This window comes from Haliotis rufescens, unplaced genomic scaffold, assembly GCF_023055435.1.
Source record: "Haliotis rufescens isolate VD_foot unplaced genomic scaffold, xgHalRufe1.0.p SCAF_41, whole genome shotgun sequence".
NCBI classification, from domain to species: Eukaryota; Metazoa; Mollusca; class Gastropoda; order Lepetellida; family Haliotidae; genus Haliotis; species Haliotis rufescens.
Window position 1 is genome coordinate 2,212,978 of NW_025964124.1, and position 72,089 is coordinate 2,285,066.

A 72,089-nucleotide genomic window follows, 5' to 3' on the forward strand; every position below is an offset into this window, starting at 1 on the left:
GCTTTGCACAGAGTCGTAAGACAGTGTATACTGTATAATAGTTATATGTTTCTTATTTGTAAACACATTAAATACAATTCAAGTCTGTTAAATAAAATTAAGTTGTAGGCGTGAGAGGATCCGTTATTCGTGGATTCGTGGGTAGTGGATTATTATCCATTGGTTGTCATTTCTATACCCTCTCTTGGTTGTCACCTGTTTAATGTGATACGATGATCAGAATATAGTGCAAAGGTGCTTCTTTACCCAATGGGTTTGCAAGCACCACGTGTTATCCTCAACATCTATTAAGCCTTATATCAGCACAGATGAGTTAAGCTTCTGTACATACAAAAAACCAAAAAAAACCAATAGCACTACATATGTTCTGTAAACTCTGAAATATATTCGGCCTTGCACATACAAAGCAAATAAGAGCATTGGGTAAACATTACACACTCAAATTTCAACAATCAACCTTATTTACAGTCTGACATGGGATATAGATTCGTTTGCTTTTGCCTGGCCAAGCCTAAAGTATCTCCAGTCTGGTATGATATATAAAACCTCATATGTAGAGTCTGCTGCCTGAAAACAGTCGAATTTTGATGACTACTTCACTAGGTATTTGAGATTATGGATGGGTACATAACATTCGCCTAACCTGATGCAAATGTCCCTTAAAGTTACTGGATAAGACAACTACGTCCTTTTATGTATATCGCCTCAACCAGTTCGCACACTCATGTTCATTTAGTTCCTCTGGCTAAACCTGTTTGCCTACAAGCTGCTCAAGTGGAGGCGTCATATGAAACTTCGTCACAACAACTCCCCCAGACTTTCTTCAGCGTCCCCAATGCAACCAGTTCTTCAGTCCGCTATACCATTTCACTCCTGGCTTCACCTGAAAGGACCAATCAAACAGTTCACACTGCAGCCTTCCTCCCTCATAATCATCATCGCTTAGCCGCAAAACATAAATGAGAAACAACTTCTCATCAGTTCAAATCAGTTCATCTGCTGTATCATTGATTTTGTTTGTATTTGTTTTGTGTCCTCCAAATAAAACTCAACAAGCTTTGAATACATTTACACTTGGCATGACTCCGAGCTATGGGACAAATAACACTGAAATAGTCATGGTGTATCATCTGTGTATAAAAGCACCAAACTTACCTAACACAGTTCTTTATTACAGCCCAAAAGTGAATGTACCTTTAGCAGAGATTTTATGATCTTATTAACTGATCCTTCATCCATTGCCAGCTGCTTCTCTATCTTGTTGGCCACATCGACTCTAAGCAGAGGTGGAGCTGAAGATAATTTCAATCATTATCACATCCTTGTACTTAGATGAAACAATTATCATTAAGTCGTAAGGGTCAATTCTGTATCCAAATAATAAGCTATATAAAGAATTGAAATATTGATTTTTCATTCATTAAGGATGTTCATAACTTTTATTTAAGGATTACGAAACGTATATTTAATCCATTGATAAGAGATTTAAAGGTGTATGAAAACTCTATGTTGTCAGCATTACACTGATAATGGTAAGATGTATTAAACGTACAATGAATTTAAAGTCTCATTAACTATTTCATTGGTGCCCCGTCATAAATTTACACTACAATTACATTACTTCTGTATTTACTTCTCAGATTAGAAACTTCCGTTTGGAACTTACATTTTTCCTTTATCTCTGAAGATGCTGCAGCCTGAAAAAAACATGAAAACGTCTCTTGAAATACATGCACGACCCGGATTCGATTCCCGACATGGGCACAATGTGTGAAGCCCATTTCTGGTGTCCCCCGCTGTGATATTGCTGAAATATTGCTAAAAGCGGTGTTAAACCACACTCACTCATTCACATGGAGGGTAGTAGTATTTTGTATGACATGTAATAGAATTCCATATCTCTGTCTGACACATAGTGCTGGTTTCCCTTCCCGAAGTTCAATTAATGAGGGCCATGTAGCTGCTAGCACTGCACGTGCATCAGCTATATTAACGGTAAATAAGTGCAGGGTTTTTGATTGCCAATCAAACAGTGACAGTTTAACAACATGCGAAGATCAACAGAAGTGCAAAGAAATAACGTCATAGGCAGCTTGCAGGCAGGGGAATCCCGATCAGCTGTAGCAAAGGTTTTTAATGTAGCGCCCAGCACCATCACAAGGGATCGGTTTATACAGCATGGGTCAACACGTGATTGGCCAAGGTGAAGACAACCAAGAGTAACCACCCCCGTCCAAGATCGCTACATCCGACTGCGCTACCTACGTGAAAGGACGACCACAACCCCCTCAACTGTATCCAAAATACTCGAAATGCGCCGACCATACGAAACCGTTTGAGAGCAGTAGGTCTACGAGCAAACATCCTGTTCAACGCGTCATATTGAATCGGTTATCTCTCATCAAGACAGGTTTGCTCCATATCCAGGACAATCTTACGGCTCAATGATACATCAACAACATTCTACCACGACACGTCCTTCAATTGCAGCCTGCGGCAAGGGTGTATTCCTGCAGAACAACGCAGAACACACAACACGGATCAAAAGAGCCTGTCTACACAACACCAACATTGATGTTCTCTCCCGGCCCCCAGATCCCCGGATTTGAACCCGATACCTCGGGATGATATGGATAGACGACTACGCTGACGTCAACCAGGCTTTTGCGTTACAGGACGAGTGGGCTACCATTCCCCAGGATGCGATTCGCATACTCGTCTCTTCTATGGACAGGAGATGTCAGGCCGCTACCGATTCCAACGGGGGGCATACGCGTTATTGATGGTAGCTGACCTTCACCTTGGACGCTTCCTATGCACCCATAACTGAGATGACAATCACCTCGTAGACAACACACACTGAGGAAGAATCTTCTTATTTGACCCCTCCCTTTAAAAAATGCTTGATCCGCTGTTGAAAGGTGACTTTCACCAATGCTTATTGCAAACTTTCCTGCTGATATCGTGGATAAATTATTCGGTGTCGTGGCCTAGAAAGCACTCACAAAACTTTTACACAACTCTATATCTTTGTTGAACATCATATATCGATACACACAAACGAAAAGAAAATAATAATAAACTATTAAAACGTTAGCTAAAAAAATACACTTGAATATCTTGTTTGTTTGCTGTTTAACGCCACACTCAGCAATGTTCCAGCTATATGACGACGGTCTGTGTAAATAATCGAATCTGGACCAGACAATCCAGTGATTGACATCATGAGCATCCATCGCAATTGGGATACGATGACATGCATCAACCAAGTCAGCGAGCCTGACCACCCGATCACGTGAGTCGCCTCTTATGACAAGCATAGTCGCCTTTTTACGGCAAGCATGGGTTGCTGAAGACCTATTGTAACTAGGATCTACCTAGGCAGATATCTACACATATCTATAACAATTAACCACTGTACTAATGATTAAGTAAATAATATAATCTGTGGAATGAAGCAGGGGGGATGCCTGTGGTCGCCAAGTCAGAACTTTTCAATTTAAACCACAGTAACTGAAAGCATAAGCAATAATATATGACTTCATGGCATAATGACAAACAGTCAGCGACAACCTAACTTTAAACATTTCGGGTGACATACATGAGGTTTTCTGACCTGGGATGTCTACAGGGACATAGAATTAACAAGCAATTGTTAAACCTACAATGTTTCAGAGGTAGAAATATATGAGTTTGACAAGCACAATCTGAAACATATGGTTGATGACAAAACGTTTTATACCCAAGATCATGAGATTTCTGTTACCTCTCGTTCCTGTTCCAGATATGTCACGACCTTTTCAAGCATTTGAAGAAGTATCCCTGGTGACAACCTGAACCGGGCCTCCACCTCCTGTTGCAAAACAGTTGTCCCTTTCTTCATTTCTTCCCGTGCAGCCCGTAATCTGTCCGTATCACAGTAGTAAGAGTGGCCCCTGACCCCATGGCTGCTGGCAACATTATCAGTACGGTTGACTATGTACCCATTGCTGCTGGCAACATTATCAGTAGGGATGCCAATGGCCCCATGGCTACTGGCAACATTAACAGTAGGTTTGCCCCTGGCCCCTTGGCTCCTGGTAACATTATCAGTTGGGTTGCCTCTGACCCCTTGTCTGCTGGCAACATTATCAGTAGGGTTTCCCCTGTCCCCTTCGCTGCTGGTAACATTATCAGTAGGGTTTCCCTTGTCCTCTTCGCTGCTGTTAACATTATCAGTAGGGTTGCCCCTGTTTTCTTGGCTGCTTGTAACATTACCAGAAGGGTTGACATTGTCCCCTTGACTGCTGGCAACATTATCAGTAGGGTTGCCTCTGTCCCCTTGGCTGATGTTTACATTATCAGAAGGGTTGCCACTTTCCCCTTGGCTGATGGTAACATTATCAGTAGGGTTGCCCCCGTTCTCTTGACTGCTGGCAACATTATCAGTAGGGTTGACTCTGTCCTCTAGGCTGCTGGCAACATTATCAGCAGGGTTGCCCCTGTCTCCTTGGCTGCTGGTAACATTATCAGTAGAGTTGCCCCTGTCCTCTTCGCTGCTGGTAACATTATCAGTAGGGTTGCCCCTGTCCTCTTCGCTGCTGGTAACATTATCAGTAGGGTTGCCCCTGTCCTCTTCGCTGCTGGCAACATTATCAGCAGGGTTGCCCCTGTCTCCTTGGCTGCTGGTAACATTATCAGTAGGGTTTCCCCTGTCCTCTTCGCTGCTGGTAACATTATCAGTAGGGTTTCCCCTGTCCTCTTCGCTGCTGTTAACATTATCAGTAGGGTTGCCCCTGTTTTCTTGGCTGCTTGTAACATTACCAGAAGGGTTGACATTGTCCCCTTGACTGCTGGCAACATTATCAGTAGGGTTGCCTCTGTCCCCTTGGCTGATGGTAACATTATCAGAAGGGTTGCCACTTTCCCCTTTGCTGATGGTAACATTATCAGTAGGGTTGCCCCTGTTCTCTTGGCTGCTGGCAACATTATCAGTAGGGTTGACTCTGTCCTCTAGGCTGCTGGCAACATTATCAGTAGGGTTGCCCCTGTCTCCTTGGCTGCTGGTAACATTATCAGTAGGGTTGCCCCTGTCCTCTTCGCTGCTGGTAACATTATCAGTTGGGTTGCCTCTGACCCCTTGTCTGCTGGCAACATTATCAGTAGGGTTGCCCCTGTCCTCTTCGCTGCTGGTAACATTATCAGTTGGGTTGCCCCTGTCCCCTTGGCTGCTTTTAACATTGTCATTAGGGTTGACTCTGCTCTCTTGGCTGCTGGTAACATTTTCAGTAGGGTTGCCTCTGTTTTCTTGGCTGCTTGTAACATTACCAGAAGGGTTGACATTGTCCCCTTGACTGCTGGCAACATTATCAGTAGGGTTTCCTCTGTCCCCTTGGCTGATGGTAACATTATCAGAAGGGTTGCCACTTTCCCCTTCGCTGATGGTAACATTATCAGTAGGGTTGCCCCTGTTCTCTTGGCTGCTGGCAACATTTTCAGTAGGGTTGACTCTGCCCTCTTGGCTGCTGGTTACATTATCAGTAGGGTTGCCCCTGTTCTCTTCGCTGCTGGTAACATTATCAGTAGGGTTGACTCTGCCCCAATGACTGCTGGCAACTTTATCAGTAAGGTTTCCTCTGTCCCTTTGGCGGATGGTAACATTATCAGAAGGGCTGCCACTTTCCCCTTCGCTGATGGTAACATTATCAGTAGGGTTGCCCCTGTTCTCTTGGCTGCTGGTTACATTATCAGTAGGGTTGCCCCTGTTCTCTTCGCTGCTGGTAACATTATCAGTAGGGTTGACTCTGCCCCAATGGCTGGTGGCAACATTATCAGTAGGGTAGCCACTTATCCCTTCGCTGCTGGTAACATTATCAGTAGGCTTGCACCTGTTCTCTTGGCTGCTGGTTACATTATCAGTAGGGTTGCCCCTGTCCTCTTGGCTGCTGGTAACATTATCAGTAGGGTTGACTCTGCCCTCTTGGCTGCTGGTAAAATTATCACTAGGGTTGCCCCTGTACTCTTGGCTGCTGGCAACATTATCTTTAGGGTTGACTCTGTTCTCTTGGCTGCTGGTAACATTATCAGAAGGGTTGACTCTGTTTTCTTGGCTGCTGGTAACATTATCAGTAGGGTTGCCCCTGTTCTCTTGGCTGCTGGCAACATTATCTTTAGGGTTGACTCTGTTCTCTTGGCTGCTGGTAACATTATCAGTAGGGTTGACTCTGTTCTGTTGGCTGCTTGTAACATTATCAGTAGGGTTGACTCTGTTTTCTTGGCTGCTGGTAACATTATCAGTAGGGTTGACTCTTTTTACTTGGCTGCTGGCAACATTATCAGTAGGGTTGACTCTGTTCTGTTGGCTGCTGGCAACATTATCAGTAGGGTTGACTCTGTTTTCTTGGCTGCTTGTAACATTATTAGTAGGGTTGATTCTGCACTCTTGGCTGCTGGTAACATTATCAGTAGGGTTGACTCTGTTTTCTTGGCTGCTGGTAACATTATCAGTAGGGTTGCCCTTGTTCTCTTGGCTGCTGGCAACATTATCTTTAGGGTTGACTCTGTTCTCTTGGCTGCTGGTAACATTATCAGTAGGGTTGACTCTGTTCTGTTGGCTGCTTGTAACATTATCAGTAGGGTTGACTCTGTTTTCTTGGCTGCTGGTAACATTATCAGTAGGGTTGACTCTGTTCTGTTGCCTGCTGGTAACATTATCAGTAGGGTTGACTCTGTTTTCTTGGCTGCTGGTAACATTATCTGTAGGGTTGACTCTGTTCTGTTGGCTGCTTGTAACATTATCAGTAGGGTTGACTCTGTTTTCTTGGCTGCTGGTAACATTATCAGTAGGGTTGACTCTGTTCTGTTGGCTGCTGGTAACATTATCAGTAGGGTTGACTCTGTTTTCTTGGCTGCTGGTAACATTATCAGTAGGGTTGACTCTGTTCTGTTGGCTGCTTGTAACATTATCAGTAGGGTTGACTCTGTTTTCTTGGCTGCTGGTAACATTATCAGTAGGGTTGACTCTGTTCTGTTGGCTGCTTGTAACATTATCAGTAGGGTTGACTCTGTTTTCTTGGCTGCTGGTAACATTATCAGTAGGGTTGACTCTGTTTTCTTGGCTGCTGGCAACATTATCAGTAGGGTTGACTCTGTTTTCTTGGCTGCTGGTAACATTATCAGTAGGGTTGACTCTGTTCTGTTGGCTGCTGGCAACATTATCAGTAGGGTTGACTCTGTTCTCTTGGCTGCTGGCATCATTATCAGTAGGGTTGACTCTGTTTTCTTGGCTGCTTGTAACATTATTAGTAGGGTTGATTCTGCACTCTTGGCTGCTGGTAACATTATCAGTAGGGTTGCCCTTGTTCTCTTGGCTGCTGGCAACATTATCATTTGGGTTGACTCTGCCCCCTTGGCCTCTGGCAACATTATCGGTATTGTTTCCCCTGTCCTCTTGGCTGCTGGTAACATTATCAGTAGGGTTTCCCCTGTTCTCTTGGCTGTTGGTAACATTAACAGAAGGGTTGACATTGTGCCATTGGCTGCTGGCAGCATTATCAGTAGGGTTGCCCCTGTCCCCTTGGCTGATGGTAACATTATAAGTAGGGTTGGCACTGTCCAAGTCACTGATGGTAACATTATCAGTAGGGTTGCCCCTGTTCTCTAGGTTGTTGGCAACATAACCAGTAGGGTTGCCCCTGTTCTCTTGGCTGCTGGTAACATTATCAGAAGGGTTGCCCCTGTCCCCTGGGCTGCTGGTAACATTATCATTAGGGTTGACTCTGCCCTCTTGGCTGCTGTTAACATTATCAGTTGGGTTGCCTCTGACCCCTTGTCTGCTGGCAACATTATCAGTAGGGTTGCCCCTGTCCCCTTCGCTGCTGTTAACATTATCATTAGGGTTGACTCTGCTCTCTTGGCTGCTGGTAACATTATTAGTAGGGTTGCCCCTGTTCTCTTGGCTGCTGGTAACATTATCATTAGGGTTGACTCTGCTCTCTTGGCTGCTGGTAACATTATTAGTAGGGTTGCCCCAGTCCTCTTCGCTGCTGGTAACATTATCAGTTGGGTTGCCCCTGTTCTCTTGGCTGCTGGTAACATTATTAGTAGGGTTGCCACTGTCCTCTTCGCTGATGGTAACATTATCAGTTGGGTTGCCCCTGTCCCCTTGGCTGCTGGTAACATTATCATTAGGGTTGACTCTGCTCCCTTGGCTGCTGGTAACATTATCAGAAGGGTTGTCTCCGTCCGCTTCGCTGATGGTAACATTATCTGTAGGGTTGCCCCTGTCCTCTTGGCTGCTGGTAACATTATCATTAGGGTTGACTCTGCCCTCTAGGCTGCTGGTTACATTATCAGTTGGGTTGCCTCTGACCCCTTGTCTGCTAGTAACATTATCATTAGGGTTGACTCTGCTCCCTTGGCTGCTGGTAACATTATCAGAATGGTTGCCTCCGTCCGCTTCGCTGATGGTAACATTATCAGTAGGGTTGCCCCTGTCCTCTTGGCTGCTGGTAAACTTATCAGGAGGGTTGACTCTGTTTTCATGGCTGCTGGTAACATTATCATTAGGGTTGACTCTGTTTTCTTGGCTGCTGGTGACATTATCAGGAGGGTTGACTCTGTTCTCTTGGCTGCTGGCAACATTATCAGGAGGGTTGACTCTGTTCTCTTGGCTGCTGGCAACATTATCTTTAGGGTTGACTCTGTTCTCTTGGCTGCTGGTAACATTATGAGTAGGGTTGACTTTGTTTTCTTGGCTGCTGGTGACATTATCAGTAGGGTTGACTCTGTTTTCTTGGCTGGTGGCAACATTATCAGTAGTGTTGACTCTGTTCTGTTGGCTGCTGGTAACATTATCAGTAGGGTTGACTCTGTTTTCTTGGCTGCTGGTAACATTATCTTTAGGGTTGACTCTGTTTTCTTGGCTGCTGGTAACATTATCAGTAGGGTTGACTCTGCCCCAATGGCTGGTGGCAACATTATCAGTAGGGTAGCCACTGTCCCCTTCGCTGATGGCAACATTATCATTAGGGTTGCCCCTGTTCTCTTGGCTGCTGGCAACATTATCAGTATGGTTGACTCTGTTTTCTTGGCTGCTGGTAACATTATCAGTAGGGTAGCCACTGTCCCCTTCGCTGATGGTAACATTATCAGTAGGGTTGACTCTGTTTTCTTGGCTGCTGGTAACATTATCAGTAGGGATGCCCCTGTTCTCTTGGCTGCTAGCAATATTATGTTTAGGGTTGACTCTGTTCTCTTGGCTGCTGGTAACATTATCAGTAGGGTTGACTCTGTTTTCTTGGCTGCTGGTAACATTATCAGTAGGGTTGCCCCTGTTCTCTTGGCTGCTGGCAACATTATCTTTAGGGTAGACTCTGTTCTCTTGGCTGCTGGTAACATTATCAGTAGGGTTGACTCTGTTCTGTTGGCTGCTGGTAACATTATCAGTAGGGTTGACTTTGTTTTCTTGGCTGCTGGTAACATTATCAGTAGGGTTGAGTCTGTTCTCTTGGCTGGTGGCAACATCATCAGTAGGGTTGCCCCTGTCCTCTTGGCTGCTGGTAACATTATGAGTTGGGTTGCCTCTGACCCCTTGGCCTATGGCAACATTATCGGTATTGTTTCCCCTATCCTCTTGGCTGATAGTAACATTATCAGTGGGGTTGCCCCTGTTCTCTTGGCTGCTTGTAACATTATCAGTAGGGTTGCCCCTTTCCCCTTGGCTGCTGGCAACATTATCAGTAGGGTTGACTCTGTTTTCTTGGCTGCTGGTAACATTATCAGTAGGGTTGAGTCTGTTCTCTTGGCTGGTGGCAACATCATCAGTAGGGTTGCCCCTGTCCTCTTGGCTGCTGGTAACATTATGAGTTGGGTTGCCTCTGACCCCTTGGCCTATGGCAACATTATCGGTATTGTTTCCCCTATCCTCTTGGCTGATAGTAACATTATCAGTGGGGTTGCCCCTGTTCTCTTGGCTGCTTGTAACATTATCAGTAGGGTTGCCCCTGTCCCCTTGGCTGCTGGCAACATTATCAGTAGGGTAGAAACTGTCCCTGTGACTGCTGGCAACACACCCAGTTGAGATCCCTGTGTGCGCTATGACTGAAAGACAGTAGATGTATTATGTGTTGCGTATCATTACTGAATGATAAATTTATATCTCATTCAAAAGAAATCGGATCTGTTAGAACAGTGTGTTATAAAAATGTTTATTTTACTAAATTTGTCAGTACAGCTCTTTAAAGTGCGTACACGTGAATATCAAAGAACGTTTACCTTGGCCTCCAAACAGATGTACTGATCCCACGTCCGATGTCTGCTACAACATTAAACAAACTCCTCAATATTAAATTCAATCAATTCATGCGATGTATTGTGCCAGGTATAAAGACAGAGAGAAACACCAATTCCTGTTCCACTGTGATCGGGCCGAATCGAAACACAACCAAGGTGGATGCGAAGTGGAGAATATGTTCTCTCTGCAGTATCTACCCCAGAGCGGATTAACTTAATGTACTGAGTAGTAATGGTATTGATGTAAATTCATTGAAATTCTAGTGCATGATAATGTTTGCTAAAATGTATAATTGCGTAGTTGTGTATATTTTGTGCAATGGCGTTTATACATAAGTTTGTAATACTGTTCAGGATTATTAAAATGTTAGCTACAGTGTATAAATGGTTGAATGTAAGAACGAATGAATGATATGACCTGACATTTCATATACATTATCGTCATGAAGTTCATTAGTAACGTATACAACACCATGTTCATGTATATAAGTGCGCATTCAGAATATTCTAAATGTGGTTTGTTTATTTTTAAAAGCAGCGCTATATTCCTCCAGAGGAAGTGAAATAATCTACACCCCAGTGTCACCCACAGGGTACGAAACTTATCACTGTGCCATTAAAGTGCAATTGTGTTAGATACATAGTTTCTCGATCTCTAGCATTGAATTTGTTTAACGATCATCGCAATGTGTACGTTTGTATGAAGTATTTGCCTTGTGTTTGTCATATCAAGGAGTAATCGTTCTTGGAAGGTTGCCTCATTTAAAATGTGTTGATGACAATGTCATTATTTCTGTATAGTATTATTTATTGCGTATGTTTTCTGAGGAACGATATAAGAATTACTCCTTTTGTAATAGAATTGGTTTGTGATATTATTTTTTGTATTTACTCATATATGTGTATATATGTATCCTGAACTAGTATGTATTCCCTATACATGTGTTTCAGGGTGTTAATCTATCAATAGACAAAGGAATAAAGTCTCACACCCGTAGCCTGGTCTTCCTATATATCTAAACAATCCCGGTTACAAAAAGATGGCTAGTTTCGATGTGAGTCCAAACTGCCAAATCTTTGAAGAATATTTATCCTATTTGATTTGTGAATCTTACATACCTTAAAGTTATATTCTTTCACAAAGATATCTCCAAGGCTTTCAAATGTGGACTTGTTAACTTGTGTATCAAGATGTCCGGACGTCACAAAGAGTTTGTCCTTGTACTTGATGCCTGATGCACAAGCCGGAGTGAAGCCACGACCATACCGCTGTGACGTGGCGAAGGCAGTGAGGAGAATTATATCCCTACAAGGAGGTTGACCTAACATAAAGACATGAAAAAGAACCTTGGAGAGGGAAAAATGCTTAATAATATTCATATGATTTATTTGGCATCCTCTAGTAAGTGTACAGACTTTAAAAATTTGGCTTTCCTTAAGTGTCGTTCAGTAGTTGGATTGATGAAGATATAATGTTCCTTAGTTCTTACTGTGACAAGCCTTGATGTTGTAATACATTAATTGTTATCAATAAATTGTTTAGAAACCAGCCCCAAAGTGATGTTGCTTTGGTCGCTTCACATTCAAAAGGGAGGATGACATAATAAGCTTCAATGACACAATGGAATATTTAATCATTCTTTATATGTTTATTTAATATCACCTAATCTAACATTCATCGGATCAAGTAAGTCCACTGTTTACATCCAACAGAATAACGGAAAATGTTAAACAGACGAGAATGAGTTAAACTTTAACGCGGCATCGGAATTATTTCAGCCAGAAAACAATCAGTCAACATCTGCACTCGCTAACAGTACAATTTTCACTTATAGCAAATCTTACAGTTATGAAGGAAAGGTAGAACCACGCCATCAAATTCATCATTCGGTCTGCCTTGAGGCCGGAATATCACAATGATCGGCGGTGAAAGAGTCGGGGACAGTTCCTTGTTCAGTTCAACGTGGAGTGACAGCTGGTCTCTAAAAGACTTCTTGAGTTTGTCGTCATAACGCGTGCTGGGAAGAACATGAAGTGGCAGTGACATATCTGAAACAGATTGTAACAATCTTGACAAAGACATTTCTAAATATGTAAATATATTTATAGCATAAGAAATACATATTTTCATTTTCTTCACAAAATATAATTACAGAAACATATTTTTGTCGTAATTTCACGTATTTGGTTTTGATTAGTCTACGTATGACTACAATTCTAAGAAAGGCGTAAGCAGGTTAAAAAGTAATATGTGCAAGCATCCAGTGACTGAGTTTTGGAATCCAGATGAACACTGGTCAGAGTGTCAGTTCCAATCAAGAGATCCTGGGTTGTTAGTTGCTGATTCCTAAATTGAAACAATATGTTAACCCAGAAATCTGTAAGCAAACGAATGTCGTGTGAAATCAAGCAACAACCAACAAGTTGTGTGCAATCAACATATTAAAACATAATACAAAATTAACTAAGTTTACAAATCAAAACAAGCTGCTGCCCAGCTATTGCAATTGCAGTACATAATAAAGTGGTATCAAAATAGCCAATGGCAATACATAATAGGATGGTAGTGGTTTGTTTTTAAATAGTCAGTGATACTTGTACATTCAACCAGCGGCGACAACAGACAAGCTTCCGAGATGGGCCTAAGCATACAATCAGGGGTGATGAGTGATCTTCACAAGAAACCTGGTCTTGATGTAATGAAATGTGTGACGTTTTTTAGCTATTCGAAATTTGCACACAATGCCATTACCATTCTAGCGGCACTAGAACATTACAGAATATTCCACACCACCCAAGCATCTAAATATAGTAACTTCCTTAAAGCTGTTTACATTATACAGTACTACTTTCCTAACAACTGTCCAAAGGAAATGCAATAAGCTTCTACCGAGCCACAACAGAAACAAAGTAAAACTATTTAACAATTTCATTCACTGCCACATAACAGTGTTCAATCAACGTAGCTTTCCCGCATTTACAAGCTTACAGAAATGTGACAAAACTTATTCATTCTTGACCTCTTGTCATCAGAAATGCATTTTCATAAACATACATTGTACACCCTGTAAAACCCTTTATTTCATTAAAAAGAAGTCAGTAATATATGGAAACTATACTTTGAGCAGAATTAACATGTTATTGTGAATTTGTAATGGAAAGAAGCGAACGTATAATTTCGTCCATTTTGTTGGATGACGATGAGAGTTTATTATCAATGATTAGATGATAGATCAATGTGTCTTAAATAATAAAACCACTTCTTTCATCCCTGTGGGCAACACATGCATCCAAAGGCAACTATGTATGTGAAAAGCCTACAAACGTAATGATACCAAAGCTTTACATGAAAAAGATAGATGCTAGCTGCTTAGTTGAGAACAAAGTGTAAGCCAACGTAGATGGATTACAGATCAAGTATGATAAGGACAGATATGAATATGCCATCTATAGCTCGTACGTGAATCAGTGTTCAAATATGTAACTCACCAGCGTCAACAGTTTGAGCCAAGCACCTCCATCCAAACCTGCATTTGCGCTTGGGTTTGTCACAGCTGTCAGGTATGCTGGCTTGTAAGGCGGTCTACACAACCCAATCGGATGAGTCGTGTTGTAATACAATGCTCCTAGCAACCTGCGTCATTGAATGTGTGAACGTCAAGCTGACAGGACCTGTTATTCCTTGCAAGCCTTAAAGCAACGTAAGTTAACATATCTCATATGTATCTTCCTTCATCAGAGAAGTTTAAAAGGGAAGCCTTTCGTTTGGCAACTACTTATTACCACGACTTGTTTAATGATATAAAGGGTTTTACAGGGTGTACAATGTATGTTCATGAAAATGCATTTCTGATAGCAAGAGGTCAAGAATGAATACGTTTTGTAACATTTCTGTCAGCTTGAAATTGCAGGAAAGCTACTTTGATTGAACACTGTTATGTGGCAGTGATTGTTATTGTTAAATTGTTTTACTTTGTTTCTGTTGTGGCTCGTTAGAAGCTAACTGCATTTCTTTTGGACAGTTGTCAGGAAAGTAGTACTGTTTAATGTTAACAGTTTTAAGGAAGTTACTACATTAAGATGCTAGTGTGATGTGGAATATTCTGTAATGTTCTAGTGCCGCTAGAATGGTGATGGCACTTTATGCAAATTTCGAATAGCTAAAAACGTCACACATTTCATTACATCAAGACCAGGTTTCTTGTGAAGATCACTCATCACCCCTGATTGCATGCTTAGGCCCATCTCGGAAGCTTGACCACTGTCGCCGCTGGTTGAATGTGCAAAGTGTTTCTTAAGTCAACAGTCATAATCTATGAAGAAGGCTGCAGCCTAATATTGACTTCTTGTTTCATTTTGAAATATAATAATATTTGGCATAATTAGTTCTGTAATAGGAGATGGCAAGGCTCAATCTTCGTCCCTCTTACCGTTACGTAACATGATAGTTTCTTAAACGTTCTTTTCCAATAAAGGGAATAAAACAAACAAACAGCAGATATTGTTGGGCACAGGGTACTTAGTGGTGTGTATCGTATTGACATTAAAAAGACTATTCCTGATTTTGAATTATTTTGCTCTTCATCGTTCTCATTTGGAGCCACACGGACTGTAAATTAAGGTTGGCTGGTTAGTTGTTTAACACCGCACCCGGCAATATTCCAGCTTAATGACGGCGGTCTGAAAATAATCGAGTCTGGACCAGAAAATCCAGTGATTAATATCATGAGCATCGATCCAAGCAATTGGGATCGATGACATGCATCAACCAAGTCAGCGAGCCCGTCCACCCGATCCCGTTAGTCGCCTTTTACAACAAGCATAGTCGCCTTTTACGGCAAGCATGGGTTGCTGAAGACCTATTTTAACCCGGAACTTTCACAGGTCTGTAAATTAAGGGACAAACTAGGATATTATAAGGGTAACGCTTTTTTCAGGGTATTATCATTTGCAGAAGCCAGAGGTCTTCCATGAACTCTCATGATGCCGAGTTTTTTTTCCTGACGCACAATTTCCTAAGATCTGAAAAGTAAATGTTGTGCGACAATTGCGCTCACGCGGCACCGGATCTATCTATGTGTCGCAGCTGAGTTTGAAATACACGTGATGTTACAGGCGTCGCATTTCGGGCATACGTGAAACGTGATTTTGTAAACACTATCCAACATGTCCGAAAGTTCACTTCGGCAATCGTGTTTGCGTATTTTCAACAACATTCTAAACGATTCTAGGGTTATCGGCAACGTTTTGGAATCATCATTGGTGATTTGATAAAAGACAGATACCTGTGATCACTAATATGTTGCTTTTTAAATTCATTTCTCCGAGTAAATATCAGAAATTAAGATTTCAAAACATGCCGTAAATAACGATGTGTATGGTGGTTTAGTAGTGTCTAAAAAATGGCAACATTTACGATGTACCTACTTTTCAGAGGTCATTTTCAGCAATTTTGCTTTACCTAAAATGACAGTGGACGATACAACATAACAAAGAATGTCCCACAGAATCCAAAACTGTGAAGTGTATTTGTGTGCGTGTAGTATGATGAATTTTATTCGACTTCAAAGTGAGGGTTGAATAGGAGGGACAAACATATCCCTCTAGCATTCAAAGGGTTAACTGCCCGACGAAGGAGAGCAGTTGAAAAGACCGAGGGCTTCTGCAAATGATAATGTTTTGAAACATAGCGTTACCGTTATTATAGCTAAAATGGATGGAATTTGTTATAAAAAAAAGAAACAATAATATCGGTTTTAACCCCCTGGATGCCAGAGGGACATATATGTCCCTCCTCTACAACCCTCGCTTTGAAGTCGAATAAAATTAAAAATACATCAGCCACTAAAATACACTTCACAGTTTTGAATAAGGTGGGACATTTCCTGTTCTGTGATATCATCCACTGGGATTTTAGGCCAAGCACAAGTACTGAAAATGACCTCTGAAAATAAGGTACATCTTAAAAATCGCCATTTTTTAAACATTGCTAATTCACCACTCACGGCGTTGTTTACAGCATGTTTTGAAATCTAAATTTCGGATATTTACTCGGAGAAATGAATTTCAAAAATAGAATATAAGTAATCACGGGTATCTGTCTTTTATGAAATCACCAATGATCATTCCAAAACGTCTCCGATAACCCTACAATCGTTTCGAATGTTTTAGAAAATGCGCAAACACGAAACCGATGTGAACTTTCCGCCATAATGGATAGTGTTTACAAAATCACGTTTCAGGTACACCGGTTTTGAGGCGCCTGTAACATCACGTATATTTCAAACGTAGCTGCGATACATACATCCTTGAATTCCTCATACATTTTAGAACCAAATGACCAATGGTCTTTGTAACCAATACAAAGTGCCTAGATGAAATCAAGCAAAACAAATTAGGTGTGAAAACGAACGCTGTGCTCGAAAAACTGTACTTGTTTGAAATGTAAACAAAGCAAAATTCAGATTTTACACAGTGTAGCATTTTCTCCTATTTTGAGCTATCCATTCGTCTATTTGTTCAAGATATTGGCTCAACATTTTCAGAATATGCATGGAAAGAGAATCGTAGGAAGAATTAGGGAATTTAAAATAGATACATTGCAATGATTTGATATTTTCTACAGAAATTGTCAAAGTTATCGTTCTGTGTGACGCAATGACTGACGCAAAATCACGCACAACGACAACGGTATTTGTCGGAATTTCTGACTATTTCCGTTGGTTTCAATGAAAAATATTACAACAAATAACAGTACATAGATTGTCAGAATGTTTCTGATTTCTTACATGTCACATTTATGTATATACGATCCCTGAATCAACGAAACCCCCCTCGCAAAATCCCGCCTGTTGATGACAGTGAACAGGCCATTTTGTAAGAGTCGGTCACCGGTAGTGATGTCATACGTCAACATTGTTGTACATATTTGGTAATTTCTTTGAGGTGAAGGTCCTTGAATGAGAGTGCACACTATCATTGTATCACGCTGTTTACAGTTTCAGTTATTATGTAGATTTTGCATTTTTTCCCACAATTAATTTCACTTTGGATATTTGTCAATGTTCAAAATGATATCATACGTATATATAGGCCACACCATGTATGAACGAACCTTTGATAATCTGTTTGTTTGAACATTGTTTACATAAGAATTATGTATAGGTTTATAGTGTCAAATACGATATTTCTTTTCTTTTGTTTGTTTTGTTGTTTCCTTTGGACAAGTGTTACAAGATGAAGTGTAAATGTAACTGCAGCATGTACGTATTTCTTAGGATGTGTAATAGTCAATATTATAAGTTCATATAACCAATGTCCATGAATAGCCGTTTCATTTTATTTTATAACTAAAACTGAATATATTACTTTCACAAAATGGATAATATGTTTCGTTAAAATATATGCACACATTTCTCAATTGAATCGTTTTTTTTTATGTCGTTTGATATACAGATCAGTGATATCTAATGATTCGCCAGGTGCCCGTTTGTAACAAACAATTTACGAATTATTCCTCTCGTTTTGCATAATATAATCAATGGGTTCATTCTTTTTTTCAATATTGTGAACACAGGATATGAAACTGTTTACTTTATTTCTCCAGAAATTGTAAAAACTATAAAAAATAAAACCCATGCCAGGTACACCGTTTGTTCAACCTTATACGATTAGATTCTATACCAATAGAGCTTTCTTCGCATCTTTGATTGTGTAATTCTGAGACAAGATGAAGAGAAATGATAACATAATAATGAACAAATATATGTCCAATATTGAATATAATGTTGGTTGTTTTGAAATATTCTTTTGGGTATTAGTAAACTGATACCAAACAGGTGCGTGTCTTGTCCAATTAAGATACACAATAAACTATCTAATTGTTAACATATTCAAGACATTATTTACTTGGTGAAAGCAGTCATTTTATGTTGTGTCGAAAAGCGTCAAATTCCGTTTTACACATCGAGATTTTCCATACCATGAACGAAAATTATGGCAGATATGTATTAATCAAAATACCAGTGTCGTCTTTCTCCGACATTATCAAAGACATAATACCAGCCATGACGTCAAAAGGAATGCTGTTATTTTGGGGGTATTTCATTACATTTGATGATAAGGCTAGTGCTCCATTAATAAAGGTCCAACATTCGTCAAATTACACTTACACAATCAGGAGAATGTTGGAAACTAAGGACTCAGTTATAGGTTAGATAGGGCCATCCACTTCTTTTTTTATGAAGTACGATTTCATCATTTCTTATGGGTTTTTTTAAAAACTAAACAGTATACAGTTTCAATATGGATATTTGTGTTGGAATAGTTTGGTTCCTCGTGAACAAAACACCACGAAAATAAATTGTCCTTACCCACAGCTAATTCTCACCAATTGACCTGAGTTACAATAAACTAGTGCTAAGCATAGCTGAGTTATGCCCCCTTTTCTTTGTACATGTGTAACCTCTCTGTCGCCTTTTGACGTCATAGAGAAAAATCAGTTTTCGTCATTTAAGGCATGCTATTTTTGGCCTTGAATGTATGTCGTTATACATACGCATATAACTCCATTTGATATATAGTTATGTCGTTCAGATATTAGGCAGTATTTTCTTCGCTCACATTTTCCGTAAAGATTCTAAATAAATAAATTTGTCGCACAGTACTTTTATTGGTGTACGATAAAAAGCGGAGAAATTTACTGTTTTTCACCGCAGAATAGATTCTCGGACAACACTTAGAAGTGTATTTTTTTAAAACCGGCTTAATATTCGCAGTTAAATTTACACCATCAAATAGGAAATTCAATATGCTCCATCCCTGCGTAATTTTATAGCCAGGGGTAGATCCAGTGTCGCGTGAGCGCAATTCTCGCACAACCTTCACTTTTCCAATCTTAGGAAAATGTGCGTCAGAAAAAAAACTCGGCATCCAGAGGGTTAAAACATTTACTGCAATCAACCCGTATGTCACTGACCCACTTTTACAAATATAGTAACGTCATAGAACAAACCAGATGACGTCACTTTTAAACGTGACGTCACTCTCCCTATCCTATGACGTCACCTAACAACGGGCGTGATAATGGCCTGTCGTCAAGCAATATGAGGGCATTATCATACAGTGGCCCGCCTGATAATATGCGGGCTGTTTGATGATAATTCTATCAATTTTAGCTATACAATACTGAACAAAATTAAAAACTTCACAATCCTAAAATTTTAACATTTTGACCAGTTTTCATTGTGGGCCTTTATTGTGTATTTAAACAGTAATGGCCACGTTTTGTCGTCAGATAACACCCGTTTTTGTGTAGGTGAATCGATCAAAATCATGTGCACAGCACTTTAGTGGCAAAAGTGTTTTTTCACGTGCAACTGGTCACGTGGTCATAATACCGCACGTGTATTCAGCCATACTTGTTAGCAGTCATTACCAAAAAATTAAAAACACAAGAAAACAAAAGTTTTTACGGCCATTTGTCATGCCATGCCTTTCAAATGTGCAACGTGAACGTGCCATCGGCATGTTGCAGACGGGAACGTCCGTAGCTGAAGTCGCAAGGACGATGGGATGTCGTCGACGGACTGTTTATGATTTACAGATGCGTCTACAGCAAACGGGTACCACCGCTGATCGCCCTCGGTCAGGTCGACCACGTGTGACGTCACATGCAGAGGGTCGTCAGATTGTCTTACGTCACCTCCGATTTTTGATGGCTACCTCAACCAAAAATGAACTGTTTAGGGGCAGACTGAGTGCGCCATACACGCTTCTGAACTTGTGTGCCATCAGGTTCTAGTGCTTGGGACTTATGATTTAAACTGTTGATGTTATTACCGAATACCGTAGGTGCTTGGAACAAATTATGGTTACCACCGTTAATTAAAATCCTTCTTTGGACATTAATGATTAAAAATTACCTTCTCTGATACATTTGTCCGTTGTATATCATATATGGGATTACTTTTAAAAAATGTGAAGTTTTTAATTTGACTCAGTATATTTCATATTGTAATGATGCGGGTACATATGTGAAGTCACTATGTGCATAACTGAGTTTTACCGTTTTGCTGAAATTGGTAATTTAACATGAGTAAAAATAAAAGCGACAGACTCATTACATTAATCATAAGAATTCTCAACTGAAAGGAGAATCCATCATAATGATCATGATATTGCCTTTTTTCAGCACAGCAATAAGTCATGAGCTTCTTGGGCCTTGGTAAATATGCACATTAAAGTTTCATAATCTGAAGTCATAAGGAGAACAAGGGATATTTGCTACTCTAGATGCTTTTAGATAGCTCAAACTTTGTAAACAATAATATGTGATTCACAACTATCTAATGTCTTCATTATTCCCATTGTGCATTAATCTTACGGTTACCAACCGAAGTATAACTTTAGTTGATAATATTATCATTCTCATTATTGATAAACTAACATTTTGAGTCATTGGTGAATCTTTAGGACTATTGTTAGATAAATGAATATCTCTCACAGTAGTAAAGAACACTCAACACGACTTCTTAATGACAGTTTGGAAAACCAAAACTAAGCCATGCTTACCTCTATCATTTTGTAATGCAGTAAAAGTTAACAAGTTGCATATGGTTCCCTTACAGTTTCTGCTGATAAGGTAAGTAATACTGGAGGTTTCTTTTGAACCCCAACAAATACCATTTTCTAGAAATGAATACACCATGGGCATAACGTGTATCAGCTATAATGCATAACACCAAACGTAATGTGGAGTTGATTACCCACTTTGTTTTAATGTATGCTATTCAGCTCATTTTTGTACTTTTAATGAGCCATTCATAAATGTCAGCATTAATGAAAGGCTTTTGAACGTGAACACTACAAGATTCTGTTTCTTGGCGTTTGATCAATATGAACCCCATACAAAAACAATTAAGATCCCTTACACTAACGTTATTATTTAGACTTGTGATTATATATGTGCATTCCAATAGATGTCTGTTTGTTGTTTTCTTTTGATGTTGTCGGCATTATTCCAGGTTAATCAGAATATTTCAATCAATTCTACACATCTTACAAAAGGCCACAAGTGATCTTTCTATTCAGACCCTAAAACTCCACTGGATTTTCAAACTTCGCAGTAATCAACACTGAGTTACAAAATAATACATTTCTTCCTCATTATCCCTGCGTTCTGTGCATAAAAATTAATAAGGAACCAGTACTACCAACAAACTAAGTTAAAATTATTTAACTTAATGTCAACAAGTAACGCAAGCAAAACACAAAAAATATAAGTCACATATTGGTATTGCGCAGACAATATTAGATTATATGTCATCATGATATTAAGCTGGAATAATGCTTACTAAAGTTGAACATATATGCACAAAAACAGTTAGCAAAGGCAGAAGAATCGTCTAGAGCCGAGAGCAGGCGAGCGGAGGAGGCAAAGGAACGTGCAGCAGAGGAAAGGAGAGATGCTCAAAAAGCAAGGGCAGAAGCAACTGCAAGTACAATAAGAGCTCAGAATGCTGAAGAACAAGCCAGAATGCAGAACCAAAGAGCGAATGAGGAAAGGGGACGTGCAGAACAGGAAAGGAAGGCTGCTGAAAACGCAATGGAAGAAGCAGCTGCAAATGCAAGAACAGCTAAACAAGCTAAAGAACAAGCCCAAAGAGAAAATCAAAGAGCGTATGAGGAGAGGGAACGTGCAGAACAGGAAAGGATGATTGCTGCTAAAGCAAAGGAAGAAGCAGGTGTAAGTGCTGCAAGAGCCAAACAAGCTGAAGAACAAGCCCAAAGAGAAAACCAAAGAGCGAATGAGGAGAGGGAACGTGCAGAACAGGAAAGGATGATTGCTGCTAAAGCAAAGGAAGAAGCAGGTGTAAGTGCTGCAAGAGCCAAACAAGCTGAAGAACAAGCCCAAAGAGAAAACCAAAGAGCGAATGAGGAGAGGGAACGTGCAGAACAGGAAAGGATGGTTGCTGCTAAAGCAAAGGAAGAAGCATCTGCAATTGCAAGAACAGCTGAACAAGCTAAAGAACAAGCCCAAAAAGAAAACCAAAGAGCGAATGAGGAGAGGGAACGTGCAAAACAGGAAAGGATGGTTGCTGCTAAAGCAAAGGAAGAAGCATCTGCAAGTGCAAGAACAGCTGAACAAGCTAAAGAACAAGCCCAAAAAGAAAATCAAAGAGCGAATGAGGAGAGGGAACGTGCAGAACAGGAAAGGATGGCTGCTGAAAACGCAAAGGAAGAAGCAACTGCAAGTGCAAGAACAGCTGAACAAGCTAAACAACAAGCCCAAAAAGAAAACCAAAGAGCGAATGAGGAGAGGGAACGTGCAGAACAGGAAAGGATGGCTGCTGCTAAAGCAAAGAAAGAAGCAGATGTAAGTGCTGCAAGAGCCAAAGAAGCTGAAGAACAAGCCAAAATGGAAATCCAAAAAGCTCTTATAGCACATGAAGATGCAACGGTACAGAGAAAGAGGGCAAAAGAGGCACAAGAACATGCAGATAAAAAGACCAGGCAATTGTCAACTGCAGAAGAACAGTTTGAGAAGATGAGACTATATAAGGAAACTGCTGAGCAAGAAAAGCAACGCCTTGAGAAAGAGAAAGAAGAAAAACAAAGGAAAGATGAAAGTTTAATGGTAAGTAGTGAGTGGCCTTAACAAGAAAGAAGCCAGTTAGGCCGGAGAGAACACAAGGTCATGGCTGCGTCCTTTTGGGATAAATGATTTTCAACATTTGCTAGATAGGAAAACTGTCCAAAAGACAGTACAAGACCATGAAATCATGGTGAAAATGTTGCTTTAGTACAAGCAAATGCTTTCGATGAAATAATGCATGAGAGAGTGTAAATTGTAATTTATGATTTTGCAGTGACTTGGCAGTGACTTACAAGTCTATTGTTACACATGTGGTACAGTAGTTACAATATGCATCTCATTTTGAAACCGTGTATCTTTGTGCCACTGCTGGTCATAAAGTTTCTGCTTTTAACGAAGTGAAAATGGTGCACATGATGGTAAATCATATCATCTGGTGGCTTTGGAAGGTATAGCCTCTCAAATCTATTTGTCCAGGCCTGTTATCTCATACGAACATTCCAACACTGTCTGCCACGAAAATGACGTTGTAAAACATGCAGTACAGTAACAGGTTGCTTGTTTCCAGTGGCATTGGAAGTTTCGGAATCTGTTTTGTTCACAGGCTATAAACTGGATAATTCCTATCACCTAAAGCTATTGTTGGCTGTCATTGGGATCAGTTTATAATGAAGTAAAGTTCTGCGGTAGATAACCTCATTCAGATGTCCTGGGTGGAGAACACAATGTTTGTTTCATATGCACGATGTTTCCCTAGGCACGGATAGTGTTTGTCAGTCTGTGAAAGCAAGTTAATGTTAAAGACGCTGTAGTTGTCTAGAGATTTATTAGTTAAAAATATTATTTTAAGATTAACATGCTGGGTCAATTGAGTGGCACATCTTCCTATAGTAAGTGATGTAAAAGTGAGGGTCCCTAAAGATACTGTCGTCATATCTAAACGGCCAATACTGATAGGATGCATCCAAAACATTCGGGAGACAAGGGAATGGAAGATATGATTACCAACTCTTGAGTTTTTGGTAGACAGCTGACCTTGGCTCCGGTCACTAGACAGCCTAGCCAACCTTATCTTGGTTCTACATTTTCAGCAATTTGCATGGGGACCAAAGAAGACAGAACGAGGAACATGGACATCTCAGGTATCAGTAGATAAATATGATTGTTTAAAATATGAGATAATAAAATCATTAGTAATCAAACTCTTGCACATGTTTGAACTCTCCTTGCTACTTATATGTATTCGATATCTGTATCTTGTACTGCTTTCAATTAAACACTCTGCAGGAGGTTGAACGACTCAGCAAGAAATTTCTTGAACACATGTATGACAAGGAAGGGAAGCTGATTCGTGGAAAGATCCTGATGTTTGGCCCTAGCGGTGCCGGAAAGTCCTCATTCTGCAATGGCCTGAGATCAGCACTGAAGGATTCTGTCGCACCTTCCAACTACTATGCCGTTGGTAATATTGACGATTCACTTACTAGCAGTGTAAGTATTTACCCGGGAACAAATCTGGAATAAGCTGAAACTTGATTTAACAAGAAGCTGTTGTTAATTTCACAGAAACATATGCATACTAAGAAACCTCCTCTGTCTTCATCTATTGTTTTTCGGGTGACTTATTTTCACACACAGGTCTCTGAGGTTCTTAAAGAGAGGATCCACAATGTTCATGATATTTATTTTAACAAACGTCATACTTATCTATACATTCACTGTAGATTTTGAAGCTGCTGAATTAGTTCACTAGAAACATTATAACCTCTTGCATCACTGGAAAGTCATTTCCCCAATCTTTAAAATAATAACCTAAAATACACCCATTAACGTTTTCTTCAAACATTTCCTGATCCTTGAACTGGAACTCATGCACCACCTAGCACTTCGTTAATATGTTAATTCGGACATGTCAGTGCCAAAACCTTTTCTTTGTAAAAAAAATGCTTTTGTTTTGTCCGTTGACTACAAAGATTCCATAAAACTAATATTTGTGTTGCACATTTCTTAAAGAAAATGTTACACGTTCATTTATATCAGGAGAAGTTTGCGTTGCGCGTACAGAATTAACTAGGTGTCAATGCCATTCACAGAAATCCCAGTCATCACCTCATGTTTCATGATAGTTTTGTTCTCTCTTGTGGGGTTCCCCAAGGTCAGTTCTGGGCCCCATTCTTTTCACACTGTACACTAAAGGTTTGGGTCATATCATCTCTAAGCGACTACTGAGCTATCATTGCTACGCCAATGATACGCAACTGATGAAGTCTTTCATGCCATCTGAAACTGAAACAGAGCTTCAAAAAGTCGAAGATTGCATTAGAGCTATCAAGTCGTAGATGATTGAGAACAAACTAAAATTAAACGATAAAAAGACAGAGGCTTTATTGATTGGTAGCCGAACAAATCTTGAGAAAATGAGAGTTAATGAGATTCTTGTTGGTGATTCAAATATGGAATTCTCAAAATCAGTGAAAAATCTTGACGTTTATTTGGACAGTGGACTAACTATGGAACAAAATGTAAGCCATGTCTCAAGGTCCTGCTTCTTTCATCTCTGCAACATTGGAAGACTTCGACATCTACTCACAAAAGAAGCTGCACGCACTTTGGTTAGATCTTTTATTATATCACGGCTTGACTATTGCAACAGTCTCATGAGTAACATCACAAATGATCAACTCCACAGGCTCCAACGTGTACAAAATACAGCAGCACATATCGTCAGGAAGACATCAAAATGGACTTCAGTAACACCTGCTCTTATGTCGCTGCACTGGTTACCACTCAAAGCCAGAATACAATTCAAAATTCTTACCCTGGCCTACATGGAAACAGCCCCATTATACCTCACTGAACTACTGCCTAAATCCAGGTCTCTCTTTTGTAGTTCTCAGAATAACCACCTGTTACAAGTCCCGGAAACCTGTCTCAAAGCCTTTGGTCAGAGATCTTTCGAGTTCTGCGCTTCCTCGTTATGGAACAAACTACCATCTGATCTTAAGCTGTCGCCATCGCTTTCATCCTTTAAGGCTCACCTGAAAACACACCTTTTCACACAACTCTATCAACTCTACTCCCCCTTTCATTAGCATTACTTGCTAAAACTATGTAGTGCCATGAGCACTAACTTGGTGAATGGAAACGGGCGCAGTATAAATGGACTTATTATTATTTCACTGTTCACCCAAACCAGTTTATTTTACAGTTCCATTCTACACAATATGGGGACCACTGGATTATTGACATGCCAGGAATATTTGAATCCAGTGATTTCAAAACGGAGAATATTGAAGCTATTGCATCCGGCAGGGTTCGCTTTGATGCCCAGGTAAGCACTGCACAGTACTATTATCTTAAAGTTTTAGATATGGACAAAATAGAAATTGAAATATACATTTGCAAAATCAACATTCATGACCTACTGATACATTTTTTTGTTTCCAGATTACAAAACGTCTTGATGTGACAGGCAACCTGCAAGAAGCACGAAGGGATGTGTCATGTGTTGTGCTGGTTCTCCATCATGGCATCACTGTGGGTGATGAACTGAAACGTCAGATAGATGCTGTCATACGATTGGGGGGAGATGGCGGTAAGTTAAAACATTGGCACACCCCTCAGGTCCTGAAACAAATAAAACTGCCATGTGTATGTTTGAAACTGTGTGAATTAATTGAACTTAACAGACTTTCAAGGTATTTTTCTCAGTGAATTTGACTGCTGCTGGTGATTTGAATACTTCCAAAATACAACCGAAGAAAGTTTATGGTATATGAATAGGTCATTTATCGTCTCAAAGCGCCTATGTAACAGCATCTTGAGTTGATGGAATAATTCCGACCATATCATAAGCAGGCCTCCATAATTCACCATGAAATTGTGAAGAGACCAGGTGTTCTCGTAAAAGGTGAGCGTGCCTTGGCCCACCAGTGGCACCCATCAGAAACACATGCAATGGCAAGTCACAGTTCAGCCTTGTCCTCATGTCTTGGATGAATATCTCTGTCATGCAGTGTTGTTGAAAGTGTTTTGTCAAGCTGAATCTTTATGCAGGAATCGGAATATGAAACAAGCGAGGCGGTCTCTTTGATCTCCTTTATTTTCACTTCAGGTTATTTAGTGATATCAGATGATAGATAACAATCTCCAACTGTATTCAAAGTCTTTTTTTGTAAATAGTAGAAGAAGAATGTAAAAAAATATGAATATGAAGGACAATATTCAGGATAATCACTTTTAAAATTACTTGTTTTTTCATAAAACAGAATCCATGTATTGAAATGAGGCTATATATCAGGTCAAGGTCACTCCTTTCGAAATGTGTATCCATATACGATAAGTGGGATATGCTTTAGGATGTTTTTTTTACGATTGCTATACTATAGTTGTGTTATTTCGCCTGTACTGATTTAATGTATCTTGTTTCAGCCCTGTCCTACCACCTGGTGCTGACTCACCTGGATGAGTGTGACCCTCAGTTCAAGGACCCAGGAAACATCCACAACCTGTACACTTCCCCTCTAGTACAGGAAGCTGTGAAGAACGTGTCAGAAGATACTGGCATTCCACCATACGCCATCAGTTACGTGAAGAATTATGTGACAGAAACAGACACAGACACCAACACCAAACTGCTTCACCTGAGAGCTCTTGACAGAATCCTCACCTCTGTGGCTGACCAAGTGGAGAAGATGATTGATTTAAAACTTCAGAAGAACATGTATGAGGATGCCCCTGATACTGAGGAGACACAAGCTGTATCTGAAGATAATGCTGAGCCGCTACAAAATGAATCAGTCAGCTGGGCCATCCCAGCGTTGATATCATCTGGGATAGGTTTGGGCGCTGTGATATATATGTTTACAAAGCGATTGTAGGCTGTGATGGGCCCCTCGTATCGTCAGTAAATTCAATTTTATTCACCAAAGACTCAAAACCAATCTTGTGTCTCCAAAAATGAAATAAATAATAAATAGTACAAATCAATGAAGGATAATACCAGAGGCAAAATAAATCAGCATATCCAAAAACTCAAGGCAGTTGTGAATAAACCATTCATCACAATAAAAACTGACGATTTGATTTAGCAAAAGCATCACTGAACTTATAGCTATATGACGGAATTCCTAGCCCGTAAATAGATTTAAGTGATGGTATTAGTATTTCTTTGCTGTGATTCTCAGCATATTTATTGGAGCATGTTTTGGAGCACGAGAAATAAATTCAACCCACAGAGTGAAATCCAAAAATAGGGACACTACTGAACTGCGACTTGCCTTTGCATGTGCGTCTGACTGGTGTCACTGGTGGGGGCTCACCTTTTCATAGTGATTCGTAAACACTTGCTCATGATATAGTCGGACACGTACTATCGGCTGTAGCGGAGATTTCTTATGAGTGGGATAACAATGGTAGGTGTTGACAACAAGGGGATAATGCGGTCTCAACACAATGGACAGAGAACACATAGGTGGAAGCCAATAGGGACATGAAGCCAATAAACAGGATAAGTGATTATTGTTTGATGAGTTGATAGTAGGCGGTTTTCACGTCTACTAAAGGAGTAAAAAAGGAGAAACTTTTCTTGCCAAATCAACTTTTTATTACTCATTTCATTTTTGTCCACACTGTAAAAGAATAGATCTCCAGAGGTTAAACGTGTTTTCAGTACACAACATCCACAACAATAAGTTGTGGATATCAAGATTGATTTATCAATAATGTATTTCACGAATTAGCAATATTCATTGGAAATGACATCAGCTAATATGATTTTGGAAAACTTGACTCAACTGTGGAAGGTTTCATTTTTCAAGCTGATTGTAGAATGCGTTCTGTCAGCATTTCTCTGGCCACGTAACTTTGTCGTTTAAGTCGTTTAAGTCTATCTCTCAAAAATGATCATAAAGTATATATGTGTAGGCATAAAATCTGCACCATTGTGTGACAATAGGACCACCCCATAACAAACCATTATACAGGATTTGCTTTCCATTACCAATCTGGCATCCCTAGAAAGTCCAACTGCTGCAAGCTTCTGCGAAGTGAGGATGAGCAAACTACAACAGTTCTAACATATACACGGAATATGCCTGATTAACACTATTCCAATCAGCATTTTTGTTGAATATGAATTTCTATTCCTAACCCAATGTAATTTACAATACTTAGTGAGTAAGTGAGTGAGTGAGTTAAAATTGAACGTCGCATCGGCATTATTTCAGCCATATAGTGATGAGACCAAGTTAATATATTCACAATTGAGTCATATATGCAAAATTATGTTTAAAAAACATATTTTAGCATAACAACATCATGTTTACGGTTTTAAAACACGGGCTACTGGCCACTAGTAACCAAAGCTAGGCCACCTAGCTGGAGATGATGGGGACTTACTGTAACTTGGCTTCCTGCTTGATACCCCAGCAGGATTTACGTCATCACTTTAGCCACTGGTGGTTTTGCAAAGTGCTAGCCAATATTAAAAGACACTCAACAATGAGTTGGCTTAAAAAAACACTGGTTGATGATAGTTACATCGGTTATGATAGAAGTACGTGTCACACAGGGGGACAATAATTTGACGATACTTTAACCTCCTGGACAGAGTCTTCAATAATAATCAGTTGATAAAAGCATCACACCAAACATTCAAAAGAGGTATTTAATCATTCATATACATATATAAAGTATATCTTAAGTAACTTCAGACGAGATGCCCGCTTACAGGGGAAAAATATTTTGTTTATCTTTGATAATGTGAATCCCTTGCGACTGCAAAGTCCACACAGTCAAGCAAAATTTGGCATCTGTTGGTTTGAAATCCTTGTACAGGATAAGTAGTGGAGAAAATGGTTTGTCAAGAGCTGCTTTAGATGCAGCATCAGCTTTTGAGTTATTATGCCTACATGACTTTGCATGACGATGTCACATTGGCCAGTGGAAAGATCATTATATAGTTCTAAAAAAATAGGGTGATATGATGAAAATGATTTCAGGAGGCACTTTTAGTGCCTGAAGAATCAGAGAAGATGATGAATGTTTTAGATTGTTTTTGATGTTTGAAATGGGTCAAAGCTGTTAAGATAAGTTGTCGGGAGCCTTCAGGCACTTTGTCCTTAAATATAAGAATGTGAGATAAAGAATTTGGCTTCCTCTACTACCTTGAAAGGAGTACCATCTAAAATACATCATACATCCTTGTGGGTTTTATACTTATGACAAAAGTGAATACAGTTTATTTTGGATTTTGAACATTTGAAGTCGTTTTCGAATTTATTTTTATTTTTTTAAGACAGAACTGTAGCTGTGTTTATATTGTATGCATATGCTTACTACGAAAGAAATGTTGAAATCGTCCACAGAAAGTAAACCATCAACGCTAGTGATTAATACTTTAGTGTGACTATTAATTTTGATGCTGAAAAGTGTGGCTCATAGTTCACAACCTTGAGGGACGCCCTTATCTTTATGGAAATGATCAGACAGGGTAGAGCCCACTCGTACTTGAACTTGTTTGTTGTTTGAAAATTGATATATGGACTGAGATAGTTTGCCCCTCAAAAATATCATGTTTCCACATTGTTTCATATGCCTTTTCCAGATCGAAAAAGATTGATACAGTATGTTGTTTGCTGGTTATGGACTTTTTAATAAATGATTCTAAACGCACCAAATGGTCAATGGTACTTCATTTTTTTAGGAAACCACACTGGAGGTTATTGGTCTCCAAGTATCAGACTAAATCGATTGTTGACCATGCGCTCCATGGTTTTACAAATACGGCTAGTTAATGATATGGGACGGTAATTGGATGATTCTGTATGGTCCCGTCCAGGAATAACAACAACATTGTGCCATGAAGGACGGAAATTTCCGGTTGTCCATATTTAATCAAATATAGTAAGTAAAGTTTCCAAACATGAATCGGGAAAGTGTTTCAGGAGCTGATAGCAGATGTTGTCGGCTCCTGCTGCAGTATCACGAGCTTGCCGAAGGGCAGTAAGTAATTCATGGAATGAAAATGTTTTGTTATAACCCTCACTGGAAACGATTGGAAACTGGAAAAACAGTGGAGCAGCATGTCCCATGCATTCGTCACTTTACTCAGGCGCTTTGAAGTGTGCTTTCTTGAGGGGCTTCTGTCCCGTTTTCATTTCCCAAGACTCGGTGTGATGCCTGTATGGAGTTGTGCGATGCATCGACATGCATGGCTACTATGAGATGAAGCACGTGTGTCACTTGTGCCACGGGTGCCACTGGTGTCAACATGGAAGGCGCTGCTGAAGTTTTCTTTCGACTGGGTTCTGGGCAATCTGCAGCGAAATGACCCACAACTTGACAGTTGTAACATGCGCCCTGGGGAGTCTTCTGCTTATCTTGACTGCTTATCTTAGGACAGACATAGTGGCGGTGACCTTGAGTGTGGCACTCGGTACATGTCACTTCAGGGCAGTACAGGTCACTGTGACTGTCGGTCTGGCACTTCATGCAGCTGTATCGAGACGACATGGTTGATTTTATAGAATACAGTGTGAGTGTTGTTTCGCTCTTGTTTAATAGGAAAGGGACTGACACCCTGCTCCCTGAGTGGTTCACCACACAGCACACCGATTGGTTCGTTCCGGCTCCTGGTCTGCACCTCGGTTTTCCAAAACGGACCGACGCTTGTGTTTCTTTTCCATAGGAAATGGATTTTACCATGGGAGAGAAAGCACAACCTCGGTTCGACCAATCAGAGGCCAGCACGGTCCGAGCGCGGCCTCTGATTGGTCCAAAACCCAAGTATCTGATTCGTCAGATTTCGATCTTGTTCTTTTTTTTCTCCATCCTAAAAACAAAGTCAACACCACACTAATGTCTTTTCCAACGTATTAATCCACCGCTCACATGAACCAACACAATACAACAAAAAGTCACAGGACTAGGGGCGTCCCTGTGATTTTTGTGAACATTAGGGTGACCAAGAGGGTGTGAACGTTTGTAAACTTTGGGGAAAAAAGGAAACTTTGTCACTAGGCGTGAACAAGACACTCGACTCTTCTCTTCCGTCTTTCTCTGGACAACAAACGTCTGTATTTTTCGTTCACTTCTCCATCAGGATCAAACACACAAGTATTCGCAGGGGACTTTGACTTGCTTCAGATGTTCTTTCCAGGGTTTGTCTGTGGCTCTCCATTGGCAGAGTGTCACACCGCAGCAATAACAGATAACATGGTCACTTCGTCTTTGATAGAAATAGCCAGCCATGGCCAGGTCATAAGGGGTCTGGGTCATCTGTTTAGGCCACTTTTGAAAAGACCTCAGACATTCTTGAAATGAATCATAGTTAGGATGAGAAGGATGACACAAGGTGTAAGAAGGAGAAGGTCCCTCCAGAATGTCCCTCCAGAGAGTCGCCATGTGTCGTCCAGAAAGAGTGTGTCCTCCATAAAGAGTGGGTCGGGTCACAAGAGCGTTTCCGTGGCGAGGTCCTTTACAAATGATTTGATGAGGGTAATCCAAGCTGAATTTTTCCCTCTCCTTCCCAGGCCGTTGTTCCAGTATCAGTCCTTTGATGGTGTCAATGTTGAGGTGTTGTTGGTTTCTGTAATTCAAGGCATCGCATAGAAGCCATGTTGTACATAAAAAACGCAATTCCCCTCACTACTGGGGTCACGTAGAAGCCATGTTGTGGAAAATTACGTATTTTCCTCCTACTGCTATTGTCACATAGAAGCCATGTTGTGCGCAAGAACGTATTTCCTCCACTACTGGGATCACACAAAAACAATGATGTTCCCAATAACTTACTTTTCTCCACTAGTTGGACAAAAAGAAGCCATTAAAGCAATTCCCTCGACTACTTCTGCATACAGAGGCCATTTGGTGCTCAATAACACACTTCCCTCTATTGCCGCCATCACCCAGAAGCCATGTTGTGCCCAATAACGCAGTTTCCTCAACTACTTGGTTCACACAGAAGCCATGTTGTTCCAAATAACGCAGTTCCCTTCACTACTGGGGTCACGTACAAGCCTTGTGGTGGATAATAACGTAATTGCCCCTACTGTTGCTGTCACGCAGAAGCCATGTTGTACCTAATAACGCAATTCCCTTCACTACTAGGGTCACGTAGAAGTGATGTTGTGAATAATAATAAAATTCCCTTCACTACTGGGGTCAAACAGAAGCCATGTTGTGCCCAATAACGCAATTCCCTTCACCACTAGGGTCACGTAGAAGTGATGTTGTCAATAATAACGCAATTCCCTCCACTACTGGCGTCAAACAGAAGCCATGCTGCGCCCAATAACGCAATTTGCTCAAATGCTGGGTTCACACAGGAGACACGTTGTGGCCAATAAGGCAGTTCCTTTCACTAGAGTGGTCACGTAGGAGCCATGTTGTGGATATCAATGTAGTTGCCTCCACTGCTGCTGTCACACAGAAGCAATGTTGTGCCCAATAATGTAATTCCCTCCAATACTGGGGTCACATAAAAGCCATGATGTAGTGCCCAATATCGGTATTCCCTTCACTACTGGGGTCAGGGGCGGTCGGGTAGCCTAGTGATTAAAGCGTTTGCTCGTCACGCCAAAGAACTGCATTCGATTCCCGACATGGGTACATTGTGTGAAGCCCCCCCCCCCCCCCCCCATGATATTGCTGAAATATTGCTAAAAGCGGCGTAAAACCATCCTCACTCACTATAATGTGGATATGGATAATAATGTAAATCCCTGTCACACAGAAGCTATGTTGTTCCCCAAAACGCAATTCCCTCCACTAATGGGGTCACACACAAGCAATGTCGTGAGCAATTATGCAATTCCCTCCCTGCTGAGTTCACACAGAAGCCATGCTGTGGATAAAAACGCTATTCCCTTCACTACTGGGGTCACGTAGAAGCCATGTTCTGGATAATAATGTAGATCCCTATTCAGGAGACATGTTGTGCCCAATATCGCAATCCCCTCCACAAATGTCACGTTGTGCCCAATAACGCAATTCTCCTGACTACTGGGGTCACACAGAAGCCATGTTTTGCCCAATAACGCAATTCCCTTCTCTACTGGGGTCACGTAGAAGCCATGCTGTGGACATTAATGCAATTCCCTCTATTTTCCTGTAAGCTATTTTGTGCCTAATAACTCAATTACCTAAACTACAGTGGTCACAGAGAAGCTATATGTTGTTCCTGATAACGCAATTCCCCTCCCTTTCTGTGGTCACACAGAAGCCATGTTGAGCCCAATAACGTAATTCCGACTACTGCTTGAGTCACAAAGAAGCCATATTGTTCGCTATAACGCAGATCCCTCCACACCTGGCGTCACACAGAAGCCATGCTGTGCCCAATGATTTAATTTCCTCCATTTCCAATATAGAAATATATTTGGTGCCAAATAACGCAATTCTCCTGCCTTATTTGCAACAACGCGTCTTTAATGAGATGATTGTCACATAACATCTGGTCTTGATATTATGTGAGATGTTATTTGAGACGAGAGAGGCAGGCACTTAATTTAATTTTAATACCTCCAGGAAGCTTCTAGAATATTCCAGGTTACATTTTACTCAAAAAAATCATCCAAATACAGTCTCAAAACACTTCTACTGAATCTCAGCAGAAACAATAAATTACACCGACATTAAACAACCACCACCAACAAGTGGGTGAATAAATCAGAACAAAGCTCGTGCTGTATTGAATAACAGGTGTCCTCGCCCCTGTGACGCTACCCAGCTTGTTGGAGTTCCATTTGAAGTCATCCCGACCTAACTGTTCACACCACCCTGGTTCCTTAGCAACACCACCAACATATCACGTAACAGGTACGGGTGATATAAAAGTTCCAATAGTTCACATGGAAGGTCGTTAGACAATGCACGTATACACACTGGTCCTCCTTGATCAACACGTGATCAAAACATGTCCGTCATTAAGTTTTTTTAATCGATTCTGATAAGCTCGGATCAATTGGTTCATATAACTTTGCTGTTTCGTAGTCATTTGGCTGTACCACCATGGGGTGAATGTGACTAGACTATACACAACTTATAGATGTGGTGGTCAGGCTCGCTGTCCTGGTTGATAAGTCAACCAATTGCGTGGTTTGATTCTCATTGTGTCAACCCATCAATAATATACTGCCACCATATGGCTCGAATGTTGCGTCAAACATCATACAAGCACACAGAAGTACCCTTAGCAACACAAACTCGTTGGGACGTTGACGTGTTGTATTTACATATACTGTAACTTGAGACATTACACAAACTTACTCCGTATGTTCAAACCATGGCTGATTTAACCTTTGCCAATGGTGGGTGTGTGTTCTAGAAAACGCCAGACTCTGTCATCAATTCGTGTCAACATAGATTATATGGTACATTCATTTCACACTTTCACATCCTGTTGTCAAGTTAACAATGCATTACGTGTCAAGGGGTAGACGTCCATGATGTGTTTGGTTGCATTAAATGATATGTGTTCCCAATTTGGGAGCTGCTTAACCGCGGCCTATCATCATCGTGGACAGAAAGGGGGCCAAGCTGAATCATGTACATGTATGTTGGACTGCACGTGTGTATGTAAAGGAGGCAAAGAAGTCGGCCTCTTGTGAAAAATTAGAATGTTGTCAGAAATATGAAACAATATGAAAGTATTTGGAAATATATTTTATGTAGAAATCGAAAGTTTAAACACTATGTGTAATCAATACTTCTATGGTGCGTGTGGATGCGTTTGGGGGTACCAGCAACGATTTGCAATAATGTTGGTCTTCGTCAAGACGATCGGCAGCTGTCCCTGGGAGATTTGACAATATCCAGTGCAGAGGGTTCACCATGTGTGTTAGACACGGTATCTCACTATTTCTCTCATTTCAACCTTCGTGAAAAGGTAAATTCTTTTCTAAAACCAGTTACAGTATGAAGTAGGAATGTTCCATACTCAGCGCAGGTCGTAACGAATATATTATGTTGTTCATTGAAAGGGAATGTTAAATTACAATCTCTCATTATAACACCATACGAAAAACACGTACTTTCGGAATATTGTTGGCGTCTAGATATTTTTTTAAAATTTTACTCACAGAATCATGGTCCTAATACTCATGATCGTGTCTTGTATGTCAGAAGAGTATGAGAACCGATTGTACAGGTGATACACATCTTGTGTGTTCAGGAAATCTAAAAGCCATTTTGCATTGTGGCAAAAACACGTATCATATCATCAATATACCATTAAAGGCGACCTCAATTAGTTTTACATATATACCACATATTACATAGACTTCGACATACTCCTCAAGACAACAGATTACAATTCAAAGCAGACACGTCGGAGTCACATTTTTTAAAAGTAATCCTATATATGATATACAACGGACAAATGTAACAGAGAAAGTAGTTTTTCATCATTAATGTCCCAAAAAGGATTTTAATTATCGGTGGTAACCATAATTTTTCCAAGTACCTACGGTATTCGGTAATAACATCAACAGTTTAAATCATAAGTCCCAAGCACGAGAATCTGATTGCACACAAGTTCAGTAGCGTGTATGTCCACCATGTGCCTTGACAACTGCCACACAACGCCTCAGCATGGTTATCAGCAGCGTTGACAAGAAGCCTGGCACGTGCATTGCCACAGAGAGCACCCCACACCATGACACTTCCGCCTAGAAATCTGTCAACTTCCTGTACACTGGGCGTAACGTTCATGACGGCGCCTCCACACCCTCGTCCTACCATCAGCAAATCGAAGATTAAATCGGGATTCATCACTGAAGACGACTTGATTCCTATTCCTCTGAGTCCATCGTGAATGTCGCTGTGCCAACAATTGACGTTGACGTCTGCGTAATAGAGTCAGAATCGGCCCGCAGTATTGCCGTCGTGGTTGGAGGTGAGCAGTTCTCAGACGGTTTCGAACAGTTTGCGCACTCAGTCTACCCCTCCCTAAACAGTTCCTTTCTGATTGATGTAGCCGTCACAAATCGGTTACGGAGGTGACGTAAGACAATCTGACGATCTCCTGCATGTGACGTCACACGTGGTCGACCTGGCCTAGGGCGATCAGCGGTGGTACCCGTTTGCTGTAGACGCGTCTGTAAATCATAACCAGGCCGTCGACTACAACCCATCGTCCTTGCAACTTCAGCTACGGACCTTCCCGTCTGCAACATGCCGATGGCACGTTCACGTTGCACATTTGAAAGGAGTGGCATGACATATGGCCGTAAAGACTTTTGTTTTCTTGCGTTTTTCTTTTTGTTTGTTAATGATTGCTAACACGTATGGTTGAAACACGTGCGGTATTATGGCAACGTGACCAGTTGCACGTGAAAAAGAACTTTTGCCGTTATAGTGCTTTGCACATGATTTTGAGGATTCACCTGCACAAAATCGGGTGTTATCTGAATACAATACGTGGCCATTACTGTTTAAATACACATAGGGGCCCACAGTGATAACTGGTCAAAATGTTAAAATTTTAGGATTGTGAAGTTTCTAATTTCGTTCAGTATATGTCATAGTTCGGCAGTATATTCTTGTGCAAACCAATCGGCCGAGCTTCTTCGAAAAAGACCCTGAACGAGGAGTGTAAGAACGCAGTAACACGTGTGCTATATATATTCAATGAGTCATTCTTCAATGTGATCACCAAAGAGATCATTTGATGTTGTTGAATGTGCCTGACAAAAGCTTGACCCCGCGATTTCTGCACTGAAATTAGGTTCCCTAACTGTTACCCCTGTATTACATGAACTGAGTGTCTTTCAGTGAGTTTACAGCATACAATGTGTTGTTTGAACGGTACAAACATATTATGATGTGAACCAACAGATGTTATGCTTCATGCGGTTATTTCAATCTTTTCTTCAGTTTTTCCGATTGATTACTGCATGCATATATTACTGCATCAAACTAGAAACTTAGAGAAATAGAGATTAATACATGTCTCTCAGCCGCATGTATCCCATATAATCCCACAAATACACTTTACACACCCATTCCTAACAGCCAGATGCATGTATCCATATAATCCCAAAAATACACACTTTTCCCACCCATTCCTACCAGCTAGATGCATGTATCCCATATAATCCCACATATACACTTTACCCACCCATTCCTAACAGCCAGATGCAAGTATCCTATATAATCCCACATATACACTTTACCCACCCATCCCTAACAGCCAGATGCAAGTATCCTATATAATCCCACATATACACTTTGCCCACCCATTCCTATCAGCCAGATGCATGTATCCATATAATCCCACATATATACTTTACCTACCAATTCCTAACAGCCAGATGCATGTATCTTATATAATCCCACATACACATTTTGCCCACCCATTCCTAACAGCAGGATGCATGTATCCAATATAATACCAAACATATGCTTTATCCAGCAATTCCTAACAGCCAGCTGCACGTATGCCATATAATCCCACATATACACTTTGCCCACCAATTCCTAACAGCCAGTTGCATGTATCCTATATAAACCCATATTTCCATTTTACCCACCCATTCCTAGCAACCAGATGCATATATCTTATATAATACCACATATACACTTTGCCCATCCATTCCTAGCAGCCAGATGCATGTATCCTATATACTCCCATATATACACTTTACCCACCCATTCCTAACAGCCAGATGCATGTATCCTATATAATCCCACATATACACTTAACCCACCCATCCCTAACAGCCAGATGCATGTATCCTATATAATCCCACATATACACTTAACCCACCCATTCCTAACAGCCAGATGCATGTATCCTATATAATCCCACATATACACTTAACCCACCCATTCCTAACAGCCAGATGCATGTATCCTATATAATCCCACATATACACTTAACCCACCCAACCCTAACAGCCAGATGCATGTATCCTACATAATCCCACATATACACTTTACCCACCCATCCCTAACAGCCAGATGCAAGTATCCTATATAATCCCACATATACACTTTGCCCACCCATTCCTATCAGCCAGATGCATGTATCCATATAATCCCACATATATACTTTACCTACCAATTCCTAACAGCCAGATGCATGTATCCTATATAATCCCACATATACACTTTACCCACCCATTCCTAACAGCCAGATACATGTATCCTATATAATCTCACATATACACTTTACCCACCCATTCCTAACAGCCAGATACATGTATCCTATATAATCCCACATATACACTTTACCCACCCATCCCTAACAGCCAGCTGCACGTATGCCATATAATCCCACATATACACTTTGCCCACCAATTCCTAACAGCCAGTTGCATGTATCCTATATAAACCCATATTTCCATTTTACCCACCCATTCCTAGCAACCAGATCCATATATCTTATATAATACCACATAAACACTTTGCCCATCCATTCCTAGCAGCCAGATGCATGTATCCTATATACTCCCATATATACACTTTACCCACCCATCCCTAACAGCCAGATGCATGTATCCTATATAATCCCACATATACACTTAACCCACCCATCCCTAACAGCCAGATGCATGTATCCTATATAATCCCACATATACACTTAACCCACCCATTCCTAACAGCCAGATGCATGTATCCTATATAATCCCACATATACACTTAACCCACCCATTCCTAACAGCCAGATGCATGTATCCTATATAATCCCACATATACACTTAACCCACCCAACCCTAACAGCAAGATGCATGTATCCTATATAATCCCACATATACACTTTACCGACCCATTCCTAACAGCCAGATGCATGTATCCTATATAATCCCACATATACACTTTACCCACCCATTCCTACCAGCCAGAAGCATGTATCCCATATAATCCCACATATACACTTTACCCACCCATCCCTAACAGCCAGGTGCATGTATCCTACATAATCCCACATATACACTTTACCCACCCATTCCTAACAGCCAGATGCATGTATCCTATATAATCCCACATATACACTTTGCCCACCCATTCCTATCAGCCAGATGCATGTATCCATATAATCCCACATATATACTTTACCTACCAATTCCTAACAGCCAGATGCATGTATCTTATATAATCCCACATACACATTTTGCCCACCCATTCCTAACAGCAGGATGCATGTATCCAATATAATACCAAACATATGCTTTATCCAGCAATTCCTAACAGCCAGCTGCACGTATGCCATATAATCCCACATATACACTTTGCCCACCAATTCCTAACAGCCAGTTGCATGTATCCTATATAAACCCATATTTCCATTTTACCCACCCATTCCTAGCAACCAGATGCATATATCTTATATAATACCACATATACACTTTGCCCATCCATCCCTAACAGCCAGGTGCATGTATCCTATATACTCCCATATATACACTTTACCCACCCATCCCTAACAGCCAGATGCATGTATCCTATATAATCCCACATATACACTTAACCCACCCATTCCTAACAGCCAGGTGCATGTATCCTACATAATCCCACATATACACTTTACCCACCCATTCCTAACAGCCAGATGCATGTATCCTATATAATCCCACATATACACTTTACCCACCCATTCCTAACAGCCAGATGCATGTATCCTATATAATCCCACATATACACTTTGCCCACCCATCCCTAACAGCCAGATGCATGTATCCTATATAATCCCACATATACACTTTACCCACCCATTCCTAACAGCCAGATGCATGTATCCTATATAATCCCACATATACACTTAACCCACCCATTCCTAACAGCCAGATGCATGTACCCTATATAATCCCACATATACACTTTACCCACCCATTCCTAACAGCCAGATGCATGTATCCTATATAATCCCACATATACACTTAACCCACCCATTCCTAACAGCCAGATGCATGTACCCTATATAATCCCACATATACACTTTACCCACCCATTCCTAACAGCCAGATGCATGTATCCTATATAATCCCACATATACACTTTACCCACCCATTCCTAACAGCCAGATGCATGTACCCTATATAATCCCACATATACACTTTACCCACCCATTCCTAACAGCCAGATGCATGTATCCTATATAATCCCACACATACACTTTACCCACCCATCCCTAACAGCCAGATGCATGTACCCTATATAATCCCACATATACACTTTACCCACCCATTCCTAACAGCCAGATGCATGTATCCTATATAATCCCACATATACACTTTACCCACCCATTCCTAACAGCCAGATGCATGTACCCTATATAATCCCACATATACACTTTACCCACCCATTCCTAACAGCCAGATGCATGTATCCTATATAATCCCACACATACACTTTACCCACCCATCCCTAACAGCCAGATGCATGTACCCTATATAATCCCACACATACACTTTACCCACCCATTCCTAACAGCCAGATGCATATATCCTATATAATCTCACATATACACTTTACCCACCCATCCCTAACAGCCAGATGCATATATCCTATATAATCTCACATATACACTTTACCCACCCATCCCTAACAGCCAGATGCATATATCCTATATAATCTCACATATACACTTAACCCTCCCATCCCTAACAGCCAGATGCATATATCCTATATAATCTCACATATACACTTTACCCACCCATCCCTAACAGCCAGATGCATATATCCTATATAATCTCACATATACACTTAACCCTCCCATCCCTAACAGCCAGATGCATATATCCTATATAATCTCACATATACACTTAACCCACCCATCCCTAACAGCCAGATGCATATATCCTATATAATCTCACATATACACTTTACCCACCCATCCCTAACAGCCAGATGCATGTATCCTATATAATCCCACATATACACTTTACCCACCCATTCCTAACAGCCAGATGCATGTATCCTATATAATCCCACATATACACTTAACCCACCCATTCCTTGCAACCAGATGCATGTATCCTATATAATCCCACATATACACTTAACCCACCCATTCCTTGCAACCAGATGCATGTATCCTATATAATCCCACATATACACTTAACCCACCCATTCCTTGCAACCAGATGCATGTATCCTATATAATCTCACATATACACTTTACCCACCCATCCCTAACAGCCAGGTGCATGTATCCTATATAATCCCACATATACACTTAACCCACCCATTCCTAACAGCCAGATGCATGTATCCTATATAATCCCACATATACACTTTGCCCACCCATCCCTAACAGCCAGATGCATGTATCCTATATAATCCCACATATACACTTAACCCACCCATCCCTAACAGCCAGATGCATGTATCCTATATAATCCCACATATACACTTTACCCACCCATCCCTAACAGCCAGATACATGTATCCTATATAATCCCACATATACACTTTACCCACCCATCCCTAACAGCCAGATGCATGTATCCTATATAATCCCACATATACACTTTACCCACCCATCCCTAACAGCCAGATGCATGTACCCTATATAATCCCACATATACACTTTACCCACCCACTCCTAACAGCCAGATGCATGTATCCTATATAATCCCACATATACACTTTACCCACCCATCCCTAACAGCCAGATGCATGTATCCTATATAATCTCACATATCCACTTTACCCACCCATTCCTAACAGCCAGATGCATGTATCCTATATAATCCCACATATACACTTTACCCACCCATTCCTAACAGCCAGATACATGTATCCTATATAATCTCACATATACACTTTACCCACCCATTCCTAACAGCCAGATACATGTATCCTATATAATCCCACATATACACTTTACCCACCCATCCCTAACAGCCAGATGCATGTATCCTATATAATCCCACATATACACTTAACCCACCCATTCCTTGCAACCAGATGCATGTATCCTATATAATCTCACATATACACTTTACCCACCCATCCCTAACAGCCAGGTGCATGTATCCTATATAATCCCACATATACACTTAACCCACCCATTCCTAACAGCCAGATGCATGTATCCTATATAATCACACATATACACTTTGCCCACCCATCCCTAACAGCCAGATGCATGTATCCTATATAATCCCACATATACACTTAACCCACCCATCCCTAACAGCCAGATGCATGTATCCTATATAATCTCACATATCCACTTTACCCACCCATTCCTAACAGCCAGATGCATGTATCCTATATAATCCCACATATACACTTTGCCCACCCATCCCTAACAGCCAGATGCATGTATCCTATATAATCCTACATATACACTTTACCCACCCATTCCTAACAGCCAGATACATGTATCCTATATAATCTCACATATACACTTTACCCACCCATTCCTAACAGCCAGATACATGTATCCTATATAATCCCACATATACACTTTACCCACCCATCCCTAACAGCCAGATGCATGTATCCTATATAATCTCACATATACACTTTACCCACCCATTCCTAACAGCCAGATGCATGTATCCTATATAATCCCACATATACACTTTGCCCACCCATCCCTAACAGCCAGATGCATGTATCCTATATAATCCTACATATACACTTTACCCACCCATTCCTAACAGCCAGATACATGTATCCTATATAATCTCACATATACACTTTACCCACCCATTCCTAACAGCCAGATACATGTATCCTATATAATCTCACATATACACTTTACCCACCCATTCCTAACAGCCAGATACATGTATCCTATATAATCCCACATATACACTTTACCCACCCATTCCTAACAGCCAGATGCATGTATCCTATATAATCCCACATATACACTTAACCCACCCATTCCTAACAGCCAGATGCATGTATTCTATATAATCCCACATATACACTTTACCCTCCCATCCCTAACAGCCAGATGCATGTTTCCTATGCAATCCCACATATACACTGTGTCCACCCATTCCTAACAGCCAGTATATGTATTTTATATTATCCCACATACACACTTTACCTACCCATTCCTAACAGCCAGATGGATGCAGCCTATATAATCTCATATCTACACTTTGCCCACCCATGCCTAACAGCCAGATGCATGTATTCTATATATTCCAACATATACACTTTGCGCATCCATTCCTAACACCCAGATGCATGTATGCTATATAATCCCATTTATACACTTTGCCCACCCATGCCTAACAGCCAGATGCATGTATTCTATATAATCCCACACATACACTTTGCCCACCCATCCCTAACAGCCAGATGCATGTATCCTATATAATCCTACATGGAAATAACATCAGCTAATATGATTTAGGAAACCTTGACTCAACTGTTAAAGGTTTAGTTTTTCAAGCTGATTGTAGAACGTGCTCTGTCAGTATTTCTCTGGCCACGTAACTTTGTCGTTTAAGTCGTTTAAGTCTAACAACCTACAGTATCTCTCAAAAAATAATCAAGAACTATATATGTGTAGGCATAAAATATGCACCATAGTGTGACAATAGGACCACCCCATTACTAACCATTATACAGGATTTGCTTTCCATTACCAATCTGGCATCCCTTGAAAGTCCAACTGCTGCAAGCTTCTGCGAAGTGAGGATGAGCAAACTACAACAGTTCTAACATATACACGGAATATGCCTGATTAACACTATTCCATTCAGCATTTTTGTTGAATATAAATTTCTATTCCTAACCCAATGTAATTTACAATACTAAGTGGGTAAGTGAGTGAGTGAGTTAAAATTGAACGTCGCATCAGCATTATTTCAGCCATATAGTGATGAGACCAAGTTAATATATTCACAATTGAGACATTTATGCACAATTATGTTTGAAAAAGAATGTATGAAACATATTTTAGCATAACAACATCATGTTTACAGTTTTAAAACACGGGCTGCTGGCCACCTAGCTGGGGATGATGGGGACTTACAGTAACTCGGCTTCCTGCTTGATACGCCAGCAGGATTTACGTCATCACTAACATATTTTAGCATAACAACATCATGTTTACAGTTTTAAAACACGGGCTGCTGGCCACCTAGCTGGGGATGATGGGGACTTACAGTAACTCGGCTTCCTGCGTGATACGCCAGCAGGATTTACGTCATCACTTTAGCCACTGGTGGTTTTGCACAAGGCTAGCCAATATTAAAAGACACTCAACAATGAGTTGGCTTACAAAACACTGGTTGATGAGAGTCACATCGATTATGATAGGAATATGTGTCACACAGGGGGACGATAATTTTACGATACTTTAACCTCCTGGACAGAGTCTTCAATAATAATCAGTTAATAAAAGCATCACACCAAATTTTCAAAACAAGCATTTGATTATTCATATATATATTTACAAATTATTATACAGACCAAATTTTTTCAAGTAACTTGAGACGAGATGCCCGCTCACACGGGAAAATTTTCTTTTTCATCTTTGATAATGAGAATACCTTGCGATTGCAAAGTCCACACAGTTAAGCAAAATATGCTAGACGGTGAACCTCTCATTACAAGGGATACACTTAGGAGGTCCTCTTCTGTCTTCAGCAGATATACGTGGGTAAACCGACAGCGTCGTAAAATGACCTCATCATGTCTTGTCTGACCGATTGTGGGTTTTAATTCGTGAGGTTTTTTACTTTCTATCTAGGTGATCCATCTCTTTGGTATGTGTTGGTTTGAAAACATTGTACAGGATAAGTAGTGGAGAAAATGGTTTGTCAAGAGCTGCTTAAGATGCAGCATCACCAAATTTATTATGCCTACGTGACTTCGCATGACGATGTCACATTGGCCAGTAGAAAGATCATTATATAGTTCTAAAATAATAGGGTGATATGATGAAATTGATTTCAAGAGACACTTTTAGTGCCTGAAGAATCAGAGAAGATGTTGAAATTTTTAGATTGTCTTTGATGTTTGAAATAGGTCAAAGCTGTTAAGATAGGTTGTCGAGAGCCTTCAGGCACTTTGTCTTTAAATATAAGAATGTGAGATACGGAATTTGGCTTCCTCTACTTCCTTGCCAGGAGTACCATCTAAAATACATCATGCATCCTTGTGGGTTTTATATTTATGCCAAAAGTGAATACAGTTTGTTTTGGATTTTGAAAATGTGAGGCCGTTTTCGAATTTATTTTTAATTTTGTTGAGACAGAGCTGTAGCTGTGTTTATATTGTATGCATATGCTTACTACGAAAGACATGTTGAAATCGTCCACAGAAAGTAAACCATCAACGCTAGAGTTTAATACTTTAGTGTGACTATTAATTTTGATGCTGAAAAGTGTGGCTCATAGTACACAACCTTGAGGGAAGCCCTTATCTTGATGGAAATGATCAGACAGGGTAGAGCCCACTCGTACTTGAAATTGTTTGTTGTTTGAAAATTGATATATGGACTGTGATAATTTGCCCCTCAATTCAAATTCCACGTTGTATCATATGCCTTTTCCTGATCGAAAAAGATTGATACAGTATGTTGTTTGCTGACAATGGATTTTTTAATAAATGATTCTAAACGCACCAAATGGTCAATGGTACTTCATTTTTTTGGGAAACCACACTGGAGGTTATTGGTCTCCAAGTACCAGACTAATCGATTGTTGACCATGCGCTCCATGGTTTTACAAATACAGCTAGTTAATTATGTTGGACGGTAATTGGATGATTCTGTATGGTCCCGTCCATGCTTTAGTTCAGGAATAACAATAGCATTGTACCACGAAGGAGGGACATTTCCTGTTGTCCATATTTCATCAAATATAGTAAGTAAAGTTTCCAAACATGAATCGGGAAAGTGTTTCAGTAACTGATAGCGGTATGTGCAGTATCACGAGCTGGCCCAAGGGCAATATGTAATTCATGGAGTGAAAATGTTTTCTTATAGCCCTCACCATTATAAGAGTTAAAATTGCCCTTTTTCTTTTCCTGGTGTTTTTCAAACCTCTAAAATTGGTGATTAAAGTTTGATGATGCGGAATGATTTCCAAAGTGTTACCAAGTTTGTTGGCAATTTTAAATTTAGTAGTTAAAAGTGTATTACCTTGTACTATATATTTTGATCCTCTGCCCTTAACCTCTTAAATTATGGATGTGCGCGAATTGATATGGATACATAGTTCCTCCAGGTTTGATGTTTATTTTGTTTACGTTTCGGTTTCAAGTTGTGGACTGTTGGATGTCGCCGGAAATATTTCTCCCAATTCATCCTAACTTGTTTACACTCATCATGGCTTACGTATATGAGGGTTTGAAGAGGACTTAGGAATGATTTTGTCTCAAATAGCATTTCATATATCTGGAAAAAAATGTACAGGATCAGGTACACTCCTGAAACTGTCAGATTTTAGTTGTTCAGTACATTGTGTTTAGAATAAGGGCCTTGTTGAAGGTGGTTTGTCGGACGGATTAATAGTTGTAAGTATTGTTGGAAAATGGTCACTTCCGCAAAGTTCATCATGGACCGACCGCTCGAATTCATTTAAAATATTTGAATCAGTCAGTGAAAGATCTAGGGTATGTGCCAGTGGCAGGATGTATATGTGTTATTACCATCATTGTAGATGCATTTATATAAATCATTGTTTGAGAAAACATCTTCAAGGACTTTTCCCTTATTATTTGTATCAGGACTCTGGACTATGACCGTTTAAATCGCCCATGAAGATACAGGGCTTCGGGAGCTGATCGTACAAAGTGTGAAGATCAGATTGAAAGATAATTAAGGAAGGTGGAAGGGGCAGTTAACACTGTGTAAATATTCTGATCAAAGTAACACAGACAACAACAGCAGCTTGTAGAGTAGTGTGGAGTGGGACAGGGCTATGAGTAGTTGGGGGCCCCGTTACAGTACCAGGGAGTTAACTCTGGTAGCACGATGACGTCACTTCCGGTTCTGGTGATGCGTGCGCATCCAAGATGGCGTCATGTCCGGTTCCGGTAGGCGTGCGCACCTCCAAGAAGACAGCACATCCGATATATATTTAATATCAAAATCAAAAGAAAACGTTAAATCCTCCTCTTTCATTTTTTTCGTTTTTTGTTACAAAAAAAGTGGTGGTGGTGGTGGTGGAGGGAGGAGGGAGGAGGATGGAGGGAGGAGGATGGAGGGAGGAGAGGAGGAGGAGGAGGAGGAGGGAGGAGGAGGAGGAGGAGGAGCAGGAGGAGGAGGGAGGGTGGGAGGAGGAGGAGGAGGAGGGAGGGTAGGAGGAGGAGGGATGGAGGGAGGAGGAGTTGGGTTCTTTGTTTTGGTTTGAGGGTCATCAATGCCATGGATGAATGCATTCTTTCGGGAGAGATGGGTGGTCCTGAAAAGGGCCGTTGGAAAACAAACTGGAAACTGGAAACGACAGGAAACTGTAGGAACACTGGAACACTGGAAATACTGGAAACTGGAAACGATTGGAAACTGGAAAAAACAGTGGAGCAGCATGTCCCATGCGTTAGTCACTTTGCTCAGATGATCTATCTTCTTCATCCTCCGCCTCTTCCTCCTCCTCAGACTGGTGACGTCGTCGGCGCTTTGAAGGGTGCTTTCTTGAGGGGCTTCTGTCCCGTTTTCTTTTCCGAAGACGTGGTGTGATACCCGCATGGAGTTGTGCGATGCAATCTTTTAGGGCACAGACATCGACATGCATGGCTTCTATGTCATGGGTGTCACTGGTGTCAACATGGAAGGCGCTGCAGAAGTTTTCTTTCGACTGGGTTCTGGACAATCTGCAGCGAAATGACCCACGACTTGACAGTTGTAACATGGGCCCTGGGAAGTCTTCTGCTTATCTTCGGATAGACATAGTGGCGGTGACCTTGAGTGTGGCACTCGGTACATGTCACTTCAGGGCAGGGCAACTGTGACTGTCGGTCTGACACTTGATGCCACTGTATCAAGACGACATGGCTGATTTCATAGAATGCAGTGTGAGTGTGGTTTTGCTCTTGTTTTATAGAAAAGGGACTGACACCCTGCTTCCTGATCGGTTCGCCACGCAGCACACCAATTGGTTCATTCCGGCACCTGGTCTGCACCTCGGTTTTCCAAAACGGACCGACCCTTGTGCTTCTTTTCCATAGGAAATGAATTTTACCATGGGAGAGAAAGCACAACCTCGGTTTGACTAATCATGAGCCCAGGGCGCGGCCTTTGATTGGTCCAAAACCCAAGTATCTGATTGGTCAGATTTCTTTTTTTTCTTGGGTGTGCATTTCGATTCCCTCCAGAGAGTCGCCATGGGTCGTCCATATAGAGTGTGTCCTCCGTAAAGAGTGTGCGTTTTCTCGCTTGTTCTCTCGACTTTTCAGACACCCCCTCGGTATCGGGGACATCTCGGGATGATGGCATAGCATTCGTAGATGGTCTTTGTCCCATGATGACTTGCTCAACTGAAGGAAGGTCTGAAGGTTCGCCTGCTTTTATGAAAGTCTCTCCGTCTCATAGGATCGACATATACACGAGGGGTAATTCGGATCTCGAAAACAGGCGGGCGCATACGCGATGGTCTTGCAACGTGGTGCGCTTCAAGTCCAAGAACAGGCAAATGTAAGGCTCTCGGGTGCATAGGCTTCACGCAGAAAAGGAACTTTGCCTTGAAACACCTGTCGAGCCAGACAGTTGATCTGCGATGCATCTCTGGGATTTTTAAAGAGGACCATGAAGTGAGCATTCAGACTGATGGTGCGATGTTGCGGCGATTGAGAAAACAAGTTCTGAGTGAGATACAGCACGGATGTACTTCGGTGATGACTTTTCTTGGTGAACCATCGAAGCACTTCCGTTTCTACTACTTTCGTATTGTCCCAGCAAATCATCGATGACCAGCCAATGCGGGGCCACCCCTGTTTTGGACAAGGCACAATCCACTTCTTTCATGCTGTGCACAAACTCAAGAGCGACCCCTAAGCGGTCTGCCATCTCTTCCAGCTCATGATGAAGCGGTTGCCATTCGCTGTACATCCAACACCTCCAGGCGATGCATCTGCTCCATACATGATTTCAAAAAGGAACTTTTTCCTGATCCTGTGGGTCCCGCAATGAACATCGTTAAAGGGTGGCGTAGGGTCAAAGGGGAGGTCATGACCTCTTCATCCTCATCCTCATCATGTGACGTCACCCTGTGTTCTGGTTGACTGACACACGGCAGCGGCGGTGACGGTTGTGGTCGAGGAGAGAAGCTTCCCGGAGGAGAAGTGTTTTCCTGTCAGGGTTGCAGAGGTTTATGGAACCGTCTCCTATGTCTCTCCATATTATCACGTCTAGTGAACTGTTTCCCACAGTCTGAACCCCATGTGGACACCGTCTCGTCTTACAAGGCAACTGATCTTTCAAGCATGGCCTTTTTCTTTTATCTATTTTTTCTTCACTTTTTTTTCTTTACGTTTACAACGAGCATGTGTACTGTCATGACAGACAGACAGACAGACAGACAATGTAGAAGGCATCTCAACTCAGCCCCTACCCTCGGTTCGGCACCCTATTGGAGTTGAGATCAATCAAGACACAAAGAGTCAGTTCAATCAATCACTGTTTACAACAACAACAACAACAACCAGATACATAGGGAATACGAAAAGACAACTGAGGAGGCAGTGCTTTGCATGTCCCTTCAACAACGCGAAAACCTTTTAATCTTCCATCTTCAAGCTCTTACATTCTTCATGTTCTTCGAGTGAAGATGGGGTCACCATAAGATGTGGTCCTCCATCATACTGTCCCAAACAGGACCCAACCATGTTAGAGACCCACCAGTAAACCAGGTACAGTCTATGGCCTCCCTGAAACAGACATGACACATCACTTGGCCACTGTTACAGCTTATGTATCTTAAGATGTTGTTGTGTCGGCAGACACTACATTCACGTTGTAGGGGAGTGAGTTGAGCTTCTCCATAAGGATCGTCATCAATGTTCTCGTCGTCGCAAACAATGGGCATACCTGAGAAGAAGACATCCTCCGGTGATGTTTATGACCAAGAAGCATCAAGAAGGGTGGGTGCGTCCAGGTCCATGGAAGGGAGTGCTGTCAGATTGAGCGCTTCATGATCATCACCGTCACTGGTCGTCATCATCACAGGCACCTATTAGGCGAATAGGTTGGCTCCCGAGGGATTTGTTCCCACCACTGTTCTAAAACGGGCTGAACTGACATCGGGGGAAGGAAGGATGGGTGTCCTGTCAATCAAACAAGTAAAGAACCCTTCAGTTTACCCACGATCATAGTCATGCATTCGAGATACGCATCATCATCATCATCATAACGGCAAACACATCCCAAAGAACAGCATGGTACTTACAACTGTTCTTGATAAGATATCTCCAAAGACAATTTCTTCCGTGGTCGTCTTTTTGCAGGTGTTGCAGGTGTTGCAAGTTTCAAAAAGAATGTCCCTTTTGTTTCTCTGTTTGCTGTTGCTGTTGTTGTGGTTGGTGCTGTTGTGGTTGCTGCTGCTGCTGTGGTTGCTGCTACTGTTGTTGTTGATGCTGCTGCTGGTTTGCTTGTTTTTTTCTTCTGGGTCTTCTTTATCTTCTTCTTCGGTGCTACTTTCTTGGCTTCAGTCAGTTTCCTCATCTTCGCACGTATCATGTCGCACATCACTTCGTTGGCCTTCGCATGTAACTTGGCGTACACGTCGTCGGCCTTCGCACACATCATGTCATACACCTCACCCCACAGTTCAGTGGTCATTTCATCGTTCCCTTTACCACCAATGTCGCTCCGTGTCTTGGCATTCATAAGTTTTTACATGATGTTGTCCGGATTTTCTGTTCGTTGTTTCTTTCCAAGTCTCCATGGATGTGTGTCAGCACTTGATGGTACTCTCTCCAAACACGTGTTTCTTCCAGATAAAATGCCAACAGCCAACACAACTGACACCCTGCTTCCTGATTGGTCCATTCCGGTGCCTTGTCTGAACCTCAATTTTTCAAAACTGGACCGACCTTGTGGCTTGTAGCATGAGAGAGAAAGCACAACCTCGTTTCGACCAATCTGAGGGTCGTTCAGGTCAAAGGTGGCCTTTGATTGGTCGCAAACCCAGGCTTCTGATTGGTCAGATTTCGATCTGGTTTTCTTCTGTAGGTGTCCATGTCGATTCACTTTCGATCCGTTGTGACACCCCAGTGGTATGAAATAAAAATGATCTAGGCGTCTCTGTACCCCAAGGGGAGCGTGTGTACAGGCAGCCCTGTGGTTTCGTTGTAGACGATGCGTCGCTTGTCGTAAACGGTGCGGTAGTCTTTTCGGGTGGGTCGGGTCACAAGAGCGCTTCCGTGGCGAGGTCCTTTACGAATGATTTGATGAGGGTAATCCATGCAGATTTTTTCCCTCTCCTTCCCAGGGCGTTGTCCTAGTATCAGTCCTTTCATGGTGTCAAAGTTGAGGTGTTGTTGGTTTCTGTAATTTAAGGCATCACATAGAAGCCATGTTGTACATAAAAACGCAAGTCCCCTCACTACTGTGCGCAAGAACGTATTTCCGCCACTACTGGGATCACACATAAACGATGATGTGCCCAATAACTTACTTTTCTCCACTACTAGGACACAAAGAAGCCATTAAAGCAATTCCCTCGAATACCTCAGGATACAGAGGCGATTTGGTGCACAATAACACACTTCCCTCTACTGCTGCTATCACCCAGAAGCCAAGTCGTGCCCAATAACGCAGTTTCCTAAACTACTGGGTTCACACTGGAGACATGTTGTTCCACATAATGCAATACCCTTCACTACTGGGGTCACGCAGAAGCCATGTTGTGCTCCAAAACGCAATTCCCTTCAGTACTGGGATCATGCATAAACGAAGATGTGCCTAAAGACGTACTTTTTCCACTACTTGGATATACAGAAGGCACTTGGTGCCTAAGAAAGCAATTTCCTTCACTACTATGCTCACAGAGAAGCCATATTGTGCCAATTAACGTAACTCCCTCCACTACTGGCGTCACACAGAAGCACTTTTGTCCATAATAACGTAATTCGCTCTTCTGTTGCTCTCTGCACTAATGGTGTTACATAGAAGCCATGTTGTGCCTAATAACGCAATTCGCCTCACTAGTAGGGTTACACAGCATCCAAGTTCCTCCACTGCTACTGTCACACAGAAGTAATATTGTGTCCAATAATGCAATTCCCCTCACTACTGGCGTCATAATGACGTAGTTTCCTCCACTGCTGCTGTCACACAGAAGCCATGTTTTGCTCAATAAACGCAATTTCCTCCACTACTGGGAACACGCATAAACGATGATTTGCCCAATAACGTACCTTTGGCATCACAGAGAAGCACTGTTGTGCATAATAACATAATTCCCTCTACTGCTGCTGTGACACAGAAACCATGTTGTGCCCAATCACGCAATTCCCTCCGCTACTGGGGTCACATAAAAGCCATTTTGTGTCTAATTACACTATTCCCTTCACTACTTGGGTCACGCAGAAGCCATATTGTTGATAATAATGTTATTCCCTCTACTGTTATTGTCACACAGAAGATAGGTTGTGTCCAATATCGCAATTCCCTTCTCTACTCGGGTCCCACTGAATCCATGTGGTGCCCAAGAACGCACTTTCCTCCACCCCTGGGGTGATACCGAAGCCAAGTTGTGCCCAATAACGCAATTCATTCAGTACTGGGGTCACGTAGAAGCCAGGTTGTTGATATACTGCTGCTGTCATACAGAAGGTATGTTGTGCCCAATAACGCAATTCCCTTCACTACTGGGGTCACACAGAAGTCATGTTGTGCCCAGTAACGCAATGCCCTCCACTACTGGGGTCACACAGAAGTCATGTTCTGCCCAATAACGCAATTTCCTCAAATACTGGGTTCACACAGAAGACTCGTTGTGGCCAATAAGGCAGTTCCCTTTGCTACTGTGGCCACGTAGGAGCCATGGTCAAGTAAATAATTGCATTATTGCATCCAGTCAGTTGACCCTTTATTAACCTTATTGACCTCTGACGTCATGCATACATTTGCATATTAATGAGGCACTGGCAGTCGCCAGTGGGATACTTCCACAATATATGCTACTGACAGAAGCCATGTTGTGTAGAATAATGCAATTCCCTCCAATACTAGGGTCACATAAAAGCCATGTTGCACCTAATACCCGAGCTCACTGTCACACAGTTCACATAGAAGCTATGTTGTGGATAATAATGTATTTCCCTTCACTGCTGCTGTCACACAGAAGCTATGTTGTACCCAATAAAGCAATTCCCTCCAATACTGGGGTCACATAAACGCAATTCCCTCCACAACTGGGGTGACACTGAAGCCATGTAGTGCCCAATAACGCAATTCCCTTCACTACTTGCGTCAAACAGAAGCCATGTTGTGCCCAATAACGCAATTTCCTCCAATGCTGGGTTCACACAGGATACATGTTGTGGCCAATAACACAATTCCCTCCAATACTGGGGTCACATAAAAGCAATGTTGTGCCCAAAAACGCAATTCCCTCCTCTACTGGCGTCACACAGAAGCCATGTTCTGCCCAATAGCGGAAACTCCTCCCTCACTGCTGTCACACAGAAGCCATTTTATGCCAAATAAAGCAATTCCCTCCACTTTTAGCGTCACATAGAAACTATGTTGTGCCCAATAACGCAATTCCCTCCACTACTAGCGTCACATAAAAGCCATGTTCTGCCCAATACCGTAATGCCCTCCAATACTGGGGTCACATAAACGCAATTCCCTTCATAACTGGGGTCACACTGAAGCCATGTAGTGCCCAAGAACCCAATTTCCCCCACCCATGGGGTAACACCGAAGCCTAGTTGTGCCGTTTACTCTACTACTGGGCTCAAACAGAAGCCATGCTGTGCCCAATAACGCAATTCCCTTCACTACTAACGTCAAACAGAAGCCATGCACTACTGGCGTCATACATATGCCATGTGCCAAAAAGCGCAGTTTATTCCACTTCTGGGGTCACACAGAAGCCATGTTGTGCCCAATGACGCAATTTTCTTCAATGATGTTCTGCCCGATAAGCCATGCTGTGGATAATAATGTATTTCCCGTTACTGTAGCTGTCACACAGAAGCTATGTTGTGCCTAATAAAGCAATTCCCTCCAAAACTGGGGTCACACTGAAGCCATGTAGTGCCCAATAACGCACTTTCCACCACACCTTGGGTAACCACCGAAGCCAAGTTGTGCCTAACAACGCCGTTTACTCCACTACTGGGGTCACATAATAAAGCAATTTCCTCCACACAGAAGGCATGTTGTGCCCAATAACGCATTATGGCACACAGAAGTTGTGGATAATAACATATTTTCCTCCACTACTAGGATCACGCATAAATGATGATTTGCTTAATAACGTACTTTCTCCTCTACTTGGATATACAGAAGCCATTTGGTGCCTAATAAAGCAATTTCCTCGACTATCTCGTTATACAGAGGCCATTTGGTGACCAAAAACGCTCCACTAATGCCTCTCCTGTTGAATTCACACAGAAGCCATGTTGTGCATACTAAGGCAAGTCCCTCCACTGCTACTGTCACAAAGAAGCCGTTTTGTGCTCAATAAACGCAATTTCCTCCACTACTGGGATCACGCATAAACGATGATTTGCCCAATAACGTAGCACTGGCGTCACAATAAGGCACCGTTGTGCACAATAACGCAATTCCCTTCATTACTGCTGTCATGAAGCCATGTTGTGCCCAATAAGGCAGTTCAATCCACTAATGGGGTCACACAGAAGCAATGCTTTGCATATAAACGCAATCCCCTCTACTGTTGCTGTCACACAGAAGCCTTGTTGCGCATAATAACGTAAATCTCTCTACTGCTGCTGTCACACAGAAACCATGTTGTGCACAATAACGCAATGCCCTCCACTACTGGCGTCAAACAGGAGCCATGTTGTGCCCAGGATCGAACTATGTCATGCTGTGGCCGATAAGGCAGTTGCCTTCACTACTGTGGTCACGTAGGAGCCATGTAGTGGATATTAATGTAATTAATGTGCCCTCCACTACTGGCGTCACACAGAAGCCATGTTGTGCCCAATAAGGCAGTTCCATCCACTAATGGGGTCACACAGAAGCAATGCTGTGCATATTAACGCAATTCCCTCTACTGTTGCTGCAACACAGAAGCTATGTTGTGCCCAATAATGCAATTCTCTCCAATACTGGGATAACATAAAAGCCGTGTTGTGCCCATTAACGCTATTCCTTTCACTATTGGGGTCACGTAGAAGCCATGTTGTGGATAATAATGTAATTCCCCCTACTGCTGCTGTCACACAGAAGCTATGTTCTGCCCAATAACGCAATTCCCACCAATACTGGGGTCACATAAAAGCCACTTTGTGCTCAATAACACCAGTCCCTCAGAGGTGAGGTGAAGTGGAATTGGGTTTAACGTCGCGTCCAAGATTATTGCACCTATATAGCGACGTGCATGTACGTGTGTGTGTGTTGCTGCTTTACTAGTCCGAACTGATGCCGATTTAAAGTGCTAGCTCACTGAGATACCATGCCACAGTTTAACATGAATATCCGACTCAGACACAGTATACTGACTCCGAGCCGACCAGTCCTTGTTTTTGCCCCTTAATGCCGAGCGCCAGACAGGGTAACGTCAAGTACCATCTTTTAACGTATTTCGGTATGACGCGGCCGGGGATCGAACCCCGGACCTTCCGCTCTCTGGGCAGACGCTCTACCACTAGACCACGGTCGCCTCCATCCCCTCTACTGTTGCTGTCACACAGAAGCCTTGTTGCGCATAATAACGTAAATCACTCTACTGCTGCAATGCCCTCCACTACTGGCGTCAAACTGAAGCAATGTTGTGCCCAGGGAACTATGTCATGCTGTGGCCGATAAGGCAGTTCCATCCACTAATGGGGTCACGTAGAAGCCATGTTGTGGATAATAATGTAATTCCCCTACTGCTGCAATTCATTTCACTACTGGGGTCGCGTAGCCGCAATTCTGTGCACAATAACGCAGTTCATTTCACTATTGGGGTCACACAGAAGCCATGTTGTGCATAATAATGTTTTCCCCTCTACTGCTGCTGTCAAACAGAAGCCATGTTGTGCCCAATAACGCAATTCCCTTCACTACTGTGGTCACGTAGAAGAAATATTGTCGACAATAATGTTATTCCCTCTATCCCTGCTGTCACACAGAAGCCTAATAACGCAACTCCCTCCACTAATAGGGTTACACACAAGCCATGTCCTGCCCAATTACGCAATTGCCTCCAATGCTGGGTTCACAAAGGAGACATGTTGTACCCAATTAGGCAGTTCCTTTTACTACTGTTGTCAAAAAGAAGCCATGTTGTGCCCAATAACGCAATCCATTTCAATACTGCTGTCACAAAGAAGCCATGTTGTGCACAATAACGCAATTCATTTCACCACTGCTGTCACAAAGAAGCCATGTTGTGCACACTATCGCAATTCATTTCACTACTTGGGTCACACAAAATCATGTTGTGCCCAATAACGCAATTCCCTCCGATACTCGGTACACGTAGAAGCCATGTTGTGGATAATAATGTAATTCCCTATTCTGCTGCTCTCACAAAGAAGCCATGTTGTGCCCAATAATTTCATACCTCCTGTACTTTGACATACGGAAGCTATTTTGTGCCTAATAACGCAATTACCTACACTACTTGGGTCACACAAAAGTCATGTTGTGCCCAATAACGCAATTACCTACACTACTGGGTCACACAGAAGCCATGTTTTGCTAAATAACGCAATTACCTACACTACTTGGGTCACACAGAAGCCATGTTATGCCCAATAACGCAAATACCTATACTCCTTGGGTTACATAAAAGTCATGTTGTGCCCAATAACGCAATTCCCTCAATTACTGTTGTCTCACAGAAGCCATGTTGTGCATAATTGCTCAATTCCCTCCACTCTTGTGGTCACATAGAAGCCATGTTGTGCATAATACGGTTATTCCCTCCATTACTGACGTCAAGCCATGTTGTGCCTAAAAGACGTTATTCGCTCTGCTCTAGCTGTCACACAGAAGCCATGTTGTGCATAATAACGCAATTCCCTCCACTGCTGAGGTCACAAACAAGCCATGTTGTGCCAAATAACGCACTTTCCTTCACTGCCTAGGTTACAAAGAAGCCATGCTGTTGGGAATAACGCAATTGATTCCACTATTTCGTAATACAGAGGCCATATGGTGCCCAATAACGCAATTACCTACACTACTGGGTCACACAGAAGCCATGTTTTGCTAAATAACGCAATTACCTACACTACTTGGGTCACACAGAAACCATGTTATGCCCAATAACGCAAATACCTATACTCCTTGGGTCACACAAAAGTCATGTTGTGCCCAATAACGCAATTCCCTCAATTACTGTGGTCTCACAGAAGCCATGTTGTGCATAATTGCTCAATTCCCTCCACTCTTGTGGTCACATAGAAGCCATGTTGTGCATAATACGGTTATTCCCTCCATTACTGGCGTCAAGCCATGTTGTGCCTAAAAGACGTTATTCGCTCTGCTCTAGCTGTCACACAGAAGCCATGTTGTGCATAATAACGCAATTCCCTCCACTGCTGAGGTCACAAACAAGCCATGTTGTGCCAAATAACGCACTTTCCTTCACTGCCTAGGTTACACAGAAGCCATGCTGTTGGGAATAACGCAATTGATTCCACTATTTCGTAATACAGAGGCCATATGGTGCCCAATAACGCAATTCCCTCCACTGCTGAGGTCACACATAAGCCAATTTGTACTCAATACGGCAATTCCCACTACTGCTGGGGTCACAAAGAAGCCATATTGTTCGCTATAACGCAGAACCATCCACTTCTGACGTCACACAGAAGCCATGCTGTGCCCAATAATTTACTTTCCTCCACTACTTCGTTATATAGATGCTATTTTGTGCCCAATAACGTAATTCCCTCCACTACTTTGGTCATGTTGTGCCAAACAACGCAATTCTCCTGCCTCATTGGCAACAACACGTCTCTTCAGTGATGATCGTCACATAACCTCTGGTCTTGATATTATGTGAGATGTAATTTGATACGAGAGAGGCAGGCACTTTATTTAATTATAATACCTCAAGGAAGTTTCTGGAAGATTCCAGGTTACATTTTACAGTTACTTACACATCACTGCTTACAATAGACAGTAATCCATTCCTAAAAAAAACCCTAATTATTCTCAAAACACTTCTACTGAATCTCAGCAGAAACAATAAATTACACCAGACATTAAACACACAACCACCAACAAGTGGGTGAATAAATCAGAACAAAGCTCGTGCTGTATTGAATAACAGCTGTACTCGCCCCTGTGACGCTTCTCAGCTTGTTGGAGTTCCAGTCGAAGTCATCACGACCTAACTGTTCACACCACCCTTGTTCCTTAGCAACACCACCAACATATCACATAACAGGTACGGGTGACATACTCGTTTCAATAGTCCACATGGAAGGTCGTTAGACAATGCATGTATACACACAACACATGATCAAAACATGTCCGTCGTTAAGTTTTGTTTATCGATTCTGATAAGCTCGGACCAATTGATTAATATAACTTTGCTGTTTCCTGGTTATTTGGCTGTACCATGCATGGGGTCTATATGATCAAACTATACACACCTAATCGATCTGGTGGCCAGGCTCGCTGATCTGGTTGATTTGTCAAACAATTGCGTGGTTTGATTCTCCTTGTGTCAACCCATCAATCGTTTACTGCCACCATATGACTCGAATAGTGCGTCAAACGTCATACAAGCACAGAAGTACACTGAGCAACACAAAATCTTTTGGGACGTTAACGTTTTGTATTTACATATACTGGCTTTGTTACTTGAGACATTACACAAACTTACTCCGTATGTTCGAACCATGCCTGATTTAAACCGTGCCAATGGCGCGTGTGTGTTCTAGAAAACAACAGACTCTGTCATCACTTCGTGTCAACATAGATTATATGGTACATTCATTTACACTTTCACATCCTGTTGTCAAGTTAACAATACTTTACGTGTCAAGGGGTACATGTCCATGATGATATCTGTTCCCCATTTGGGAGCTGCTTAACCGCGGCCTATCATCATTGTGGACAGAAAGGAGACCAAGCTGAATCATGTACATGTATGTTGGAATTCACGTATGTGAAGGAGGCAAAGAACCTCTTGTGAAAAAGTAGAATGTTGTGAGAAATATGAAACAATATGAAACTTTTTGGAAATATGTTTTATATAGAAATCGAAAGCTTAAACACTATGTGCAAACAATACTTTTATGGTGTGTGTGGATGCGCTATGGGGTACCAGCAACGATTTGCAATAATTTTGGTATATATATTTTAATGTTTATTGTTTATTGAAAACGAATGTGAAATTATAATCTGTCATTATAACACCATACGATAAATATTTCCTGAGCTTTGGAATATTGTTGGCTTTCAGAAAAATGAACATATTTCTAGATCTTTCAAACAATGTTGCAATATTTGTAGTTCACGGAATCATGGTCCTATTACTCATGATCGTGTCGGATATGTCAGAAGAGAATCAGTACCCATTGTACAGGTGACAAACATTTTGGGTGTTCAGGCAATCTAAAAGCCACTTTGCTTTGTGGCAAAAACACATATTTATGATCAATCTACCATTTAAGGTGACTTCAATTACTTTTCCATATACTTCGACATACCCCCCAAGACAGCTAGTTACAACTCAAAGCAGACACGTCGGAGAACTGCCTAACTGTTTCCACGCTTATGTAAGCAATTCAAGCTCAACCAAATATGTCATAGTTCGGGAGTATATTGTAGTGGAAATCAATAGGCGGAGCTTCTTGGAAAAAGACTATGTCAGAACGCAGTATCACGTGTGCTACATATATTCAATGGGTCATTCTTCAATGTGATCTATATTCTGTCGTATGATATCACCAAGGAGACTATCTTTTGGTGTTTTTGAATGTGTTTAACAAACGGCTCGACCCTGTGGTTTCTGCACTGAAAGCAGGTTGCCTAACCGTTACCGTTGTATCACATGGACTGTGTGTCGTTCAGTGATGTCGGATTTTTAGATTTCTAAACAAATAGTAAAGAACGCTGTGAATAGTGGTTTTGTAATGTATCAACAATGGCGAAATTTACGATGTCTACCTAATTTTCAAAGGTCACTTTCAGTAATTTTGCTTTGATTCAAATGACAGCGGATGGTATCACAGAAGAGGGAATTTCCTACGGAATTCAAAACTATTAGTGTGCGTTATGTATTTTGAATTTCAGTAGACTTCGAAGTGAGGGTTGCAGGGGAGGGACATATGTGTTGCTGTCACACACACAAAGCTGGACGTTCGGCAGGAGCACGAGTAACTTATCAATCAGGAAAGTAGTCCGTCATAATCTGACCTCATGTCATCACCATGGCGCAGCCAATCACGGGCCTGGAATTAGATCTCATGCATATGTTTGATATTGTATATTGCCAAGATTCTGGTGTGCCCCATTATAATGAAATATTTAGAATTTCAAATAGTTATACATATGTAGCCTACATCTGTTCATTTGTTGACTCTACCATCAGATTGACGAATGCTTGATTATGATGTTCACAATGAGGTATCAACATATCGATTTGATGCCTCTAAATGAAACATTTTCTCACAAACACCCATGTAAATATACGTTGATAGGCTACATCTCGATCCATTGGAGATGGCTGCCAGTAACCCATCACACCTCTGTCATTTCGATATCGGAACATTATTTGACTTTCTGTGGCGCTGATTTTGACGTCTTAGACCTCATCCCCAACTGCTTTGATGGTGCAATAGCAACGGTTGATGAAAGCAAACCGTTTTCATATCCACTTTGGCTGCCATTGACAGTAGTGAGCAGTGCTGACGATGTGAGCAACGTGAAATGTTTGGGTTTGAGGGGTATTCAGCTTGAAGTCGTATTACTGTTACCTCAACTTATACAGAAGAATTTCTTACCCACTGATACAGAAGTACAAATGCAATATTACTAAACTACTGTTACTAAATAAATTTTGACACAATTTTATGGATAACAACTTCTTTAATACAGTGAAAAGCGACGTTTCGGTAAAGCCCCTGATACCATTGTCAAGCAAGGCTGAATGAGGAACCTTGTATAGAATATATATAGTAGGTGGAGGATTAACAGTAGCAAAAATTGCATACATGAGGGGATAGGATGAGTAAGTGTTGACAACAGGAGTATAATACTGTCACATAGGTGGAAGCCAATGGGACATGAAGCCAATCAAACAGGAAAAGTGATTATTGCCTAATGAGTTCATAGTAGGCTGATGGTATGAGTGAGTGAGTGAGTGAGTTAAATTTTAAGTCACATCGGGAATATTTCAGCCATATCGTGACTATCAATAGTTAACATAATATATATATTGAAAACTTGTATAAAAACCTGTCAACGAAGGACAGTAAAATTACCAGATATAAAACTAGTACGGAGTTATAAAAGATAATAGCACTTTACATAACGATACAAGATAAAAAAAACAGGCTTTAGATCGCCAGCAGCTGTAGGTAGACCACCATGCTAGGGTCCATGGGGACTTACAGTACTTTTGCTACCTGCATGGACCCCAGCCGGATTTACATCATCCCTTCAGCTGTTGGCGATTATTGATAAAGTTACCTTTCATTAAAATAACACATATGCTACGATTAAAAGTGTGGTACAAATAAATATACTTTGAAAGACGTGGTCTTACATACCCTCTCAGGGGGACAATAATTTTACACTATTTCAACCACCTTTGAGCATACAGCCACTAACAATCTTAGTTATTAATTTTATTCAACCAATTTAAAAAAAACACAAATTATATACAGAAGATATTATTCAAAACCGTGCCCAATCGGATGATTAAATGAGAACTAAGATTAAAAAGGTCCTTGAAGAATGAAACTTTGTAATAGTTATCCCTTGTGATGGCAAAATCAATGCAGTCAAGCAGGACATGCTTGACTGTGATTCTCTCATCACAAGGGATACAAAATGGAGGATCCTCACCCCTTAACAAATACTCATGTGTTTACCTGCTATGGCCAATACGACATCGTCATATTATGACCTCTCCAAATCTGGACTGACAACCCAAATAGGTGTAACAGATAGTTGGTTTAATTTGATGTAATTTATTGATACCTACTTGGGTGTCCCAATTCTTTTGCATCAGATCACGAATGTAAAATCTAATTGCAGGTTTATAATCAGTGTAGGGGATGAGAAGTGGTGTCACAGATTTGTTGAGTGCTGCTTTAGCAGCAGCATCGGCCATTGTGTTACTGTAATACCAACATGGCTTTGTAACCAACAACAGACGATGTCATATTGGCCAGTAGCAAGATCATTAATTAATTCGAGAATTTGGATTAAAAGTGGATGTTTGCATGACATATTTTCAATCGCTTGAAGGCACGAAAGTGAATCAGAGAAAATAATGAATTGTGTATGTTTAGATTGATTACTGATATATTTTAGTGCTGTAAAAGTGGCGTTTGCTTCTGCTGTGAATATGGAACTGCTATCAGGTAAACGTGAAATATTGTTCTGGATCCAATCCTTGGATCCATCTGTAAATATAGATTTATAAATGTCGTAAGTGTTTCTTAATTGATGGTATTCTTGTTGGTAAATTAATTGGTTAGTATCTGATTTCTTTAATTTAGTTAATCTAAGGTCTACCTCTGGCCTTACCATTTGCCAAGGGGGTGATGAAAACAGTTGAGCGGGAGCTGTATCTTGCAGTTTAATATTGGAAGCAAACATGGCAGACTCGATTCTGATTCCGAGTGGTGGAACAAGAGATGATTTTTTTTGTTAATATCTTTGTAAAGAGGATTAAAGACGCAATTAAAAGATGGATTTGACTGATTAGAATATAATGTAGTGACATATTGTAAAGATAATTTAAGACGGCGTTGTTTAAGAGAAGGTTCATCCGCTTCTACATACAGACTGTGAATTGGAGACGTCCTGAAGGGCCCAAGGCAAAGCCTCGGGCCCTGATGATGGATAGTATTCAGTTTTTTAAAATTACTTTTGCAGGCTCCACCAAAGACGATGGAGCCATTATCGAGTTTTGAACGGATCAGTGATCTGTACAAGTGTGAGAGGGTTGTTTGATCCTCTCCCCACTTAGAATTTGAAACTACTTTCAGCAAATTGAGTGCCTTCAGGCATTTAACTTTAATGTAATTAATATGCGGAAGGAAAGTTAAATGACTATCAAAAATAAGGACCAAGAATTTTATTGAGACAGATTTGCAACTGCCTCTCTATTGTCTGCATATTTTTTCCACGACAAGAAACATTAAAATCATCCACGAAAAGTGATCCATCTACTGAATCACTTAAAACCTTTGAAAGACTATATATTTTTATACTAAATAAAGTGACAGACAAAATACTGCCTTGTGGGACACCCTTATCCTGATGATAATGATTAGACAGGGTAGAACCCACGCGGACCTGAAATTGTCTGTCAGTTAAAAACTTGGATATAAATTGAGACAAACAGCCTCTCGACCCAAAGACATGTAAATCCTTTAAAATCCCGTGGGTATAACTATGGCATCACGTCAGGAAGAAGGAAACTTACCTGATGTCCATATATTATCAAAAATTAACAAAAGGGTTTCTAAACACGGTTCTGGTAAGTGCTTCAGGAGTTGATAGTGTACATTATCAGCTCCTGTAGCAGTATCATGAGCTTGTCCAAGAGCTGTATGAAGTTCATGGATCGACAATATTTCATTATAATCTTCCCCATTATCTGATTTAAAATTTATAGTTTTCTTTTCCTGCTGATATTGAAATTTTTGGAATTGAGGGACATAATTTGAGGAAGAAGAATGTTTTGCTAACGTTTCGCCAAGTTTATTTGCAATATCCGATTTATTAGTTATTTGATCATCCCCATTCTTAAGATGGTGGACGCTACATTTAGAACCCTTACCTTTAATTTTCTGTATCATGTAAGTAGTATACAGTGCACTTATGTCCGTTTTTTAATTGCAGCCCTCCCATTGGCTGATTTCTGCCCGCCATATATTGCAGCCCTCCCATTGGCTGATTCTACCCGCAGGGGCCCCCTCCCCCACCTCCCAACCCAGAGTAATGACATCATATATTTCTGTCCTCTCATTGGATGATTTCTACCCGCAGGGTCCCTCCCCAAACCCAGGGGTTCCACCCCTCCACCCTCCACCCAGGGTCCTAACCCATTATGATTTGAGCGCTGTTATGTAAGTTATTCATAATTAAACCTAGTGAATGCTATTCTATACTTAGTGTATACAATAAAAATAAAAAAGAAATTCTAAAATTACAAAGTGAAATTCTCCAGCTGAAAAAAGGAATAGAGAAAGGATATCTTTATTGAAAGCGTCTCAGCAAAATGTTAAAAGTTTTCTTTTGGGACATTTGGTGGTTCCATAAGGAACCTGTGCGTAAGCTGTACACGTGGATGTTGACGACGTCTTAGATCGTCGTGGATGGTGAGCCAAATACGGTCTTCAGGTAGATGCAGTCTAGGTAGAATGTCTTCTATGTTCTTGTAATATTTTGTCTTCATATTTCCATTTGTACAGTTTAATACCGCACATATAGCACTGAACGCAATCGTTCATTCCCGTGTAGAATAACCCGCACCTGGCCAGCTCGAGAGGAGTCTGCTTAATTTGAACAGGAAATTTGTAGTAGGTATCTAAACGATTTTTAAAATACCTGTAGGAAGGATGATCGGGAATGACCATAATATCCGACTTCACGGTCCACGAACTCCCACAGCTATCCGCATCCAAACGTTTACATCCGTAGTCGACACTAGCGTCGCAATCTGCGCTTAAATCTGGAGAATCCATTTTCACGTCCGATATCTCCAACAGCTCGAGCCGCAATGATAAATCCGCGATCACAGTCCGGCGATCACAATCACGTGACCAGCCGGATAACCAATGAACGTCCAACGCCGGACAATCACGTGTTCCGGGTCAGTGACCCGCACTCAAACCCGGTAACTTAGATTTATATAACACCGGTTTGCGGAATTAAATAGTATACACGAAACCGGCGAACGACTAGCTAATTCAACAGTTGAGAAAGCATGGAACAGCCTGCGTGGAACAACATTTTGAAACTGTCACATCGCCGTTGTTAACGGGTTAATCACCAGAGGCTGTTGCGCAGCAGCTGGTATTACGGATCGCTGACGCTGAATACATCTGACCGATCCGTTGACGGGAGCTATTCACACCCGATTATATCGAATGTACGAACATGTCATACTTATTATCCGTTTAACCTGTAGCCGTGCTTGGCTTTAATGTCCTAATAAACAACAAAATAGTAGCATATACATTTTTTAACGCTTTTTTTTCCAATACCAAGAGTGTACAATATCATCGTTTATAGTACAATCATCGGTGAAACTGTTTAAAATCCGACTCATGGAGTTGTGTCGACACCGATAATATAGAAAATACAGACAATAGTAACCGCAAACAACGCTATCGTAACATTGAAGCTTTCTACTAGAATATTTGTACACACGTCTACCTTATAGATATTTAAAACTATTGAATTCAGCATACATAAGCGAATTATTCAAACCGAATGAATCAAAACTTTCTACAGTATCCTTATTCGGTATGTAAAAGCAAATCCAGTGTAATCCCGAATGCGAAGCTGGCGCAGTGTTCACGATATAGGCTGCCGGTAAAGTCTCTCGTTTATGCGTACGTAGTAAATGGAGATAAACTGATAATTATCATTTGAATGACAAAGCCACTGGCCAGATCCTGACCAGATGCTGTCCAGGTGCTGTCCAGATTCTAACCAGGTGCAGGGAATTATGAAACAAAGGATTTTAGTGTGGGACCAATACGTTGTTACCATGGTAGCAATGACCCCTTTACCTACTGCTTTCGACATCCAGATAACTTTGTTCCCGTTCCGTCTACACGTTTTCAAGAATAAACATACATCTATCGTTCTCAATATTTTCTGTCTTTATTCTGACCGCCTCCGTGGTCTAGTGGTCTACCAAAGGACATTAAAATATGGTACTTGTTGTTACCCTGTCTGGCGCTCAGCATTAAGGCTAAAGCAAGGACTGGTCGGCTCGGAGTCAGTATACTGTGTCCGAGTTGGGTATTCATGTTAAACTGCGGCATGGTATATATATATATGTCATTGGGTTAGCACTGTAAATCAACATCAGTCCGGACTAGCACACACACACACACACACACACACGCACGCACGCGCGCACGCACGCACGCACGCACGCACGCATACACGCGCGCACACACACACACACACACACACACACACACACTCACTCACTCACTAAGCCCTATTTCACCTCTGTCTTTATTTGATATTTACAACGTTTTCTGTTCGGGTGTTCGACATAAGGTCGACTGCCGTCGTCATGTCAGGGCACGTAGAACTATTGTGGGATACATTCACGTTTAAACACCCTTTCCGCGTATTGATAAGTGGAAGTAGCGGTGCTGGAAAGACAACCTTTGTATATAAGTTACTGCAGAGTTTAGATAATGATTTACCACTGTGCGAAAAACCTGATGTCATCGTTTGGGTATTTAGCGAACAACAGGTTCTGTACGATGAAATATCGTCTTTCTGCGCCAAACACGGTATATCAATATATTTTATACGTAAGGTCATCGAAGCAGAAATGTTAGTTCGAGATAAGAGTTGAATAGTCGTAGACGATTTTCTGGGCCATATTACGTCAGAGGAAGAGTCACAGAAATGTATCACTGATATATTTACAGGAAAATTTATTTGCTAAAACGAAACACCATCGAGCTATAAGTTTAAATAGTACTCATATGGTAGTTTTTAAAAACCCGAGAGATGGGTCTCAAATCGAAACATTAGCTCGTCAAGTATATCCCACGAAAATAAAATTTATACGAGAGGCGTAGTACAAGGCGACGAAATTGCCTCATACTTATTTGATGTTAGATCTGACTCCCGTGACACCCGAAACGTATAGATTTAGAGGGAATATATTTGACGGGGCAATAGATGTATACATACCTTACTCGTAACGCAAACACGCGTTACCTTAAAGCACTACGTTACGGTATATAACTGTAAAAATAATGCGCGAGTGTTTGTCCATAACGTTACATCCATTGTCTTAAAGGGGACGGTATAACGATGCTAGTATTATAAGAGGTTACACTGGACAAAATATCATCCATTCCAAAAAAATCCAAAACTTGGAAATACCACCATTCCAATTGGAAATATGACCATTCCAATATTTGGAAACGTCATATTTCCAAGCTTGGATTTGTTTGGAAATGTTTGGAAATGTTTGGATACAACATGTCATAATCATATCTGTTAAAACTTTTGACCTTATGTGAGATTTGTAATGACATGAAAGTAAATAATTAAGAGTATTTTGGCACTATGTACCACGAAAAGACCAAATCATGAGCAAATTTAACTAAAAGAAATTCTGTCATTTAAAGTGGCTACTCTTTATATTTAATTTCTTATCTTCCTTGTCTATAATCATATGACATTGACTTTGAACTTTGAACAAATAAAACAAATATTTTGTTTTCCTATACCGCCTTACGGTTGTCGTAGAACAAAGACCTTTTCGAGAATATAGAGGGCCTCATTATTATAATTTGAACTAATATACATATGTACATAATAGTACTAGGTATAAATGAATTTTGATAAGAGTTCATACAAGAATATGAACTTCGAATTATCTCGGAATTATGCGCAACACATAGGGCTGAAAATTTTATAATTGTTCTGGAACTATCTGACGGTAATTCAAAACAGGGAACAAGATTTCGTCAAATGAATCATCTAGCCAGGAATGCAACGATTTAAATGCTGACAAAATGAATAAACATATCTGGAACAGAGTAGACTGTTCATGTGGACAATTATATGCTACGTCTATTGCCAATGAAGTTTATCACCCCATGTTATAGCATTTGTTTCATATAAAAGATAGAAACCAAATAAATGGGACAATTAGTTGTTATGAATTAGCTTTACCTCTGTGACATATCACACAACTAAATGTGAATATGTTTATCAAATAATCAATTACAGTAATTAACCTAGTGTCCTTATTTATACACAATTTAATTACGTATTTGGGTACAATATATAATACACATATACACGGAATGATTTCTTATTTTGTCAATTTAATCATAACCCAAATCATACAAATCAAAGTGTGAAAGTAGTGACTAACTTTATGATCAAGGGTATAAATACTCAATTGTATCTATTAATCCTAATAGTATAACAATAAACCCTGTGTATATACTGAGCATATTTAGATACATCCGGATCTACGACCGCAGCCATATAATCAATCAAGGAAAGTATATTAGATTGAATTACAAATGTGCTATCACTTAAACAAAATTTTCCGTTATCCACGTAAGCCTAAACCTGGGAGAAATAAAGTTCTGTTCTGTTCTGAAGACGCCGTCATGATTAGTTGGCGCCAGTCTAGACTGTCCAATCAACGTGAATATACAAACCGTGATGTTACTTGACCAGTTGATGACACCTGTCAAACTCAAAGTGCCCCTGGTCCTCCACCCACCATGTGTAATACTTTAGCGTACTTGATTGTTTAATTTGCAGTTATATCACTGTTAGGCGGAGTGATGAGAGAATACATTTTGTTGTTTTTGTTAACGATCGTTTCCATTTTCAACGTGGTAACCTTATAAGTGACTAACTTCTTTATCATGATGAAATGAAACATATTAAAATAATCAGAGGGACTGACGATCGCATTTTTCACGTAAATGTCATGCTCGCATTAATTTCATGATTTACTGAAGATAGATTTCAACATTTCTGAGCAACGATCATGTTTGGGTAAGGGAAGTAATCTTGTCTCCGCTTGCAATTGGATTCAGTTCCGAGATCGCAGCTTGACTGTTCGGTACGGCCGAAAGGCGGCATCCATGTTGTTCACGCTCCGCTGATCACGGGGCCTCATTTGTCTGTATTCTTCTTATGAGCCGGGATGCGCATGAAACACAGGTGTCAAAACGAATATATTTACCAATTATACGTACGGTCAATTAGCCAGTCCAAGAGACAATACCCTGGTTCTACCACCTTTAGGTGTAATTACGACGCATGCCCCTGGTTCACGGTTCGTCTGATCTCCCGTCATAAAACCACGATGTTTATTTACCTGGAGCCTCCGACAGCGCCGACTTCCTGTGTACATGTACGTACATGGCAATAAATGATTTGACAGTTGTTTGACGGAATCAATCAATAATTATTGACACGGTGATGTAATTAAAATTTGTCACTATTCACAACTCCTTTTTTTATTTTTCTATTGTTCAGCTGTATTTTCGACCAATTTTATATGTATAAAAAATCTTCTCTTTCATTTATAAACCAAACCTAAAAAGATTATATAAGAACAATTGTGTTTTTAAACCGTAAGTTTTCTATTAAAACAACCATGCAAGTAAGATTTCAGCCGTAATATCACTTTAGTCACTCCACAGATTACACATCTTATATGCTGCAAACGTAGCGAATGTAATGCTACTACGTCACAGCTGCCTCGGTAATTAAGGGCTGGAATGTTTTTGTGAAGGCAGTTAGAGCAGACGAATTTCCCCCCTCGCTGTATAAAGGCGGTCGCTAACCATATATGTGTATTTTTACTGTTTTTGGCTTGATTTGATTGTCCTTTGATTTGAATGTTCAATTGTGAAAGCAAACCCTTTTCCCCTGAACGTTAAAAGACAGCTGACTTTGTTTTTGTCTGAAATATCAACGTATGGAGTCGTTTATATATTCGGAAATCCATATTATGGTTAATATTTATAATATAATATGAACAATGGTAAAATTCATTATCACAGTTTAAGTGCTATTCACAAATGTATGTAAATCTACTTCGTGATGAATGAAGCATGACAATAAATGTATGCATCTGATTTTTCATTTGTTCTGTTTCGCTAATGATGATCACTCTCACAGATTTTTTTATAAGAGGATAGGACTTTAACTGGAGAATAGTTATGCAAAAATATATATATAAGTATAGGCGGTCTGTGCACATGTGGTGAAACTGATACCTCATTGATTTGCTAATCAGGACTTGGAAATCATAGTCTGTCATTAAATTGATTTTAAAATATATGGTTTTGACTGTAGTACGTCCTGACATCATAATATTATGTTGTAAACAACTTATCTTATGTTAAGTAAAACAATTATTGATAACTTCCTGAATTCCAATTGTTCAATGAACAGAATTATTCACAGCTCTGGCGTGAGACAACAATAAATTAGATGTTACCAAAGATTGTCCATTTTATGATCTTAGGCACATGTCGGCGCACTTACATGTGAGCCGTCTGGACGACTGTCTGTTTTGTAATTAAATGGCAGCTGCCATCCAGCCGAATACTTAATCTTGAGACCTATTAGTTGTCTCATAATTAACCAAAACATAAGCCCAAGAAACCAAACTTTAGCTCGCAAACACCCCTTACTCACCCCAATATCCCAAAGAATAACTAACTACCTCAATGAACACCAAACTCAAAATCTTAAACAAAACTGCAAAAAATCAAATATCTTCACCCCTCAACACAAAATACCCAAAATAGACACAACGCTAGCTAACCAAATAAATAAACAAACCGACCCAAACATAGCTAAAACCACCACACTTGCATTCATACACGAAAATTGGCCAAATGGGTGTCACATATACACTGACGGATTTTCAGGCCCGATCTCCAACCACACAGGCTTCGGAGTCCATACCACACAACCAGTTATATCCACACAATCTTGCCGACTCCCTAACAACCAATCTATATTCACGACCGAACTGATGGGCATGGCCTCAGCCCTGCATAACTAACAATCTAAAAACAACAATGAAATCCTAATTCTCACCGACTCCCTTAGTGGACTACAAGCCCTCCAAAACAAAAATACCAAAAAACGATCTAAATTAATAAAACAAATACTTAAAAGCTCCAACGACCTAACAAAAGCAGGCAAACAAATAACCTTCTTGTAGATGCCCGCCCACGTAGGAATTTACGGCAACGAAAGAGCCGATAAAGCAGC

The 72,089-nt window shown here is 40.9% G+C and overlaps 3 protein-coding genes across 3 annotated transcripts; 1 reads left to right on the forward strand and 2 right to left on the reverse strand.

Annotated features, from left to right (window-relative positions):
* Positions 1-3,748: 3,748 nt before the first annotated feature.
* Positions 3,749-12,342, reverse strand: LOC124127644 (putative uncharacterized protein DDB_G0282133). The gene is made up of 6 exons (XM_048382747.1): positions 12,118-12,342; positions 11,392-11,594; positions 10,255-10,297; positions 9,310-10,080; positions 6,917-8,772; positions 3,749-6,334 (listed from the first exon to the last, which is right to left on the reverse strand). Exons 1-6 carry the CDS (start codon positions 12,317-12,319, stop codon positions 3,749-3,751), a joined length of 5,661 nt encoding a protein of 1,886 aa, XP_048238704.1. The 5' UTR covers positions 12,320-12,342.
* An 8,136-nt stretch (positions 12,343-20,478) lies between these two features.
* On the forward strand, positions 20,479-30,505 carry LOC124127643 (caldesmon-like). Its single transcript, XM_048382748.1, has 8 exons — positions 20,479-20,497; positions 20,901-20,914; positions 21,656-22,909; positions 23,959-24,009; positions 24,155-24,358; positions 26,076-26,198; positions 26,315-26,462; positions 27,299-30,505. The coding sequence occupies exons 1-8, from the start codon at positions 20,479-20,481 to the stop codon at positions 27,745-27,747; spliced, it is 2,262 nt and encodes a 753-aa protein (XP_048238705.1). The 3' UTR covers positions 27,748-30,505.
* Positions 30,506-30,976: 471 nt separating this feature from the next.
* Positions 30,977-31,381, reverse strand: LOC125372503 (protein AIR1-like). Its single transcript, XM_048382749.1, has one exon. The coding sequence runs from the start codon at positions 31,379-31,381 to the stop codon at positions 30,977-30,979; it is 405 nt and encodes a 134-aa protein (XP_048238706.1).
* Positions 31,382-72,089: the final 40,708 nt, after the last annotated feature.

What these genes read in the sequence shown, in the direction of transcription:
- LOC125372503 (XM_048382749.1), bottom strand. Translation starts at nt 31,381, where the DNA reads ATGTCGTCTCGATACAGCTGCATGAAGTGCCAGACCGACAGTCACAGT.
- LOC124127643 (XM_048382748.1), top strand. An exon ending in GGAAAGATGAAAGTTTAATG is followed by an intron (nt 22,910 to 23,958) that starts GTAAGTAGTGAG and finishes CTACATTTTCAG; the next exon opens with CAATTTGCATGGGGACCAAA. An exon ending in ACGATTCACTTACTAGCAGT is followed by an intron (nt 24,359 to 26,075) that starts GTAAGTATTTAC and finishes TTTATTTTACAG; the next exon opens with TTCCATTCTACACAATATGG.
- LOC124127644 (XM_048382747.1), bottom strand. Translation starts at nt 12,319, where the DNA reads ATGTCACTGCCACTTCATGTTCTTCCCAGCACGCGTTATGACGACAAA. An exon ending in TGAAAGAATATAACTTTAAG is followed by an intron (nt 10,298 to 11,391) that starts GTATGTAAGATT and finishes TTAATGTTGTAG; the next exon opens with CAGACATCGGACGTGGGATC. An exon ending in CAAGCAGCCAACAGAACAGA is followed by an intron (nt 6,335 to 6,916) that starts GTCAACCCTACT and finishes AGCAGCCAACAG; the next exon opens with AACAGAGTCAACCCTACTGA.